General features: G+C 45.3%; 6 protein-coding genes across 6 annotated transcripts in view; 1 reads left to right on the top strand and 5 right to left on the bottom strand.

Annotated features, from left to right (window-relative positions):
* The window catches only part of LOC125549515, a 1540-nt gene extending 1485 nt beyond the window's left edge, over positions 1–55 (bottom strand). Inside the window, exon 1 of the mRNA XM_048712918.1 lies at positions 1–55. This exon is cut by the window's left edge and continues 332 nt beyond it. The gene's annotated coding sequence lies outside the window, so the exon portion shown is untranslated.
* A 17703-nt stretch (positions 56–17758) lies between these two features.
* LOC125549514 lies at positions 17759–19024 on the bottom strand. The gene is made up of 2 exons (XM_048712917.1): positions 18695–19024; positions 17759–18618 (listed from the first exon to the last, which is right to left on the bottom strand). The coding sequence occupies exons 1-2, from the start codon at positions 18957–18959 to the stop codon at positions 17906–17908; spliced, it is 978 nt and encodes a 325-aa protein (XP_048568874.1). The 5' UTR covers positions 18960–19024; the 3' UTR covers positions 17759–17905.
* Positions 19025–26321: 7297 nt separating this feature from the next.
* On the top strand, positions 26322–26917 carry LOC125549513. Its single transcript, XM_048712916.1, has one exon. It carries the CDS (start codon positions 26322–26324, stop codon positions 26694–26696), a length of 375 nt encoding a protein of 124 aa, XP_048568873.1. The 3' UTR covers positions 26697–26917.
* Positions 26918–27738: 821 nt separating this feature from the next.
* LOC125549512 lies at positions 27739–28341 on the bottom strand. Its single transcript, XM_048712915.1, has one exon. The coding sequence runs from the start codon at positions 28326–28328 to the stop codon at positions 27936–27938; it is 393 nt and encodes a 130-aa protein (XP_048568872.1). The 5' UTR covers positions 28329–28341; the 3' UTR covers positions 27739–27935.
* An 11825-nt stretch (positions 28342–40166) lies between these two features.
* Positions 40167–40899, bottom strand: LOC125549511. The gene has a single exon (XM_048712914.1). It carries the CDS (start codon positions 40883–40885, stop codon positions 40463–40465), a length of 423 nt encoding a protein of 140 aa, XP_048568871.1. The 5' UTR covers positions 40886–40899; the 3' UTR covers positions 40167–40462.
* Positions 40900–47194: 6295 nt separating this feature from the next.
* Positions 47195–47957, bottom strand: LOC125547359 (the record flags this gene model as incomplete). Its single annotated transcript, XM_048711259.1, has 1 exon — positions 47195–47957. A coding segment is annotated over one exon (531 nt), but the record flags the coding sequence as incomplete, so codon positions are not given.
* Positions 47958–71934: the final 23977 nt, after the last annotated feature.

Raw genomic sequence — 71934 nt, 5'->3', positions numbered from 1 at the left:
CCTGTGGGTGGATCAGATGATGATGTATCTGTGGGTTGTGTGTGGGAGCTAGCTAGGTGGAGTTGTGGGATTCTTATGGGAGATGGAAGGGTGGACTTTGGGGCCGGGATGGCCGGGGATAGTCGGAAGTGAAGTGGAGGTGAAGTGGCGTAGGGGGACACAAAGGTGGCCGACAACATAGCTACGTTAATTTTCTACTAGACAGAAGAGCATGCACACGTATAAAGATACGTTATTAGTTTGATTTTCTTTGCTGCATGTGACCGTGCACTGCATTTTACGCATCGTCCTAGCTGCTAGCTACCTGTAGAGCTTTGAGCCCAGGGGGCCGGCCGGGCCACGTGGGTCATTGGTTCCGGTTCATCTGGACCTTTTGGTCCCGGTTGGTGGGATAAACCGGGACCAATGGGCCTCGCTCCTGGCCCATCATCATTGGTCCCGGTTGGTGGCTTGAACCGGGACCAAAGGCTCCCCTTTAGTCCCGGTTCATGCCACCAACCAGGATCAATGAAGTGCCTATATATACCCCCTCGCGCAAGAGCAAAGCACAGTGCTCTGTTTTTTCTGGCCGAGAGGGAGAGGGCTTTGTGGTGCTCTAGCTCACCTCCTATGCACATGAGGTGTTCGATGGAATGCCCGAGCCACACTACTTAAGCTTTCTTCTCTCGAAGCTCGACCTCCAAGCTCCATTTTCCTCGAGATTTGTCTAGATTTAGCGGTCCGTCACGCCCCGTCCCCGTCTTCACCGCCGTCGATCACCCGCGCCGATCTCATCACCGACACCACCGTGGTGAGCCTCCTTTTCTTATCTTCTTTCTGAAAGAAAAAATATTCTTACTTGTATGTTTAGATAGATACTTGTATCATTTTCTTACATTTATTATTGCATCTTATATAGTGCGATGGTTTTGGTATCCGCCCCCGTCGGCCCTCGTCCTGTCTATGATTCGGATGTGGTATGTATATTATCTTTATAACTATTGGTTCATTTATTGTTTATGAAAATTATGCCGACCAACGTGACATAGATTTTATTTATCTAGGATGTATGTGAATCGGAAATGCCAACCGACCCTATTGTCGAGAGGTTAAATTTAGTTGAAGAAGAAAACAATTTGTTGAAGGAAAAAATTAAAAAAATTGAGGAGGAGAAGATGATATTGGAGTTGCATGTTGCGGATGTCGTTGATAATCACAAGATCAAGATGGATGCAATGCGCTTGAAGATTACAAAGATTAGAAAATATGCCATTCATACCGAGGCTTGGTATCATTATGCCGTTGGATCAATTGTTACCTTGGTTGCGATTATGATCGCATTTTTTTTCGCATTGAAATGTTTTACATAGTTTCAATGTATGGTTTAATTAATTAGATGCTCTGGAGAGCTATATGTTGTTAGATGAGAACTATGTATGCACTTTGGTTTTAATGTGATGATGAACTTCTATTAATTTGGACACTTAATTATATATAATGCACGCAGATGAACCAGCAATCACTAGTAAAAAAGGGCCTTCAGTCCCAGTTCATAAGGGCCTTTAGTCCCGGTTCTGGATTGAATCGGGACTAAAGGGAGAGGCATTAGTACCATTTGTTTTCGCATTGAAATGTTTTACATAGTTTCAATGTATGGTTTAATTAATTAGATGCTCTGGAGAGCTATATGTTGTTAGATGAGAACTATGTATGCACTTTGGTTTTAATGTGATGATGAACTTCTATTAATTTGGACACTTAATTATATATAATGCACGCAGATGAACCAGCAATCACTAGTAAAAAAGGGCCTTCAGTCCCAGTTCATAAGGGCCTTTAGTCCCGGTTCTGGATTGAATCGGGACTAAAGGGAGAGGCATTAGTACCATTTGTTTTCGCATTGAAATGTTTTACATAGTTTCAATGTATGGTTTAATTAATTAGATGCTCTGGAGAGCTATATGTTGTTAGATGAGAACTATGTATGCACTTTGGTTTTAATGTGATGATGAACTTCTATTAATTTGGACACTTAATTATATATAATGCACGCAGATGAACCAGCAATCACTAGTAAAAAAGGGCCTTCAGTCCCAGTTCATAAGGGCCTTTAGTCCCGGTTCTGGATTGAATCGGGACTAAAGGGAGAGGCATTAGTACCATTTGTTTTCGCATTGAAATGTTTTACATAGTTTCAATGTATGGTTTAATTAATTAGATGCTCTGGAGAGCTATATGTTGTTAGATGAGAACTATGTATGCACTTTGGTTTTAATGTGATGATGAACTTCTATTAATTTGGACACTTAATTATATATAATGCACGCAGATGAACCAGCAATCACTAGTAAAAAAGGGCCTTCAGTCCCAGTTCATAAGGGCCTTTAGTCCCGGTTCTGGAACCGGGACTAAAATGTCGGTACTAATGCCTCTCCCTTTAGTCCCGATTCAATCCAGAACCGGGACTAAAGGGCGCGGCCACGTGGAGCTCCACCTTTAGTCCCGGTTGGTAACACCACAACAACCGGGACTAAAGGAAATTTTATAGTTTTTTTTTTGAAAAAAATTTTTGAATTTTTTTTTATTTTCAAATTTCTAAATTATTTTAACCTCTAGTCTGTAATCACCACCCCTCATCATTCCAAATCATCTAACTTCCCGAACGGTCACCCATCCTCCCACTCCCCCAGCCTGAGCACGCTTAACTTCCGGGTTCTATTCTCCCTCGCTCCAAGTCTGCACTTGTTGTTTTCCTGACAATACTAAGATGTCAATCCTATTAACCTTCAGGAATTTTGCTTGAGCATGAAGTGACACATTTCATAGTTTTATTTTGAAACTATTGTTTTAAAAAACAATAATTATTTAGTAACACTAATATTTCTTGAATAATTAGTTTGACCATTGTTTGACCACAGTTTGACCAGATTTGACCAAAATTGAAATAACTGAAATAATTATTTAGTAACAATAATATTCTAGATTAATTAGTTTGACCATTGTTTGACCACAGTTTGCCCACTGTTTGAATTTTTTTCGATTTTTTTCACTCTAGATCTTAAAAGCCCCGTAACTATTTTTCTATTAGGTTTTTCAGGATTTTGAAAATGTTTAACGGGGTTCCCCCAGTTAAATTCGGATGTAACTTTTCGAGTAGATGATTTTTCATATAAAAAACTTTTTCATCCGAGTTAGTATGCAAAAGTTATGCCCATTTTTACAAATTTCAGAGAGATTTTGCAAATAAAGTCAAAATTCACATTTGCAAATTTTCCCAACAACTAGACCACATATCACATGGGAAACTTATTTTCTTTTATTTTTTTTGACATTTCCATCATTTTCTTTTATTTTTTTTAAACTAAAAAGGCGATCCACGGGGGGGGGGGGGGTAGAGTTTGAAAATGGGACCTTTAGTACCGGTTCGTGGCACGAACCGGGACTAAAGGTCTCATCCCCATTAGTCCCGGTTCGTGCCTCAAACCGGGACTAAAGGTCTAATCTTTAGTCCCGGTTTGAGGCACGAACCGGGACCAATGGTTGTGGGCCAGGAGCGAGGCCCATTGGTCCCGGTTCATCCCACCAACCGGGACCAAAAGGTCCAGATGAACCGGGACCAATGGCCCACGTGGCCCAGCCGGCCCCCTGGGCTCACGAATAGGGACCAATGCCCCCATTGGTCCCGGTTCTAGACTGAACCGGGACTAATGGGATTACCCGGCCTGGACCAAAGCCCCCTTTTCTACTAGTGAATGGATGTACGATGACAGACACACCCGCGAGTACATAAGGGCGTGCATGAGTTTCTCGATGCGGCTGAGGCAAACAAGCAGAATGGTTTTATGTGTTGTCCATGCACTGAATGTGGGAATACGAGGTCTTACTCTAACCGGAAAATCCTTCACTCCCACCTGCTTTACAAGGGTTTCATGCCACACTATAATGTTTGGACGAGGCACGGAGAAATAGGGGTTATGATGGAAGACGGCAAGAAGAAGAGTACGATGACAACTATGTGCCCCTGAATACGGTGATGCTGCAACGGGGGGAGCTGGTGAAGATCAAGAGGAACCAGACGATGTGCCCAATGATGCTGCACGGGTGAAGCTGCTGAAGATCAAGAGGAACCAGACGATGTGCCCGATGATGATGATCTCCACCGGGTCATTGTCGATGCAAGGACGCAATGCATTAGTCAAAAGGAGAAGCTGAAGTTCGATCGCATGTTAGAGGATCACAAAAAAGGGTTATACCCCAATTGCGAAGATGGCAACACAAAGCTCGGTACCGTACTGGAATTGCTGCAGTGGAAGGCAGAGAATGCTGTGGCTGACAAAGGATTTGAGAAGCTACTGAAAATATTGAAGAAGAAGCTTCCAAAGGATAACGAATTGCCCGACAGTACATACGCAACAAAGAAGGTCGTATGCCCTCTAGGATTGGAGGTGGAGAAGATACATGCATGCCCTAATGACTGCATCCTCTACCGCGGTGCATACAAGGATCTGAACGCATGCCCGGTATGCGGTGCATTGCGGTATAAGATCAGACGAGATGACCCTGGTGATGTTGACGGCGAGCCCCAGGAAGAGGGTTCCTGCGAAGGTGATGTGGTATGCTCCTATAATACCACGGTTGAAACGTCTGTTCAGAAACGAAGAGCATGCCAAGTTGATGCGATGGCACAGTGAGAACCGAAAAAAAGATGGGAAGTTGAGAGCACCCGCTGACGGGTCGCAGTGGAGAAAAATCGAGAGAAAGTACTGGGATGAGTTTGCAAAGGACCCAAGGAATGTATGGTTTGCTTTAAGCGCGGATGGCATTAATCCTTTCGGGGAGCAGAGCAGCAATCACAGCACCTGGCCCGTGACTCTATGTATGTATAACCTTCCTCCTTGGATGTGCATGAAGCGGAAGTTCATTATGATGCCAGTTCTCATCCAAGGCCCTAAGCAACCCGGCAACGACATTGATGTGTACCTAAGGCCATTAGTTGAAGAACTTTTACAGCTGTGGAATGGAAACGGTGTACGTACGTGGGATGAGCACAGACAGGAGGAATTTAACCTTAAGGCGTTGCTGTTCGTGACCATCAACGATTGGCCCGCTCTCAGTAACCTTTCAGGACAGACAAACAAAGGATACCACGCATGCACGCACTGTTTAGATGACACTGAAAGTATATACCTGGACAAATGCAGGAAGAATGTGTACCTGGGCCATCGTCGATTTCTTCTGACCAACCATCAATTCGAAAGAAAGGCAAGCATTTCAAAGGCGAGGCAGATCACCGGAAGAAGCCCGCCATGCGCACCGGTGATCACGTGCTTGCTATGGTCAATGATTTACACTACGTAATCTTTGGAAAGGGTCCCGGTGGACTAGCTGTTCCGAATGACGCTGAGGGACACGCACCCATGTGGAAGAAGAAATCTATATTTTGGGACCTACCCTACTGGAAAGACCTAGAGGTCCGCTCCTCAATCGACGTGATGCACGTGAAGAAGAACCTTTGCGTGAACCTGCTAGGCTTCTTGGGCGTGTATGGGAAGACAAAAGATACACCGGAGGCACGAGAGGACCTGCAACGTTTGCACGAAAAAGACGGCATGCCTCCGAAGCAGTATAAAGGTCCTGCCAGCTACGCTCTTACGAAAGAAGAGAAAGAAATCTTCTTTGAATGCCTGCTCAGTATGAAGGTCACGACTGGCTTCTCGTCGAATATAAAGGGAATAATAAATATGCCAGAGAAAAAGTTTCAGAACCTAAAGTCTCATGACTGCCACGTGATTATGACGCAACTGCTTCGGTTGCATTGAGGGGGCTTCTACCGGAAAACGTCGATTAGCCATTGTGAAGCTATGTGCATTCCCTCAATGCAATCTCTCAGAAGGTGATCATCCAGAAATCGTACCAAGGCTAAGGAGTGATGTGGCGCAATGTCTTGTCAGTTTCGAGCTGGTGTTCCCACCATCCTTCTCAATATCATGACGCACGTCCTAGTTCATCTAGTCGACGAGATTGTCATCCTGGGGCCCGTATTTCTACACAATATGTTCCCCTTTGAGAGGTTCATGGGAGTCCTAAAGAAATATGTCCGTAACCGCGCTAGGCCAGAAGGAAGCATCTCCATGGGCCATCAAACAGAGGATGTTATTGGGTTTTGTGTTGACTTCATTCCTGGCCTTAACAAGATAGGTCTCCCTAAATCGCGGTATGAGGGGACACTGACTGGAAAAGGCACTCTTGGAAGAGACTCAATAATATGCAGGGACGGATATTCTTGGTCTCAAGCACACTACACAGTTCTACAGAACTCTACCTTGGTGACCCCGTATGTCGATGAACACAAGAACAGTCTGCGCTCCAAACACCCGGAGCAGTGCGACGACTGGATTACATGTGAACACATCACGACTTTCAGCAGTTGGTTGGAAACACGTCTCAGAGGTGACAACACTGTTTGTGATGAGTTGTACTTGTTGTCCAGGGGACCATCTTTGACTGTATTGACTTACAAAGGATACGAGATAAATGGGAATACATTTTACATGATCGCCCAAGATCAAAAGAGCACCAACCAAAACAGCGGTGTCCGCTTTGATGCAGCAACCGAGAGCGGAAAGGACACATATTATGGTTACATAGTGGACGTATGGGAACTTGACTACGGACCTGATTTTAAGGTCCCTTTGTTTAAGTGCAAATGGGTCAATCTGTTAGGCGGCGGGGTACAGGTAGACCCACAGTACGGAATGACAACAGTGGATCTGAAAAATCTTGGGTACACTGACGAACCGTTCGTCCTAGCCAATGATGTGGCACAGGTTATCTATGTGAAGGACATGTCTACCAAACCGAGAAAAAGAAAAGATAAGGAAGCGAATACATCATACGATGAGCCAAAGCGCCACATAGTTCTTTCAGGAAAAAGGGACATCCTGGGAGTGGACGGCAAGACAGACATGTCTGAAGATTATGAAAAGTTTCATGAAATTCCTCCCTTCAATGTCAAGGCTGACCCAAGCATCCTGATAAACAATGAAGATTATCCATGGTTACGGCGCAATAAGCAAATGACACAAGCGAAGAAAAAGTGAAGACTTTCTCCCGCAACTATTATGATGATACCATGCCAAATTTGTAACAGACGAACATGCTACCATTGTCCGTTTTGTACATGCACATGCTATGTGGGTGAAATTATGATACCATCCCAACTTTCAACTTTTTCAGAGTTCATTTGAAATGCTTTCATGTCTTATGGTTCAAGGTTTTATGTGTTGAGGCAAATGGATCAATATGTCAGGAGGCGGGGTACAGGTAGACCCACAGTACGGTATGACAACAGTGGATCTAAACAATCTTGGGTATACAGACGAACCATTCGTCCTAGCCAATGATGTGGCACAGTTATTGTCTGAAACTTTGATACTTCGAAAGTGATTGTCCATTTTGTACACGAAGTGCATCAAATTTTTGTCATATCCTTCTCTACCTTTTGGAACATGCTATGTGGGTGAAATGATGATACCATGCCAACTTTCAACCTTTTCAGAGTTCATTTTAAATGCTTTCCAATTTCAGGGTCATTTAGCTCAAAGAATGAATTAATAGCAAACAGAATGAACTACAAAACCTTTATGAAAATAAAAACAATCAATTAAAATATTATGTTATGATCAACTAAAATAAAACTATAATATTCTTCAATAGCAAAAAGAATATAATTTTTGTGACCTAAAATCAAACTATAAGTATTTAATTGTAAGTATAAATAAAAAATAAATAGCAAAAAATAAAAAAAATCTATAAAATTTAACGATAAATAAATACTATAAAATATAATAAAAAATATGTAGTATAATAAAAAATAATAAAAACAAATTTAAACTATTCAAAATTTTAAAACTAATGGCACTAACAGAAAGTTTATAATTTTTGTGACCTAAAATCAAAAAGAAATCACTAAAAAACTATAAGTATTTAGTTGTAAGTATAAATAAAAAAATAAATAGAAAAAAAATTCTATTTTTATAGTAAAGTTATTCATAAACTAGTGATTCACACAAATTTTTAAAAATTCAAATTTAAACTATTCAAAATTTAAAACTAATGGCACTAACAGAAAGTTTATAATTTTTGTGACCTAAAAGCAAAAAAAAATCACTAAAAAACTATAAGTATTTAGTTTTAAGTAGAAATAAAAAAATAAAAAACCAAAATAAATGTAGAAATAAAAAAGAAAAAGCCAAAAAATGCCACCTACTGGGCCTCCACGGCCTGAATACGACTAGAAACCCTACATGGGCCAGGATTCAGGCCCGCAGAAGGCCCAATAGGCCCACAAGCAGTAGCAAGTTTAGGCCCGAAAGCCTGCATTAGAGAGGAGCTCGAATGGGGAGGCACACCAGCGCTTATAAACAAGTGCCGGCGCCCTTCAGCTAGCGATGTGGGACTAAACTTTTGGGCGCGGGCAGCACAAGGCCTTTGGTCCCGGTTGGTGGCACCAACCGGGACTAATGCCCACCTTTAGTCCCGGGTTGTGCCACGAACCGGGACTAAAGGCTTTGCCATATATGTTCACACTTTGGAAATTTTCACTCTCGTCTCTCGCAGTTGCCGCCCCGACGCCGACGCCGCCAGGCTGCCCCGCCGTCGCCGTCGCCTCGCCCGCGCCCGCGCTCTCGCCGTCGCCCGCGCCCTCGCCGTCGCCCGCGCCCTCGCCGTCGCTTGCCGTCGCCCGGGCCCCTGCCCCGGCCCCGACGCGCGCCGCCCCGGCCCGCCCCCGTCGCCGTCGCCCGCGCGCCGCCCCGGCCCGCCCTCGCTGTCGCCCGCGCCCCTGCCCCGACGCCATCCTCGCTGCCGACCTCTCCTTAGCTTGGTCCGGCCGCCGGCGCCCTCCCTTTGCAAATTTTTTAAGGTTATTTTCATTTGTAGAAATTTTTTATGTATCTAGGAATATTTTTGTTCATAGATGATAGATGATCAAATGATGTTTTTTCTGTTCATAGATGATAATATGATTTTTTTTAGGTTATTTTCATTTGTAGAAATTTTTTATGTATCTAGGGATATTTTTGTTCATAGATGATAGATGATCAAATGATGAATATTTTTGTTCATAGATGATAGATGATGAAATGATGATTTTTTTGTTCATAGATGATAGATGATCAAATGATGTTTTTTTGTTCATAGATGATCATATGATTTTTTTAGGTTATTTTCATTTGTAGAAATTTTTTATGTATCTAGGAATATTTTTGTTCATAGATGATAGATGATCAAATGATGAATTTTTTGTTCATAGATGATAGATGATCAAATGATGTTTTTTTTTTGTTCATAGATGATCATATGATTTTTTTAGGTTATTTTCATTTGTAGAAATTTTTGTTCATATATGGATATTTAGGGGGTCGAGGGTCGAGAACTAGTTTAGGGGGTCGAGGGTCGAGAACTAGTTTAGGGGGTCGAGGGTCAAGAACGTCGGACATTCATGAGAGAGGCGGGGAAGAAGGGGAAGAAGAGGGAGAAGAAGAGGAGAGGAAGAAGAGGATAAAAAAAGATCCCCTCTATTCTTTCTTCTTCTTCCTCTTATTTTTTTATCGGGAACGAGGGTCGTTGAGGGGTCGAGGGGGGGGGGACGGCGAACATTCATGAGAGAGGAGGGGAAGAGGGAGAAGAAGAAGAGAGGAAGAAGAGGAAAAAAAGAAGAGGAAGAAGAAGAATAAAAAGAGGAGAAGAAAGAATAGAGGAGAAGAAGTTCTTCTCCTCTATTCTTTCTTCTCTTCTTTTTTCTTCTTCTTCTTTTTTTATCGGGAACGAGGGCATGTCGAGAGTGTCGTCGAGCGGTCGAGGGTCGGGAAACTAGGGCTTACCCGAAGAAGGAGAAGAAGAGAAGAGGAAGAAGAGGAGAAAAAAAGAAAAGGAAAAAAGAGGAAGAAGAAGAAAAAAAAAGAGGAGAAGAAGAAGGAATAGAGGAGAAGACTTTGTCAGTTCTTCTTCTCCTCTAGCTATTCCTTTCTTCTTCTCCTCTTTTTTCTTCTTCTTCTTCTTCTTCTTCTTCTTCTTCTTCTTCTTCTTCTTAATTTTTATCGGGGGTTCGAGGGTTCGAGGGGTCGAGGATCGCCGAGGGGTCAAGAGAGGTTTCCTAGTGTCAAAGTATTGAAGAAATCCATGCCTTCATCATTAGCCGGAAGTAACCAGGGCATGTTGGTACGAAGTTCTGCAAAGTTTTTCTGGAATGGAGTCCCGGATAGAATAATCCGCCTTTTGGTACGAATTCAGCAAAGGCCTTCCAAATAGCGATATTCGGAAGGCTCTTGCTGAACTTTGTACCAAAAAACGAATTATCCTATCTGGGACTCCGTTCCAGAACAACTTTGAAGAGCTTCGTACCATCATGCACATGTTACTTTCGCCTAATGATGAAGACATGGTTTTGTTGAATCCTTTGACACTACGCAACCTCCCGACCCCTCGGCGATCCTCTCGAACATGAGAGGAAGAAGAGGATAAAAAAAGAAGAGGAAGAAGAAAAAAAGAGGAGAAGAAAGAATAGAGGAGTTCTTCTCCTCTATTCTTTCTTCTCCTCTTTTTTTCTTCTTCTTCCTCTTTTTTATCGGGAACGAGGGTCGTCGAGGGACATAGATGTAGTGTCGTCGTTGTCGATATATACCCCCTCCCGATAGCTTGCTATGATTAGGTAGCTAGTTCTACGTTTGGCATTAATATATCCATCTGTCATGTTTGAATAATAATTGCCATGTTGTAAATATTTGTAGAAACTATGGACACCGCCCGAGACGAAGCAAAAGAAGTGTTGTTGAGGGACATAATCGCAGAAGGAAGTGATGTCGTCTCGTTGTTTCTCAACGACACCGATGGTCTGGAAGGAGAGGGTGAACAAGCTGGCTACGGTGACCTAATGCCGGTGCAAGAAGAAGAACATGAGGACGGCTCCGGTGACCCAATGCCGGTGCAAGAAGGAGACCGTGATGATGGCTCCGGTGACCGAACCGAGTCCGGCCAGGTATATATATTAGTTAAGCCTGTGCTGACTAGTTGATTGATGCATTCATTGTTTTGGTATGTACACATATTAATTAAGTGTTTGTTCTTTTTTCTAGCCCTCCGGATCGAGCACAACTTCGGTAAAGAGACGAGGCCCGAAGAAAAAGTTGAGCTCGGATGAAAAGTTAGAGATCATAGCAATCGCGCCCGACGGCCAACCGATTGAACCCCTCCGGACAAAGAGCGCATTTGTTGCTCAGTGCGGGGTTCTGGTTAGGAACAAGATCCCGATAAGCATCCAGCAATGGTTTAAGCCGGCTACAGAAGACCCCGAGGTGTCTTATGTCAATGATATGCAGAAAAATGATCTTTGGACTGAGCTGAAGTCAAATTTCACCCTACCCCCAGAGGATGATCCGGAGAAGCCAGTTAAAGAGCAATTAATCAAGTCTTTTGCTCTTAAGAGGATGGCAGATCTATTCAAGAGGTGGAAGAAAGAGCTGAATAGGTTTGTCGATAAAAAAGAGACACCAGAATTCAAGGGCAGATATGAGAAGATCAGAGATCACTGGCCCGCATTTGTGGCCCACAATACATCGGAAAAGAGTAAGAAGATGTCGGCGACAAACAAGCAAAATGCTGCGAAGAAGATGCTTCACCATCGCACGGGGTCAGGTGGCTACCTCGTAGCCCTGCCTAAGTGGGCCAAGACTGAGAATGATCTGGTTGCTAAAGGGATCGAACCAGAGACAATTAGCTGGCCAGACCGTTGCCGGACTTGGTTCTTCGGGGCTGGCGGAACCTTGGACCCTGAAACAGGGAAGTGCATTTGGACGAACGAACAAATGGACATACCAGTCAGTAAGCTTAAGCAGTATATTGAAGCAACCGCAGCAAGGGAAGTTCTTTCCAGACAGAGAGAACGACGAGCTCACAATGGCCCTCGGGAATTCTGAGCACCCTGGACGGACACGAGGCACGCCAGGCTCCATTCCGTGGAAGGTTGGGTTTCCGGACGCAGGCGGTTACAAATCCCATGAGAGGAGGAAAAAAGTGCAGCAGACCCAAATGTAGGCGCTGCAAGCAAGGGTAGACGCGATAGAGGAACGAGAAGCAAATCGCAGCAAATGTACTGCCGAAGCTTCCCCCGAAGCTACCCCGCCATCTCAGCGCAGAAGCAGCGTGGCTTCCACCGAGCTGCTTCAGCCGGAGCATGCCTTGACGGCTCCTGCCAGCTATCCCGTGGATGCTATAATGGAGTCTCAAAATTGCCACCTTATAACGCAATGGATGAATTTGAAGGTCAAGGCAGCTGTTGGCTCTGTTTATCCTACTGAACCCGGCGCAACTTTTCACTGCCGGCCGATTCCAGAAGGATATGCTAGGGTGATGGTGGATAAAATAACGGAGGGATTTGAGGACCTCCAGCTTGACCACCCTACCGGTGAAGGGGAGACTCGGCTGCGGTCTGCTCTGAAGACTCCATGCCTATGGCAGAAGGAGCTCATCAACCTTCCGAACTGGACGCCTCCGCCTCCTCCTCCTCCTCCGGCAAGTCAGGGCACTCCGCCTCCTCCACCGCCTCCTCCTCCGGCGAGTGACGATCAGGGCTCTCGGCCGGCTCCTTCTCCGGCGCGTGGCGGCACTCCGCCTCCTTCTCCGCCTGCGCTGACGCGCCCGAGCAGCCAGCCTCCTACTTCTTCGCCTCGTCAGCAAGGGGGGAAGAGACCTGCCGCCGCTCCAGCTGCTCCGGCGCGTCGTAGTCCTTCTCCTCCGCCTCTTAAGCAAGTAAAGAAGACAACCGCTCCGTCTGCTCGGTCGGCGTCTAGCAGTACAACCAGAGGTGGGAGGACATACAGATTTGGTCCTTCTCCGAAGACTCCAGAGAAGTTACCATACGAGAGGACCCCGGAGGAGAACGCGAAGATCGCGCGAACCGAAGTGGATGACTGGTTTCAAGGATTGAAAGCAAAGAGACATCCACCTCCGGAGGAGAAGGTAGATCCGGTGAAAGTGAAGCGCATTCTGGCTGCCCTGGCAAAACCACCCAAGTCTCCGCCGAAAGGCAACTATGAGCGCATTATTGCAAAGACATGGGCCGAAGCGGAGCGGTCGGGAAGTACAGTCAGTGATCAAAGGCTGAAAGAACGACGAGCAGCTGGGAAACAAATTGCCCAGCTCGGCGAACAAGCGAAGCAATCGTGCCCCCCCCCCTCAAGGTGCCTACCGACATCGTCGATCCGAGGATGGTGCCCGGTTATGGCAATGTTGATGATTACCTGCCCGACAATGTACATTATGATACCATGGAGGTGCAGATACACAGATACGAGTACGGGAAGCCTCTCGTCAAAGATGAAAAATCTTTAACAACGATGATGCGAAGATTACATGATTGGTACTTGAAAATCTGCAGAGAGTCTGGGGGGAGGAGTACTTTGTATGCGAGAGTTAAACCGGAGCATGACCTCGTTGGAATTGAACTGTTGCCTATTCCATTTGAGGAGTTCTATAAGTTTTTCAATCAATTGGCCCTCGATAAAACAACGATCACCTGCTACTGTCTGTAAGTACTACTACTTCTGTCATTAAGTCTCTCTATATAGCTCATCTCTTTCATTCACAGGTAGAAAAAGGGCCTTCAGTCCCGGTTCATAAGGGCCTTTTAGTCCCGGTTTTGGAACCGGGACTAAAATGTCGGTACTAATGCCTCTCCCTTTAGTCCCGGTTCAATCCAGAACCGGGACTAAAGGGCGCGGCCGCGTGGAGCTCCACCTTTAGTCCACGTGGAACACCAACCGGGACTAAAGGAAATTTTATGATTTTTTTTGAAATTTTTTTTGAATTTTTTTTATTTTCAAAATTCTGAATTATTTTAACCTCTAGTCTGTAATCACCACCCCTCATCACTTCTCAATTTATCCTCTAATCAGCCCTCATCATTCCAAATCATCTAACTTCCCGAACGGTCACCCATCCTCCCACTCCCCCAGCTTGAGCACGCTTAACTTCCAGGTTCTATTCTCCCTCGCTCCGAGTCTGCACTTGTTGTTTTCCTGACAATACTAAGATGGCAATCCTATTAACCTTCAGGATTTTGCTTGAGCATGAAGTGACACATTTCATAGTTTTATTTTGAAACTATTGTTTTAAAAAACAATAATTATTTAGTAACACTAATATTTCTTGAATAATTAGTTTGACCATTGTTTGACCACAGTTTGACCAGATTTGACCAAAATTGAAATAATTGAAATAATTATTTAGTAACACTAATATTCTAGAATAATTAGTTTGACCATTGTTTGACCACAGTTTGCCCACTGTTTGAATTTTTTTCGATTTTTTTCACTCTAGATCTTAAAAGCCCCGTAACTATTTTTCTATTAGGTTTTTGAGGATTTTGAAAATGTTTAACGGGGTTTCCCCATTAAATTCGGATGTAACTTTTCGAGTAGATGATTTTTCATATAAAAAACTTTTTCATCCGAGTTAGTATGCAAAAGTTGTGCCCATTTTTACAAATTTGAGAGAGATTTTGCAAATAAATTCAAAATTCACATTTGCAAATTTTCCCAACAACTAGACCACATATCACATGGGAAACTTATTTTCTTCTATTCTTTTGACATTTCCATCATTTTCTTTTATTTTTTTTAAAACTGAAAAGGCGATCCACTGGGGGGGGGGGGGGAGTGTTTGAAAATGGGACCTTTAGTACCGGTTCGTGGCACGAACCGGGACTAAAGGTCATCGCACCCTTAGTCCCGGTTCATGTCTTAAACTGGGACTAAAGGGCCCGAGTGAACTGGGACTAATGCCTTAGCCGCACGAACCGGGACCAATGCTCATATTAGTCCCGGTTCGTGACTGAACCGGGACTAATGTGAATATTGCCCCGTGACCATAGCCCTGTTTTCTACTAGTGATTGCATGTATTTATAATTATCCTCACTATATTATGCAGAATGAAGATTGCCGAATTGAAGAAAAGACAAATCGGTGATATGGGTTCATTAACACATATCTCATAGATGCAACTCAGGTTAAATTTCATGCCGCGGATACCAAGGCCAACTTGCTACGATCATTCAAAAAAAATGAAAACAAAGATATAATACTCTTTCCTTACAACTTCGAGTGAGTGTTACTGTCTTGTGCATATTCGGTTTCCCTTATATATTAGTCCAGATTATAGTAATGTAATTGATGAGTTATGCATGCGTGTGCAGTTTCCACTATATTCTCCTAGAGATTAGGCTTGAGCAGGGAGTAGTAACCGTCTTGGACTCTAAACGAAAAGATCCCCAGGAGTATGCGGACATGACTGAAATCCTCAAGAAGTAAGTTAAATCGATCATTATCCACCATATCAGCAACTTTGTTCATTTCCTGATATCAAGTAATTGTTTTCTTTGTCCGGCAGGGTTTGGAGAAAATTGACCAAAACAGTTCCGGGACTGCCGAAGGAGCTGGAATTTAGACACCCGAAAGTATGTACTATAGTAGCATGTTCCGCGCATCTCCTAGTGATTCAAGCGCTAGTTTCATCAATACCATTTAGCATTCTTGCTTATCAGTTTGATTGACCTCTATTTCTTGTAAAGTGGTTGTGGCAGGAACAAGGGAATGATTTCTGTGGATACTACATCTGCGAGTCCATCCGCCACACGACCTGTGAGCGGGGCGGGTACTCTAACAAACAATATGAAGTACGTAAATAACAACATTCACAATTTTATTTTATTACCATCATTTGTATTCAGTTTCATTCATTCATACATATATGTATTGACCCCCTTCTTCAAATTAGATGTTTCGGAAGCGGGATGAACTCCTAGCACCAGCTCGCATGCGAGCAATTCAAGAGGAATTGGCGGCATTCTTTCTTGACCAAGTGATCGGTGAAGACGGAGAATACTATGTGGACCATGAGTCCGTATGATTATATTTGTAAGAGATAATTATTGTATATATGTAGCCGGTAGTGTCGGATAGATATACGAGAACTTGTTGTTCGACCAATCTCTCGGAGAAGGAGAGGTGGTCGATATCACTTCTTTCTGTATGCATATATGTTCATGACGATCTTCTGTTTCCTTCGTTTGCTTACTAGCTAACTAGCGTGTCTACTCCTCTCTATACGTATGTATAGTACGTAGCGTCGACCAAGCACGGACGTAAGAGAGGACACTTCTCTCTATTAATTATAGCTAGCTAACACAATATATGAAACACCTAAATTAACCCCCCAAAACCCCCAAACCCCCCTCCCTTTAAAAAAACCAGAAACCCCAGCCACAGAAATGCTGACGCGTGGATGCCTATTGGTCCCGGTTGGTGCCACCAACCGGGACCAAATGGTCTCCTGCCTGGGCTCTGCGCACTGCCCACGTGGAGGCCCATCAATCCTGGTTCTGGATTGAACCGGGACTAAAGGATCGGGGCATTAGTACCGACACTTTAGTCCCGGTTCAGGAACCGGGACTAAAGACCCTTACGAACCGGGACTATAGGCCCCTTTTTTACCAGTGACCAGACATACGCGTTGACCCGGCTACAATCCTACATAAAGTAGCTAGGTCTCGTACGTACGTCTCACTGTGCCCCCTTTTTTATCGTCTAAGTCTCTAAGACGACTGAGCTATATCTTTCCAGGTCATGTGGATTCATGGCGAAACAAACGTCCATAGCTCTCTCGCGGCCGAGCTACGTTAACTTGCGACTTTCCTGAACTGCTAGTTCTTTTTTTACAAATGCAGCTAGCACAGCACATGTTGTGTGTTTGTAAGTCAACTTGACCAGAGCTAGTTGCAACCTCCTTCGCCGGCCAAAGGTTGCCGGCCGACCGTCGATGGCCTCCGGTTGGCTGCATGTCTGCAATGAAGAGCTCAAGGTCAACCCCCCATCGAGACAACCTGCGCAACACAGGCACACTCTCTCTTCTTTGTTGTACGCGAATAGGGTCCGATGTCCAGGCGGGCTGGACATTGGGTTCTCTTTTTTGTTTTGAAATCCATGCTATACAACTAACTTATTACATTAAATTTTTTCTTTTTTGTTTCCTTCAAATAAGACAACATATGAACTTCAAACTTTGCAAGACACCAAAACATTCTAACTACAATATAGGAAAAACTTTCAGATTTTTTTGGTCCAACATAAATATGTGAAATGAGATTTTTCGGATTGAAAATGTCATTTTCAGTATTTATGATGCACGGAAAAATCCGAAAGTTTTTTTTTCTCCCATCTAGTTAGAATTTTTTGTTCTGCTGCAATTTTTGAAGTTAATATGTTGTTTTATATGGAAGAAACCAAAAAGACAAAACTGTTTGCATGAATCGCCATGCAAAAATGAGTGGCTAGATAAGGGGGTGGCCTCAAGTCTATGCTTTCTCAAATGTTTAAAGCGCGCGCGGGGGGGGGGGGGGGGGGGGGTCATCATCTTAATATGTCTCTTCAGCGTCAGCGGCATACCAAACATTTTGGATCAATTTGTTACATTCATGGACTCACTAGAAATAATGTACTTCATCTTTACTACCTAACCTATTAGTTACAGTCATAAGAAGTTAATTAAGAAGTGATTGCCTTATGAGCATGACACTTAAATCGCTCGGTGGAGCGACTCTGAATTATTACTATTCAGTACTAGAACTAGAATAGGGAAGAAGAAGAAGACCTGGAGCAAATTTTGAACATCGCATCACACCAAACAAAACTGCACGGATAGGAAAGCACAATTAAAATTTGCAGCACGAAAGATGATTTCATTTCTCAGGGGAAGGTCATTGATTTCTGTCACAAATGGATGTTACACATTACATTTCTCGCATATTATTTTATTTCTCCATCATCAGTATAGGCCGATTAGATCAGAGTGATATTTGTCTTGAGAAATGGCTTAGTTCGCCGTGCTGGTGACCATGGAGATGCCAGCGCTAAGTCCGAACCTGGCGACCTTGCAGTCAGTGGAGAAGATGTCGGAGGAGATGTAGCTGGCCACACCACCCATCACAGGCATGCTAGCGCTCACGCTGAGCTTGTTGACATAGTCAGAGCGGTAGGTCTGGCCAAGGACACCGTGAACGTCGTCGGTGAGGTCATAGAACTTGAACCCGATGTCCAGATGCGCGAGGCTGTCATCCTCTGTCACACCATAGTTGTGGACGCGGGAGTCCTCCTCCGTGACGGGCACCACCTTAGCAATGATGTCAAACACACCCTTAAGCTGGACCCTCACGCCATTGGTCACGGTGGTCCTCGTGATGGTCAGGCCAGGCACAAGCCACTTTGCCCCGATGTCTGCAGCGATGTTGATCGATTCTCCGTCGAAGGCCAACTCGAGGCGGTCGACGTCGTTGTTCCACTTGGTGGTGTTCTGGGCGCCCATGTACAGGCGGTGATCAGCGAAGCGGATGCCCAGGGCTTGGATCCAGGTGAAGTCGCGGCTCATAGAGGGGTTGCGCTTGCCGATGAAGTGAGCGTTGATGTGGAGGTCAACATCGGAGATGACACAGAAGTCCTGGTCCTTCTTGCCATGGAAGTAGAAGTTGTTGCCATCAGCGCCGGTGAAACGCGGGTCGCCACAGGACACCCCGGGGTAAAAGTCACACACTTCAAGAAAGTTTTGGTTAGCATCTTATCTGTGTCATAAGAAGGGCATTTCGGGGATACAAATTAGGATGCTTACAGCAGTATGTCTTGCAGCCTGGGCACATGACAACACACTCATTGGAGCAGCGCTTGTCGCAGGTGGCGACGCATGGGCTGTTCCCGTCCTTGGTGTCATCGCAGGAGAGCACCTGAGCCCTCTTCCCAAACCGCCCCGGGGTGATCATGCGGGAGTTCATTGGCAGAGGAGGTCGAGGCTGCGCGGCGGCAGAGGACACGGTGGTAAACAGCACAACCAGCACCACCGCGGCGGCCACCACTCCCATAGGGAAAGCCCTCGCCATTGCTACCTTCTTGAGGTAAGCTAGTTTAGCTGATTTGTGTTTGGTAAGTGTGGCTAGTGGGTAGCTAGCCGTGAGTTTGATGAGGTGTAAGGCTGTATTGCATGGGGATTTATAGGAGGGAAAGATGCTCAGGTGTTGCATGCATCAATGCATGTGAGGGACAGCATCTGTCTGGGAGGTCGACCCTGGGTGGGACGTACGTAAAGCGACTAAACATCGCTTAGCATCGCAGCTATCCGGAGAGATCGAGCTTTGTGCGTAGGTAATTAGATTCGTCTACACATTTTATATTTTGATGTTGCACGGAAGCACGACAGGAGGAGAAAGCACCAACTATATACATGTAATTAGAATTGTCTACAAATTTATATTTTGATGATGTAGCGTGTAAGGACCATATACAAGAAGATGTAGAATGCACCGAATATATTTTCCTATATGCAATCGATGGGCCTACCTTTGCCGATCTTTTTTTTTTGAGGACCGATCTTATTATTTGTCGCATAACTTAGGGCCGGCTCTATGTTTTGGAGGTTACGACACCTTAAAGTTATATATAACTAGGTTTATGTAGGTATATGTACAACTATGTGTTTAAGTTCACTTGTAAAGTGTTAAAGAGTTAATTTCCAAACCACATCTAGTAATGATTGTTGAGCAATGTCATATTACCAAAAAAATACTAAAACTATAGCAAAAGAACCAGTATGATTATGTCAAAAAAAAAATCTAAATTCTAGTGAATCCATCGGCAATAATTCTTCCGTGCTTTAGAAAAGGCTTCTCCGGATGTTTCTAGATGCAAATTCATTGAATATAGATCAGTATTCTAGAAATTAGATCCCTAATATCTAACATGATTTAACGAATCGGTTGTATATGTAAAGAACATAAGATAAGTTTTTATTTTGCGGGGTTAAAGGGAATTTCGTTGCTCAGCTTGGAGGGAGATCCTCCATACATAGTTCTGGTACATTAGCAGGTCCAGATTTTAACCATATGGCAGTCCTAGCTTCTACTCGGCCAAACTCAGCTAGTCTATGCCCAACACAGTTTTGTGTCCTACTAATATGAGCAATTGAACTTTCCCTTTCACCAAGAAGTCTCTTAGCTTCCGAAATCATCATCGCATGTTGCGATTTATCTTCCTTCATTGATCGGATAGCCTGCACAGCAATCAGGCTGTCCATCTCCACGTCCACAGGAAAAGGAGCCCATTGCATGGCAAAATTTAGGCCTTCGAGACAGGCCGCCAGCTCCGCTTGCAAAGGATCTGCACAGAAGAGAAGGTTTCTGCACACCGAAAAAATAATCGCTCCACTACTGTCCCTCAAGATCATGCCTGCACCTGCAGCACTAGAGGCGGGGCAGTACGACCCGTCGACGTTCAGTTTAACACGCCCAGGGGCTATTAGACGCGTACCTGAACGGCTATTAGACGCGTCTAGTGCGATATCGAGAGAACGACAAGCTCAGATCTACCCGTCACTTACCTAACTTGAGGAGGTCGCGAGCTGGGCAAGCTGAGAGAAGATGGAGAGCACTGGCTTCATCAAGCCTTGAGCCCTCGAGACAAGCCCACAGAGATGAAGACAGCTAGATTGCCATTTGTGAAACACGATTACTATATTTTTGTTGATGGCTTATTTATTCACATGGACATTCAGATCCTGGATACAACGAGGGATACAGTGATGATACACCGGATGAGCTGTGAGTTCACTCAATCTAGCCAACATTTGAGGCTCCTCACTAGGACAACGGCTTACATGAACAGAAGAAACAGAAGGACTGGTAGACTGTAATTATGCGAACTACAAACTGATGATGGCGCGTGCGATGCAATATTTTTTTCTAGAAAAACCTGTAATTTTATTTATACTCGCAGCCATTACAGGTACAATGTCCAAAAAATTACAAAGTAAATACTACATCAAAGAATGGGGAGGCGTTTTGGCTCCCGGGTGCATTTGCTCTAGGATGAACAGTACCTAAAAAAAAGTGGTATGTTCATGTTAGTGTCGCAAGCATGCTTAATAATTTTCATGCAAAACAGAGCAGTAGTTTTCCATTGGTGAAATAAATAAATTTGCGGTGACATTGTTGGCTAACATTTGGTGTTCAATCTGTTTTTTTCACAGGCCAAAATGTTTAACGATTTTTGCCTAAAACTTCGCATGTACCATTTGGATGTGACCATGAATACATAGAAGTTTTTTGGGATTTTTTTGACATTTCAAAAATCATTTTCACATGCAGGAGCTCGTGCTCCTGCGAGCCAAATTGGATTTCCGATCTAATAACTACTATGAAATCTCTTAGAGACATCTGTTACGTAGTAAAAATCTTTGTAATATGAAAAACATCAAGACTTCAGTGAAGGTATTGCAATTGAATTGGAGTGGTGATACTGCCACTCGTTCACCTACATGAATTTGATTACTGATGCAGGTTTCTAGAAGGTGGGGCGATGCAGTTGTGTGCCCGTGTTGCTGGTGATTTCATTTTTTCTTTGTGGGCCACATGTGCGAAATATCCATGGGCTGCTTACTCCCCCACATGGGCCCATGCCTCAAGCTACAAGGATGTTTTTTTTTCCTTTTTAATATGTTGTTGTCAGCACATCCAACGGGTAGGTCGATGTTTACATATAAGTATTGGGCCTGCCCCAAGTAGACTTCTCTAGTTTCCAGGAGGCTCCCTCTTCCGGTTTTGTCCGACCATTTTATGCTTTTTATTTCGTTTTCTTCTTGTTTCTTGTTTCTTTTCCATTTTCTTATCATTTAATTATTATTAAATTTATGTTTTTTTTCCAATTTGGATGTTTTTCTAATTCACAAACTTTTGTTAAGATTCACGATTTTTTTCTGCATTCATGAACACTTTTTAAATTTGTGATTTTTTAAGACACAAATTTTGAATTCATGAACATTTTAGGATATATATTCATATAATTAAGAGGACTCAGGAAATATAAGGAAAATTTGAATCATCAATGCATTGTAAACATGATATGATCCTTGGTTGGTTGCTATTGTTTGTTTATTTTTCTTGCGTTTAAACCAAGCTTGTAACCAAACATCTGGATGCGCATTCGGCATAACCCCGACTTATAAATACAATAAGTGTGGCCCTTATCAAAGGTAGGAAGTTTCAACCTACTACAAAGAGGCAGCTATACTGCAACTAGGAAAATCGTTTCAATAAGACCACCACAATTGCAATAGGTATTTTTCGCAGGGAATTTTATAATGGGAAAAGCTAAATGCAGTTGGTTCGATAGATTGTGTGGTAATAAATTGTTGCAACACATTAAAATTCAAACCACACTATTGCAACAATACATACTAGTTCTCACAGTAAGAATACTTTGTATTACACATTTAAAGCCATGGAGCACTTTCTATTGCAATGGAAACATAAGTTGTGGCATTAACATATCACAATGGGTTTTTCCCATGGTAAAATATTAATGTGATGACCTTATTTTCCATGGTATTATTACATTGCTGGGGCCAACTAGATTTTTTGCATGGGGCCACTGCCCCTTTATAATTTTTGTTGCATTGGCTATATTTTGTGGCGGTAGCCTATCGGCACAGTACCATTTTCATGTTATTAATCTGTCACAGAAAAAAAAGGTGGCAAAACCCATGTTTCAACAATAAACTATTTCATCACACGCAAAATAAATAGTTAGTTCCAACAATTACTTTATGTTGAATAAACAAATGACATCTACATAAATTGAATCAAGTTGCGTGTATGCCTTCATAATCAATTGAAAACAGTAAATGTCCATAAAAATATTCTGGTATTCTGGTGGTAAAAAAATACTACTTGTAATATACCTACAGATAATACATATAGCTAAGATAGTTGGAAAAAATATTGAAACTAAGAAACCACAACATAGTTTTACCATCTCCTTAAGTAAAATCTATTTTCTGATACTAAATTAAGCCTTCTTGTACACTTCACCCGCACGTTCCATCCCTTCAGATGTATCTATCCTAGAATAATACATAACTTGTATAAAAATAAGGTAAATGTGTTGATGACCAAGAGATGCAATTTAAAGAGTTGAATAGATAAATCACCAAAGAATGAACCTTGTTTGAGTTCACAGTGGTTTGCAGAAGCACTTCACAAAGCAATCACCTGGTACAACAAGTTACATACTCCCTCCTTTCCATTTTATAGGGCTCAATTTAAAAATCTCTCCAACAAGGTAAATGGTGAGTGGTGGAGCACATTTTGTAGTTTGCAAAAATACTTAAATTAGTATGCTTGTTTTTCTCAAAAAATTGTGTTTACTGATGCATTAATGACAATGCATGCATGCATAACCACTAAATGACCAAGAACTTTTACATTCATTGATGAGTTTTCTCTTAATCCTTGCACGCATTGATTTAATACACCTTAAAATCTAAATATGTGATAGTAACTAGTAGAATTGAGACTTATAAAATGAAAAATAAATAATTTTTTAAGACAAGCCCTATAAACCAGAAAAGAGGAAGCATGCAAAATGTAGCCAACTTCTAACTAGCTGAACATACACGTAGATGGCTTGCATGATCAACTCTCGGTTCTCTTCTTCATCGAGGCGGTCATCTGCAAAAACATTCCAAGTTAGCAATAAGAACATGATCGAGGAGCACAAACTATTTTCAAGCATGCCTTGTAATAGCCTTTACAAGTTTTACTACTTTAACCTTAAGTATTTTCAGTTGATCCAAAGTGCAAGCTTAGAGCATCTCCAGCCGCGCCCTGAACAGCCCCCCCCCCCCCCAGGCCACTTTTTCGGTGCCGGCGCGGAAAAAACGGCCCAGTCGCGCCCCTCAGGACGCCGAAAATCGCCGGTTCGGACCTTTTTTCCGCCCGGCGGTCACAGGCCGAACCCGGTGCGCTGGGGAGCAGTTGGGGGCTCCGGCGCTAGGGAAAAGCACGCCTGGCCCACACCGACAGGGGAAAAGTCAAGGTTTTCTTCCCCCGACTCGCCTCACACCCCCCGCGCCCTCGGCCTCCACTAGCTATATCCCGGCGACGGCCGCCGCCCTACTCCGCTAGATAGCCATTCCCTGCCAGAAAATAGCAGCGCTTCGCCGCGGCAGCCCCTCCCACAGCAGCTGGGCGTTTCCGGCCGCCGTTTCCGGCCGCGGAGGCGCGGTTTAGCGGCGGGTACACGCCCACCGAGCACAAGATGTTCGGCGTTTTGCCTGTCTCGGCGATGGACTCGGATGACGAGGAAGAGCTCGCCGCGCTGCTGGAGAAGGAAGCCGCGGCCGACGTCCAGGAAGAAGAGCATCTCATGGTGCTCGCCGCCCTCGCCCAGCTGCTGGCGAGCAATGAAAAGCCGCGGCGAGGTGGCTCGGCGCCGGGGCGGGTGAAAGCAAAGAACCGGCATCGTCTCGAAGGCTACTGCATGCTCTACTCCGACTACTTCGCCGATGCTCCATTTCATGGCAAGAAAACATTTCGGCGCCGTTATCGGATGAGCCGAAAGCTCTTCCTCAGGATTGTGAATTCCATCCGGGAGTTCGATAGCTACTTCAAGTGCAAGATGGATTGCACTGGCGCTCTTGGATTCACCTCCATCCAGAAGTGCACGACAGCGATGAGGATGCTTGTATATGGAGCTCCCAGTGATTCACTCGACGACTATGGGCGCATGGCCGAGTCCACCAGCATAGAGTGTTTCTACAAGTTCTGTCGGGCAGTGGTGGCAGTGTTTGGGCCACAATACTTGAGAACACCCAATGCGGAAGACACTGCTCGGATCCTAGCCCAGAATGCAGCAAGAGGATTTCCTGGGATGCTTGGAAGCATCGAATGCATGCATTGGAAATGGAAGGATTGCCCATTTGGTTGGCAGGGGATATACAAAGGCGCCAAAGGCGGTTGCAGTGTGGTGCTTGATGCGGTAGCCACACAGGACCTCTGGATTTGGCACTCCTTCTTTGGTATGCCAGGAACTCACAATGACATCAACTTGCTGCAGTGCTCTCCTGTTTTTGCCAAGCTCGTTGAGGGCCATTCTCCTCCGGTGAACTTCGAGATCAATGGGCACCAATACAACAAGGGGTACTACCTAGCAGATGGCATCTATCCGAGATGGTCGACATTTGTGAAGACGATCTCAAACCCTGCGGCAGGAGGCAAGAACGCCTGGTTTGCGAAAGTTCAGGAGGCTTGCAGGAAGGATGTCGAGCGGGCATTTGGTGTGCTTCAATCTCGATTCGCTATTGTTCGGTACCCCGCTCAGACCTGGTCCAAAGATCAAATGTGGGAGATTATGACTTGCTGTGTCATCTTGCACAACATGATCATCGAGAGCGAGTAAGAAGACCCAGTGTTTGACACTGAACCATACTACAGGCAGGGTCCTCTAGCCGAAGTTGATCACCATCTACCGGCAACTTGGACTGCCTATCTCAGTATGCGTCAGGAGAGCCGAGACCCACAGGTGCATCATCAACTGCAGAAAGATCTGATTGAGCACCTATGGAGGCTCAAGGGGGACGCCGTGTGATGAAATACGAGTTTTTATTTGTTGAACTATATAATTTGTATTGAACTATTTGTTGTTGTACTATTTTGTTGAAGTATTTGATTTTTCTGTGATGAAATATGTAATAAGAAATAATTGTGTTGATAATTGAACGCCGAGACACGGCGAAACCACGCCGAATATGGGCCTATTCTCGCCCATATGGGCCCTTTATTCGTCGAAATTGGACTGCAAAGTGGGCCAATTTCGGCGCCTGGGGGCGAGCTGGGGGCGACGACTGGGCGCAAAACCACCCCCAGCGTCGATTGTATCGCCGGCTCGCCCCCAGGGAGCGATTTTTATGCGTCCTGGTGGGGCCAACGGCTGGAGATGCCCTTAGATGCATAAATCTGGAGCAGTGACCGAAACACACAACACACCGCAAGCCACGTTTCCTGTAGCTAGGGCACTGCAATTCATACTGCCATTTGTGAGAATGTGAAGCAAATGAGAGGAAAACCGGTCAATCGGCGGGGTCACCTTATCACATCCTCATGAAGTAAAGATTGCAGCAGTCACAACAGCTTGGACCATGGACCGGTCAACTGGCGGGGCCACCTTATCACATCCTCGTGAAGCAAAGCGAAAGCTGCAGCAGGCACAACAGCTTGGAACATGGGCGCCAGAGCCGCTCCATCCGTCCTCGATCGGTCACACTTTCTGCCGTTCAATCACGCTGCTTGCATGCATAGCAGCCGCAGTTGGGCAATGCGATCGGTGCTGCCACTGCCACCACACCATGCATGTATACTTAGCCTCCCCGTTCAAGAGATGGATTAGTGTGCACCGCAGTAACACCGGCTGCAATGGCTGCGTTCAACCACCTGCTCTTCTTCCTCGTCGTCGCCCTTGCCGCCAGCAGCATCACCAGCGCAGCCGCGGCTGCGGGCTATGACGACGACGTGCAGCTGCGGAAGGTGGCCATGTCGCAGGCCGTCAAGGTGCTGTCCCGCTACAGCCCGGAGACCACCGACCAGGAGACGCTGAAGCGGGCGTTGGCGGTGGTGAACCGGGAGGCGCAGCGGTACTGGAAGCCCATCTTCAACAACGTCAACAGGGTGATGGACAGCGGCGCCGACCACCGCAGCAAGGAGGCGGCGTTCGCCGTGGCCAAGGAGCTGCTCAACCGCGAGCTCGGCCAAGGCCCCAACGCCGTCAAGATCGACTTCGAATATGCGTGACATGCATTGCATAGCCAGTTCGCCATCTCTGCCTTTTTTTTTCGTTGGGCTTTAGCGTGCCCTACTGCCCTGTCTCTGTCTGTGGTGTGGTGTTGTTAGTCCTTGTGCTCCCTGCGGCCTGTCGCAGTTGTCCGAGCCTTCCACTTCCGTGTCGACGCCTGTTGTGATTGTGCTCTCCTGTAACATGTGTTTCCTTAATCAGGAGGTGGCGCCTTGCTCTCCTTGGTCGTTGTGTTAGCTAGGCTTTCCTGAATTGCTGGTGTAGATGGGCTCATGACATAACCTTCACAAACATATTACATAGTGTTTTTATCTGGTGTCATTCTTTTCCCATTTTTCTTCTTTGTTTCTTCTTGTTTATTTTTCCTATTTTATTTTCTAAAATTCATGAACATTAATTTGTGCATGTTTTTTAAAATCACGAATATTTTTCCAACTACTGAACTTTTTAAAAATACTGATTTTCTATCATGAACTTGTCTTCAAAAAATTGTCAACAATTTATCAAAATCAGATTTTTTTTAAAAGTTTATGATCATTTTTTATTTCACTATTTTTTTTCAAAATTAACAAAAATACCGTGTGGCTTGTTTTTTCATGAGCAAAGTAGCAGGAGCAAATGGCGAGCGAAAAAATAGCAGCCTAAGCACCTAGAGCCTCCCGATCCATTGACCATGGTACCGTGGCACACCATTCAAAGGACTAATGCTTGTGCTTCCGGGCCTTTAAGGATGTGTACAATGGTGACATTTTAAGAGTGCCACATATAGGATAAATGTTGAGGGGGTGACAAGAGAATGTAGAGAAAGGCTTATCTCTCACCACATATTTTGGCATGCTAGTTACTAATGATAAGGCTGAAAAATAACTTATTTTACACCATATATTTATTGTCATTTCTAGATTGCGTGTCAGGCTTAGGATAAGACTATCTTATGAGCCAGTGTACGTCCTAAATGAGATGGAGCACACAGGACCCAACCATCTATGCAGCTTCAACTTATCATATATTCATGGAGGAACACGGGGAGCACTAGCAGTGTAACAAAAGAAACCACCACGCTGACTAATGAAACCGGAAGGAAAGTAAGGCAAAGGTGGAGCTCTGACGACTGCGACAGGCCGCAGTGCACAGACGGGAGCTCCGACAACTCACAACCGCACTGGCGACTGGCACGTTCAGGGAGAAAGAGAAAGGCAGAGGTGGCGAACTGGCGACTGCATGCATGCATATGCATTTTACAGATCACCGATTCCGAGGTCCCTTCTGAGGCTGTCCGGGCACGGGCCGAGCTCGCGGTCGAGCAGCACCTTGAGCTCAGCGGACGCCTTTGCCCTACTGCGGTCGTCGGCGCCGCTGTCCATCACCTTGTCGAGGGCCTTGAAGATGGGCTTCCACTGCTGGGGGCGGGCCTTGACCTCACGGTTCAGCACCGCGAGCGCCTGCTTCACCTGCCTCACTGCCTCGGCGTCGGTGGTGGCCAGGTCGAAGCGGGCGACCACCCCGAGGGCCTGCATCATGGCCTCCTGCCGCAGCTGCACGTCATCGTAGTCCGCGGCGGCCACTGGGCTGATGCTGTTGCTGACGGCGAGCGCAAGCACAAGGAACAAGAGGATGCGGTAGGCAGCCATGGCAGCTAAGTACAGTGTGCACCTATTCATCTCCTGAACAAGGATGTTAAGTATATATCATGTGATCGCAGTTACAACACCGATCGCATTGCACAACTGAAAGCTGCGTGAGTGGCAGAAGAAATCATGTGACTTATCTGATCGATTGACGTTGTGAGATCTGCCACAAAGCTATGTCACGTTTAAACCCTTATGAACTTTATACGCCTTTAATAATTCCTGGTATATATACTTTGGGAAGATATTTTTATGGATTTTGTTTTTGGATTACCATGCACTAAGAGGGGGAGTGATTCAATTTTTGTGGTGGTTGATAGGTTTACCAAGACGGCTCATTTTATCCCGTGTCATAAGAGCGATGATGCTTCACACATTGCCGATTTGTTTTCCAGAGAAGTCTTGCGACCACATGGAGTATCACACACTATTGTTTCAGATCGTGACACGAAGTTTCTGAGCTACTTTTGGAAAACGCTGTGGACAAAGTAAGGAGCAAAGCTTCTCTTTTCCACTACATGCCACCCATAAACAAATGGAAAAACTGAAGTTGTCAACCGCATACTATCTATGATGCTAAGAGCAGTTTTAAAGAAAACAAATTAAAAATGTGGGAAGAGTGTCTCCCTCACGTGGATTTTGCATACAACAGGGTGGTACATTCGACTACTAAATTCTGTCCCTTTGAAGCTGTTTATGGTTTCAAACCTGCTACTCCCATAGATTTTTTTCCTTTAACATTGCAGGAGCGAACTAATCTTGATGTAAGTAAGCGTGCTGACTTCTAAAAGAAATTCATGAGAAGACCAAGGAAAATATTGAGAAGATGACTGAACAATATGCAAGACAAGCAAACAAGGGAAGAAAGAAGGTGTTTTTTGAAGAAGGTGATCTTGTGTGGGTACACCTGCGGAAGGATCGTTTCCCGGACCAATGCAAATGCAAGCTGCAGTGTAACACCCCGGATGTAATTTACCTTATTCGTATTCCAACTCTTGCCGTTTCCGGCACTAAGTTATTTTATTTCATCGTTGTCGGGTTTTTGTCTCCGTGTGTTTTGTCTTTGTCATGCATCTCATATCATGCCATCATGTGCATTTCATTTGCATACGTGTTCGTCTCATGCATTCGAGCATCTTCCCCGTTGTCCGTTTTGCCTTCCGGCGCTCCTATGTCCTCCGGTGTCCCTTTCTACCTCTTTTCGTGTGCGGGTGTTAAAAGTTTCCGAATTGGACCGAGACTTGTCATGCGGCCTTCGTTTACTACCGGTAGACCGCCTGTCAAGTTTCGTGCCATTTGGACTTCGTTTGATACTCCAACGGTTAACCGAGGGACCGAAAAGGCCTCGTGTGTGTTACAGCCCAACATCCCTCCAAAGTGGCCCAAAACCCACCTAAACCTCCTCCATCATCTAGAGCGTTCGATCACGATCGCGTGGCCGAAAACCACACCTCATTTGAAGCTTCCTAGCTCCCTCTACCTCTATAAATAGACCTCTCCTCGAAAATTCCAGGTCAAAACACCCCTAAACCCTAGATCCGCTCCTCTGCAGTCGCCGGACATGCCCGGAGCCTAGCCGGACACGTCGCGCTGGCGCCGCTGACCAATCCCGAGCCGCCACTTGTCCCTGTCCTACTCCGCCGCCGTCGAGGCCCGCCGAGCCCAAGGTGGGCCCTCGGAGCCCATCGCGCCTCCTCCCCGCCGCCTGGGCGCCCCGCCGCCCGCGGGATCATCGCGCCGCCTCCCCGCCTGCCCTTGCAGGATCGCCGCCGCCGCAAGGTCCGGCCACCGGAGCAAAGCTCCGCCGCGGCAAGCACTCCAACGTCCGCGCCTCGCCGTTCTTCCTCGAGCGAGCGCCGCGCGCTCGCCGTACGCCGCCTCACCGGCGACCCGCTGCCCCGGCCTCCTCTTCTTCCTCCAGCGAACCTCCCATATCCGGCGACGACGAACTCCGGCTGGCGAACCTCGGGATCCGCGCCCGGCTGGATCTGGATCTGAGATTCGAGACGGTTGACTTTCCCCCGAAACCCTAATCCCAGTTATATTTTGCATACTTTGACATGCCATAACTCTGCATCCGTGGCTCCGATTCGTGCGTGTAGCATATCAAAATGTTTGTCTCGAAGAGTACATCATTTCATCTCATTGCATGATTTTCATTTGAGCTCATCTTGATTCCCGAAATGCTGTTGGAAGAGGGCTATGTGATGATAGTTTCAGATCTGTTTCAGCAAATGCACTTTTGTCATTTTTGCCATGATTAATGTGTGCATGCTATGATCCTGAGCTCTACATATGTTTTGAAGAATGCCATGCCATCTTTATAGGGGTGTATGCCATGTATTTTTGTGATCTTTGTGGTGACTAGCACAAGCATGCAAAGTAGCTTACTCAATGATGCCGATTTCAGGGACTTAGAATTTCACTAAGTCCTTGCCCTGTCATTATTTTTATGCCATATGTTCATGTTGTTTCCTAGTGATCCGTGCCTCTTTTGGGCATGATCAGTAAGGATGCTGTGTAGATATTGTTGTGCGCTATCCATCCATGTCTTTGTTTGCAATTATGGAGCACTCTAGCTTGAGTTAATCGAGCTCTACTTTTGCTATAAAATGTTCCTGGCAGATTGTTAACATGTTTAGCAATTTTGCCAAGCTTGTTGTTGTTGATCCGTGCATGCTATCACTACTAGGAAAAGGGCTACTAATGGCACACTAGTTTTGCCTACTAATGGCGCATCACTGGTGCGCCATTAGTATCACGCCACTAGTATTTTTTTACTAATGGCGCACCACTGGTGCGCCATTAGTATAGGCCACGGTGCGCCATTAGTATAGGCCACTGGTGCGCCATTAGTATTTTTGAATTTTGAAGGCGGGAAAATAGTAGTCGCGCCGTCTAACCCCCACTGTGCGCCATTGCTATTTTTGAATTTTGAATTTGGATCTGGATCGTGATTTTTTTGCCCATTTTTTGCTCGTTTTTTGCTCGTTTTTTGGCACGATATTATTTCAAATTTTGTTCCTGTTTTTGGATCTTGTACGTTCTTTTGCCGGAGAGAAGTTCGCCGGAGAGGAGGAGGAGGAGGTCACTGGAGAGGCGCTCGCCTACATCGCCGGAGAGGAGGAGGAGGAGTTCGCCGGAGAGGAGGAGGAGGTCGCCGGAGAGGAGTTCACCGGAGCATCGGAGAGGAGGAAGGAGAAACCATGAGGGGATGGGAGGAGAGGAGGGAGGAGGAGCTCACCGGAGAGGAGGGAGGAGGAGCTCATCGGAGAGGAGGGAGGAGGAGCTCACCGGAGAGGAGGGAGGAGGAGCTCACCGGAGAGGAGGGAGGAGGAGCTCACCGGAGAGGAGGGAGGAGGAGCTCACCGGAGAGGAGGGAGGAGAAACCATGAGGGGAGGGGAGAGGAGGAGAGGAGGGAGGAGGAGGTCGCCGGAGAGGAGGAGGAGGAGGTCGCCGGAGCGGAGGAGGGTAGTATGATGGAGGAGAGAAGGGAAGATGGTGAAGGAGATGGAGTGGAGGAGAGGTGGAGTGGAGGAGAAGAATGAAGAGGTAAGGAGGAGAGGACCACGCCCAGCCATATATACGGCATAGTAATGGCGCACCGCGGGCAGGTGCGCCATTACTAACTTTTTTATTTTATTTTTTTGATTTATTTTGAATTTTGAAGGCGGGAAGATACTAATGGCGCACCATGGGTAGGTGCGCCATTAGTAACTTTTATTATTTTTTTCGCTTATTTTGAATTTTGAAGGCGGGAAGATAGTAAAGGCGCACCATGGGTAGGTGCGACATTAGTAAGTTTGAATTTTTTTGCCTCTCCAGATCTTGAAAGCCCCGTATCTTTTTTTCTGTTAGGTTTTTGAGGATTTTGAAAATGTTTAACAGGGTTAAATTCGGATGTAACTTTTCGAATAGATGATTTTTCATAAAAAAAATTTCATCCGAGTTCGTACGCAAAAGTTATGCCCATTTTACAAATTCTCGAGAGATTTCACAAATAAAGTTGAAATTCATATTTGTAAATTTTCACAACAACTAGACCACATATCACATGGGAAACTTATTTTGTTTTATTTTTTTGACATTTTCATCATTTATTTTTATTTTTTTAAAACTGAAAAGGCGGTCCAAGGGGGGTGTGTGCATTCAGTGGAAGTGCTGGCCAAGTTAGTAATGGCGCACCGTGGGAGTGGTGCGCCATTAGTAGTTAACTAGTAATGGCGCACCACTCCCACGGTGCGCCATTAGTATTTGGACACTAATGGCGCACCAACACATGGTGCGCCATTAGTATATAGTAATGGCGCACCACATGTCTGGTGCGCCATTAGTGTCAATTCCATCTATAACCCTTTTCCTAATAGTGTATGATGCTGTTATTGCCATGTCTAGCTTCCATGCCATGTCATCTTGCTGGGTGTATGCTTAGTTTGTCATGCAATGCCTCATAGTGAGTGCATCGAGCTCGTAAACATGCCTACTCGTTATCTGTTTTGCCATGCTCCAGTTTTTCACTAAGTCTGAATCTGTTTATGTTTTTGCTATGTTCACATGCTTGCAATTGTATTTTCTGATCCCTTTTGGCTTATGGTCAATAAGGGACTTTTGTTATATGCTTTGAGTAGCTTCATGCCATGCCTTGCTTTTCCATGATATGTTCCCGTAGCATGTAGTTATCATGCTCTAAACATTTCTTGCTGATGATAAATTCCTGACATGCTATTAATTTCACTAAGTCTGTAACCTGTTATCTTTTGCACTTTTGCCATGCTTTTTTGAACCTGTTAATGAGTGATTTAGCCGTAGCTCAGTGTTCATCTTTTGTCAAGCGTCATGAGTGGATCCCTGCCATGTATTGTGTTGTCATGTTTGAGTGCAGTAGCTTATTTATTGTGATGCATTTAGAAGGCTACTTGCTGTTTATCGCAGATCGGTGCCATATTTGTTTTGCTTGTCATTTCCAAACAGTGCATCCGATTCTGGTGATCTTTATATCGATTTCGACCGAAATCAACTCCCCTTTCCAGTGGCACTCTTGGTTTTCCAAGTTGAGGCCAGGTCCAATCATTCTTTTCCAAATCTTGCATATGCATCACATATCATACCATGTTTGCATCATGTTGCTTGAGCATTGCATGTGGTTGATTGTGTTCCTTTTTGTTTATTGTTCTTGCTTGGGTAGAGCCGGGAGACGAGTACGTGAACGAGGAGCCCGTTGAGTACGCTTATGAGGATCAAGTCGACTCTGAAAACTTTGCAGGCAAGATGACCATGCCCTCGAAATCACTTCTATCTTTCCTTGCTAGATGCTCGCTCTTTTGCTATGCCTGTGCTGTGATACCTACCACTTGCTTATCATGCCTCCCAAATTGCCATGTCAAACCTCTAACCCACCTTGTCCTAGCAAACCGTTGTTTGGCTATGTTACCGCTTTGCTCAGCCCCTCTTATAGCGTTGCTAGTTGCAGGTGAAGATTGGAGATCGTTCCTTGTTGGAACTTGTTTATTGTTGGGATATCACCCTCAGGATGCGCGACTCCCAAGGAAAAAAAGGCTAGGTGGCGAATGGTAAAACCAAGGTTGGGCCTTGCTGGAGGAGTTTTATTTAAGGCGAACTGTCAAGGGGTTCCCATTATAACCCAACCGTGTAAGGAACGCAAAATCCGGGAACATAACACCGATATGACGGAAACTAGGGCGGCAAGAGTGGAACAAAACACCAGGCATAAGGCCGAGCCTTCCACCCTTTACCAAGTATATAGATGCATTAATTAAATAGGAGATATTGTGATATCCCAACAAAATATCCATGTTCCAACAAAGAACAAACTCCAATCTTCATCTGCAACTAACAACGCTATAAGAGGGGCTGAGCAAATCGGTAATATAGCGAAACAACGGTTTGCTAGGAAAAGGTGGGTTAGAGGCTTGGCTCAACAATATGGGAGGCATGATAAGCAAGTGGTAGGTATCGCGACATAGGCATAGCAAAAGAGAGAGCATCTAGCAAGCAAAGATAGAAGTGATTTCGAGGGTATGGTCATCTTGCCTGAAACCCCGCAAGGAAGAGGAACGAGTCCATGAAGAAGACAAACAGACGTAGTCGAACGGTTCCTCACAAACGCGACATTATCGGAACCAACCCGAAGAAGCACACCGGAATGAAACAAACAACATAGTAAACAACCAACACATGAACATGGCATGATATGCGGGATGCGGTATGCGGTGCATATGCATGATTTGGAAAGGAATGATTGAACCTGGCCTCAACTTGGAAAATCAAGAGTGCCACTGGAAAGAGGAGTTGATTTCGGTTGAAATTGATATAAAGATCACCGGAATCGGATGCACGGTTTGGAAATGGCAAGCAAAACAAATATGGCACCGGTCTGCGATAAACAGCACGAGACCACCTAAATGCATCAAGAATAACATGCTACAGCACTCAAACATGGCAACAAAATACATGGCAGGGATCCTCTCATGATGCTTGACAAAAGATGAACACTGAACTACGGCTAAATCACTCAATAGCAAGCTCAAACAATCATGGCAAAAGTGCAAAAGATAACAGGATTCAGACTTAGTGAAATTAACAGGATATCATGAATTTATCATCAGGAAGCAAAGTTTAGAGCATGATAACTACATGCTACAGGAACATATTGTGGAAAAGCAAGGCATAGCATGAAGCTACTCTAAGCATATAATAAAAGTCCCTTAGTGACCATGAGCCAAAAGGGATCAGAAAATACAATTGCAAGCATGTGAACATAGCAAAAACATAAACAGATCCAGACTTGGTGAAAAACTGGAGCATGCAAAACAGATTAACAAGTAGGCATGTTTACGAGCTCGATGCACTCACTACAGAGCATGGAATGACAAACTAAGCATACACCCATCAAGAAGACATGGCATAGAAGCTATACATGGCAAGAACAACATCATAGCATGCACGGATCAATAGCAACAACCTCGGCAAAATCGCTAAACATGTTAACAATCTGCCAGGAACATTTTATAGCAAAAGCAGAGCTCGATTGACTCAAGCTAGAGTGATCCATAAATGCAAACAAAGACATGGATGGATAGATCACCACAATATCTACAAAATATCCTTACTGATCATCCTCAAAAGAGGCACAGATCACTAGGAAACAATATGAACATATGGCATAAAAATAATGACAGGGCAAGGACTTAGTGAAATTCCAAGTCCCTGAAATCAGCATCATCGAGTAAGCTACTTTGCATGCTTGTGCTAGTCACTACAAAGATCACAAAAATACATGGCATACACCCCTGTAAAGATGGCATGACATTCTACAAAACACATGTAGAGCTCAAGATCATAGCATGCACACATTAATCATGGCAAAAAAGACAAAAGTGCATTTGCTGAAACAGATCTGACATAAACATCACATAGCCCTTTTCCAACAACATTTCGGGCATCAAGATGAGCTCAAATGAAAATGACGCAATGAGATGAAATGATGTACTCGTCGAGTCAAACATTTTGATATGCTACACGCACGAATCGAAGCTACGGATGCAGAGTTATGATGCGGAGAAAAAGCCTGAAAATACTAAGGACTTAGAGAAATATACCCTCTCAAGAAAAAAATATCAGGCCGGAGGAAGTGGAGCTGGGCCTCGAGAAGATGGGCCGGCGCTGGGCTGCGGTGGCGATTTCGTCCGGGCGCGAGGTAGAGGAAGGCTAGGGTTTCATCCGCGAATTTGACGAGATGCACATATTTATAGGTAGAGGGAGCTAGGAGAGTCCAAATGAGGTGCGGTTTTCAACCACACGATCGTGATCGAACAACCAAGAGGATGGAGGGGGTTTAGGTGGGGTTTGGGCCACTTTGGAGAGGTGTTCGGCTGCAACACACACGAGGCCTTTTCGGTTCCTCGGTTAACCGTTGGGGTATCAAACGAAGTCCATATGGCACGAAACTTGACAGGCGGTCTACCAGTAGTAAACCAAGGCCGCATGACAAGTATCGGTCCAATCCGAAAACTTTTAACACCCGCACACGAAAAGAGGTAGAAAGGACCACCGGAGGACATAGGAGCGCCGGCATGCAAAACGGACAACGGGGAAATGCTCGGATGCATAAGACGAATACGTATGCAAATGAAATGCACATGATGACATGCAATGCATGACACGCAAGCAAAGACAAGGCAACAACAACGAATAACTGGAAGACACCAGACACATCGGTCTCAGGGTGTTACACTTAAATAGTCTTGATCGCGAGGGTGTGAGATTGCTGAGTCCCCGTGACTCACATATTACTTCCAAAACCAGATGCAGGGACCGATGATACCGCTCCAAGGGATTCAACTGAGCTCAAGTGGTTGTTCGATGAGGACTCACGACGATACTACGTGTCTTTCCTAGATGATCAGTAGTGGTGCCCAGTTGGGGCGATCGGGGACTTTGTCGCATTTGGGGGTTGATCTTTATTTTGGTTCCGTAGTCGGACCTTGAGTGTATTGGATGAATGTAAGGACTTATTTATGTATTTGTGTGACGTGGCGAGTGTAAGGCAACTATGTACCTTTCCCCTTTATTTATTTACATAGGTTGTTGTGAAGATTACCTCACTTGCGACATTGCTTTCAATGCGGTTATGCCTCTAAGTCGTGCTTCGACATGTGGGAGATATAGCCGCATCGAGGGCGTTACATGCAGCTACGTGGAGATGGTCCATTCAAAATGCTTGCGAAGATCAATGACAATGCTTACAAAATTGACCTTCCGATGGATTATGGAGTTAGTCCAACTTTCAATGTGTTCGACCTCTCCTCATACTTTGCACCATCAGACTCGAGGATGACTCAATTTTCAAGAGGGGGAGGATGATGAGGACACCACAACCATCGACAAGTCCCCAACAATTATAAGTCCAATCACAAGAAGTCGCGCCAAATTAATAAGTGATCAGGTGAAAGAAATACTTTGGACACAACTATACTTTCATCTCCATTTTTTTGGTTGAACTTAGGTATCACATGAAAGAAATCCAACAACCTATGAGCTCTTGAAACAACCGGTTTGGAGGAACAAGTTTGGAGAATACTAGTTTCAAGTGAATTTGATGATGTCAGTTTTTATCCCTGATATTTCGTTGTGCTACACACATGTGATGGAGAGACGGGGCCATAGGGGTATATCATCAGAAGCTACATCAAATTTACTTTCCAATGCAAAAAACCTCACATCATTTGGAGTTGTGAGTCAAAAGCTCTAGTCATTCTCGTGGAAGGTGTCCAAGCTCTTAAGGCTTCGCGAATTTTTGAGGAGCTCTCCAACAACTCCCAAAGTTGACTGCTTATTCTCCAAAGAAAGCTATGCAAACCTGCTTAGTTTTAAAACCATTTTCACACCTAGCTAAGCGGAGTTGTCCCTACTATAAAACCCCATCTCCCCCATCCTCTTAGAAACCTTTTGCCAAACCATTCAACTACAAGCTTATGCAGCAAGACTGGTAGAGAGATCTTTCCTACCTTTGCTTTTGTGAGTTCATCCGGATTCGCGAGAAGGAGCCTCTAGTCCCCCCCCCCCCGGCGCAATTGGTTCTCTACGGTTCCGGCCGTTTTGTGTTGGTTAGTCTCGATTTATGGTTCTGCGATTGTTCGAAGAGCGGGTTGGAGTTCTTGTAGCTCCGGTCAGCCATCCCAATGTACGGGTTGCATCCAACCTGGGCAGGTATAAAGCTAGTTATCCCAGCTGCTTACAACTAGTTATCCCTTCCGATTTGATCCTACCACGTGAAGAGCGGGCCACCCTCGACGTGAACTCGTTCATCGGGTTCCCACCTATGCCTAAGATAAATAACTTTTTTTCTCACAAAAAAAAGATAAATAACTTTTTGGTTCATGTCTTAAATCCGTCCAGCAATAAAAAGTATTGTGATGACGCGTGGACTACACTTAATTAGATATTCCATCGCTGGTGGTCCCACAACGTCCTCCATCCTCTAAATTCTTAAATACTTGCATCCCTCACTAACTATTTTTTCTAAGCGCACAACCCTTCCACGTCAAAAAAGTCATGCATATCCGCCACACCAACAACCTGTCAAGTCACTACATATTTTTGGATGCATGCGGCCCTTCCACATCAACAAATCATGTGTGGCTACCATATACGAAAAATTAATCTCACAATTATTCATTTCATTGGACTAATTATCCATATCTTCAACCTACCTATTTTTAGCAGTGTTCCTGCGGCAATGTACGGTATCATCTATAGTTTATAGAATGTCTGTTACAGGTTGAAAAAATGTTGTTTAATAAAAAATAATATGAATTTCGCTATATTTTTTGGAAGCATAGTATTCCTGGCTACAGGCATGCCAAATAGTGTACAGATATGAAAACCACTAATAGAAAAGACACAATTTTTTGAGCATCAGTACAGACACAAGCGCTCATATACACGCACATACACCCGCCCCTAATTTTAAAGGACATCTAGGATGAAGGAGGTTTTTTTTGTTTGACAAAGAGACGAAATAAGGAGTTTATTTAGCGATTTTTTTTTTGAAAGTCTGTGCTACTTAAACCAGGTGACCTCCTGTTTCGTCGCTACTATGGAGTAGTACTATTTTGTGAAAATATAACCAACCTTAAAAACATAACCTCCCTAGTACTATTACAAAACAGTAAGATTCAGCTACCTACGAGCCTCCACAACGATTTGAAGCTCTCAGCCATAGGATCACTCTAACGAACGCTTCAGATCTACTGGTCGTACCTCGAACGTCCCGCAGTGCCTCCCTGGCCCGTCACAGCGCGCGCAGGCTGACCCAACCTCACAGGGCCGCTGCTCCTCCAATTGACCTGGACGGCTTGTCGCTAATCGGGCCAAAATGACATGGGCCGCGCAGTTGCGAGGGAGATGACTCTGTTTTAGCGGGCCTACCAATGTACGCCGCATCGCAAGGATTTGTGTTCTTCGACCGAAGCCTCTCGTTCCTGTCCGTGCGGCCGGCGGCGGCGTAGCGATGCCGGGATGGTGATGAGCTCCTTGCGAAGATCTTGAAGGAGAAAAGGAGCCATGGAGCCACAGTGCCCTGTAGACAGCTGCTCCACACCCGAAGATAATTCAGCTTCGAGGACTTGGGTCCGATCCATCCCAGTCCCATCTTTTTCCGTCCGCGACCTCAAATATGTACTACTAGACGCATCTCGTTGGTCTCACATTCGTAGAACTGCCTGGGTCGTGCTCACTGCTAAGGTAGTTATGTTCTTCATTTTTTTTAATCGAAATACTATGTGATATTTCAAGCTCCTACAAAGTCTGATGTGCAGCTTGATGTGGGGGCATGAAATCATATTGCTGTATTTTCTATACAAATATATGTATGTACATCTGAATTTATAATTCTTTGTCCGCGTGTGCAAATCAGTGTCGTATTGTTTTACACACTGGCTTCGTTGCACGAATCACCACATGCTTGTTATTAGCACTTCTATGTCATATTTGCTCAATTCTAACTGAAAGTCAAACTATGAACAAATATTGCGTAAAATCCAGATATCACATTTTCAAGAACTTTGCCCTATATTTTTTTTCTATTTCTCTGCATTTTTGTTCTCAAAGACAGACGGGCGCGGTAACGCGCGCCTTCATGTTTTAGTTAATATTCAATAAAGTGTGGACACCAAGCTAAAAGAAAAGTACACCTGGAGGGACACATTTTTCAGCCTTTGAAGCAGCGCATTTCACGAACATCTGATTGTTCAAGCCAGCATGACAATGTTATGAGCCATGCATTGTACATGTCCTAGGTGAGATGGAGCACACGATAATCTATGCAGCTTCAACTTGGCTTAGATATTCACGGACGAACACAGGGAGCACTAACAGAGTAACAAAAGAAGCCACCTCGCTGACTAATGAAATACTGGTTACAAGCAAGCAAGGAAAATCACAGACGTTCCGCAGCCCAAGGCGTGAAGAAGGAACAAGAAGAAAAGTAAAGGTGGAGCTCCGACAACTGCGACATGCCGCAGCGCACGGACGGGAGCGCCATAACTAACATCAGCACACACATGGCACGCTAAGGCCAAAAAAGAAAGGCAGAGGTGGCGAACTGCCATGCATTTTACAGATCTTCGACTCCGAGGTCCCTTTTGAGGCATCTCGGACACGGGCCGAACTCCTGCTCCAGCAGCTCCTTGGCCGATGAGGACGCCTCCTCACTGCTACGGTCGTCGGCGCCGCTATCCATGGCCTTGTCAACGGCGTTGAAGATGGTCTTCCACCGCTGGGGGTGGGCCTGGACCTCACAGTCCAGCACCGCGAGCGCCCGCTTCACCTGCCTCACTGCTTCGGGGTCGGTGTTGGCCAGGTCGAAGCGGGTGACTACCCCGAGGGCCTGCACCATGGCCTCCTGCCGCAGCCGCACATCATCGTCGTCCGCAGCGGCCACTGTGCTGGCACTGTTGCTGGCGGCGAGCGCAAGCACGAGGACGAAGAGGAGGTGGAAGGCAGCCATGGCAGCTAAGTACACTGTACAACGATCCATCTCTTGAACAAGGAAGCTAAGTATATATGGTGTGGTGGCAGTGGCAACGCCGATCGCATTGCACAACTGAAAGCTGCGTGAGTGGCAGAAGAAATCATCTGAGATATCTGATGGATTGGGCGCCGTTTTGACTGATCGATCTTGCCCACTTGCTTCAGCAGGCGCGTGGAGAGAAGACGTGCAGGATGTGATGTGACTATGTGAGTACTTAGTACGTGATAAAGCTGGCCCCGCACCCTCCGCGCCTCCTGTTGTACCGTTGGTCACTGATCTAAAATCCAATATATAACCTAACCGTGGAAGTTTTGGAATCAATTAACTCCGGCTGTTGTATAATTCTGAATTTCTTTACAAGAAAAGCATTTACGTTTCCATCCAAAGGCAGAAGTATAATCTAATTCGGACAAAAATGCCCAGTAGCTTCAGGCTGGCCCATAACCTCCATTCCCAATCTTCATGCAACTCATTTTTTCTCGAATACACACGAGTGTGCGTACTTTATATTATAAAAGAAGGAGGGGTAAAAAGCCCTCATACAGCAGTTAATTACAAAGCGTGTGCACGCTTACTCCACCCGGCCTTGCCGGTGCACCTACAGACAACTAACTCCTCACACACGCCCACCTAGTTAACTCCCCGAAGAACGCTGCCGTGTCGCACTTGAAGAGTCCAGCCTTTTTCCATGTCTTCCCCTCCTCTTGTACTTGTTGCAACACGCACCTTATGGATGGCGTTGCACCGTTGAAAACAATTACGTTTCTGTGCTTCCACAACTCTCATATCACTAGCATGAAGAGAGTTCTGACGTCTTTGCGGGCTGTTTTGTTCTAGACCTTGTCAGTGCACCACTCTCGTAGCGAGCTGGGCCGGGCCAGCACCCACTCAGGCTTCCCCAATGCCCGACAGAGCACCGTCCACGCCTCTCTGGCAAAAGATGCAGTGCAGCAGAATGTGTTGGATTGACTCTTCTTCTTGGTCGCAAAAAGGGCACGCCTCCTGGTGGTCCAATCCACGTTGTGCTAATTTGTCAGAGGTCCAACAACGATTTTTAAGTGCCAACCATGTGAAGAAGCGGCACCGCATTGGCGCCCCAGAGTTCCACGTGAATGCAGCTGCCGGATAACTTCACGTCCCTAGAACCTGGCTTCGTAGGCTGAGCGCATGGAGTGCTAAGCATTTTGCTCCCAGTCGCAGGACCAACTGATAGTGTCATCACATCCCGGCTGTAGTTGTGCTGTCCGCACCCTGGGCCACAACTGAAGGTATTCATGTAGCATCGGCTGTGTGCGCTCTAGGCCTATGTCCAATGCCCAGGTGCCTTCCTCAAAAGCTTGTTGCACTGTGCGCGAGTAGCGCGTGCGTTTGGCCACAACGCTGTGCAGGGCCGGCGCAATCTCCTATATTCGCATTCCGTTCAGCCATCGTTCCTCCCAGAGTAGATTCGCTCTTCCATCCCCCACAGTTGCTCTAGCATCCGCACGAAAAAGCTGCATGGATTGTTCAGGCATCGAGATGGTGAACTCAGCCCACGGTTCAGTAGGATCGGACCTTTCTAACCATGGCCATCGTGACTGCAAGCCAGCTCAAGTTAGGGATACCAAGCCCTCCTGCCCACTTCGGTGTGCACACCTGGTTCCATGCCACTGCACATTGCCCACCATTTGTTTGTTGCTTTGCACACCACAGAAAGCCTCGACATATCTTGTTTTGGTCTACCCCGATCCAATAACTGTCATGCAGCTCATTGTTTTGGTTATCCATGCCCATACAAACTCAGATTTAGCTAATGTAAAAATCAAAGTTGTTGGCCTCGAAGAGGCATGCAACTTTCATGGCAAACTTTCAGGGCACGTATGCCAAGCCCCCCGGATGCTGAAGACATGGCCCTAGTAGGCAGTAACTAGGCGAGTCCATGCTCAAGTTTTGGACTCGTTTTCTCACGGCCACACACGTCAGGGCCACCACGGCCACACACGTAGCCAAAAACTAGGCCTAAATAGCACACGGCCACACACGTCAGGGCCACCACGCGCATGTACGCACTAGCTAACCCACTACGCGTGAACCATCCTCTGGTTGAGATGGTTAGGTGGACAGTGGTTCCGGCGATACGATTTCAGTGGGAGGAGACATTCCCGTTGACTACAAGGCGCCTACAGTGACTTCATAAAATCTCAAGATGATATGTCGGCTCAGTCTCTCAGAGATGCTCATAGGGGTAGGGTGTGCGTGTGCGCGTTCATAGGGGTGAGTGTATGCGTGTTTATATGAGCGCTTGCGTCTGTAGTGTGTTAAAAGAAAAAGCTAACCCACTACGCACACACGCCGGCCAAGTCACACAACGGCTTGATCCTTCTTTTGCTCTCCACTAACTATACGCATGCACTCGTCTTATGATTGTGCTGCATCTCCACAACGGCCGTTTGACCCAGCAAAACAAACATGCATGTAGCTGCACAACGACCCGGCCGCCGCTCACGCACGAACGCGACTCCAGCTTGCCGCACGACGCCGTCGTCAAGATTAGTGGTGCTGACACAAACCTCATCACCACGCTGGCCTTCTCGCTGCTGCGGACTCTGGCGAGAGCAACCATGAGGAGGAGGAGGAACACGGCCATGGCGAATCGAATCGATCGGTCGTCCATCTCTCCTCTTGACTGAATGGTGACAATGGATCAACAAATAAGGAAGCTCAGTATATGTGGTGTGCTAGCTGATACTTCCTCCACTCCTAGATATAAGTCTTTTTTAGAGATTTCAAATGAACTATCACATACGATCCTCTGTACTATGGTACGATTCCAACCTCTGCAGCCATCGCCGGCAAAAACGAAAATTTTTACCTGTGGACGAAAACAATTTATAAACTGAACTCGTTTGAAAAAAAAAATCGCTCAACTAGAGAGGCAAGAAAGGTGGACGTCCAGACTCCAGTTTTGCTTCACAAGGATGTGACTGAGCTGGTACTACCAACGTGATAAAGAGTGGCCGGGGTGACTGATGGTTTCCCTCTCGTTTGCTTTACAAATGGTAGCATGACTTGGTATAACTAGATGATACCCCGCACGTTGCTGTGGGAATGAGTAGACACATATTTATTGAACAATGCAAAAAAAATAGAATATATTTAGTGACACTGAATAATATACATAAAACCATTTTCATATGCCTCATGGATGGCCGCGGATGCAAAACAAATCCCATGCATAATAAGTCCCAGAAACAAACAAAATGGCACCAGACATCCAAATAAAAAAAGTGGTTTGAATACTTGTAAATGTGCCTTAGTGTCCTGATCCCTGGAACCACACATGAAGAATCATCCTCATTAATGTGAAAGATATCTTTTATCTATAAAACTACAAAAAGTTCAGTTAAAACTTAGAATGATAGAACTAATTAACAACCACATTTACATTGGAAGTATGAAACTGCATTGACCACAGGACGGCCATCTTTAAGTTTGCATCTACGTTTAACAAAAGAAAACTGTGGAATGAACTTAATAGCAATGTCATATATTATATGGAAGTATTGTAACAGAAGTAAGTGAAACAATTCCTCAAATAAAAACTAAGTGAAAAAAATAAAGTATCCTAAAGCATCGAGCAACTACATTGGACACTAAATCTGCAGACAACATCTCCAATAAATCAGTTGAAAAAAGTCTCACCTCAGTTATAGAGCCTCACACACAGATATAGAGTGAGTGGGTGGTCACCTTTACTGCATCAGACATGATCATTATATTTGGCCATCAATGTTACTTGGATGTGACCGACTTAATTTTGAAATACTCCCTCTGCTGCCTTGATGCAAACTAATATTACATTCAGTTATGAAACCAAGGGGGGTGGGGGGTGAAAATATTGCAAGATCTGAACATTATATCATGGTAATAACAGGAAACAATTCTTTAAAAGTCAAAGCACTAACCTCAGCCTTTTGTGACTGTTCTTCTTGGATAAGCATATATATTGCCACACTCTGCTTGGAATAGATAAGTGTAAGAAAATCATCGAGAAAATAGTAGGGTGCAGTAATAATTGACCATCCTTTTCTTAAAAAAAGTAATAATTGACCATGCCTCATCCAAATTGGATGAGATGCAACAGGCAAAAAAATGTTTACACATATGAAAAATCAAGATCAGTTAGTACAATTCACAATAATGTCTTAACTATTAACAGAGAGAAAGGAATCACATATATGTACTGTTGAAGAGTATTGTATTTGCCCACCTTAGTGAATGACTTCATGAATCAGTTAATAGGCAACATCTTAACATATTTAGGATGGGCGTGACGGAGGAGGTCAGGAGCAAGGGAACACCCTGCACACGCCTAGCCGGGATGTTTTTAAACATCTGAAAGCTATATAGATAATGCAGAAGATTGATCACAAAGAATATTAGCAAGGATACTACAATGAGGTGATGATGCAAAACAGCTGAAGTATGAAATGCATATGTGCCAGCACTCACTAGAACAGATCTATCACAAAAATAAATGGTGTTAATATAATTAGATGTCATGCAAAAGCTGCAAACACAAATGGTCAGACGTTAGTGATGAAAGGGATAAATCACCAACATGTGCAGTTGGTGAACGAAGAAGGTACTACTCGTTGGCTTACATCTTTCGGCCTTTCCAGACATCTTGCAAATCATCGTTGCCGTCTGTACTCAGCGGCAGTGGGATGGAACACCGTTGATGTCTCTGGGCAGAGCTTTCGATGCGGATCAATCGTTGTCTGCTTATTGTGTCGTGGCCGGTGAGACGTACTGCTGCTGCTCAAGTGGAGCTTCTGGCATGGAGGCCTCTGACGGCAGCAGGAAGAGATCAGGCTTCTGCACCCAGATGAGCCTCCGTAGGTAAGCTTTCCTTGACGATCTCGATGGCCGGCAACAGAACTGTGACCCAGCGCACGTAGATAGGTGGAGATGAGGCAGACGGTGTCGAGGAGTGGGCTCATGCGGAGGTTGCCTACTGGTCGCCGGCTGTAGCTAGGAGAAAAGGTGGTTTCCTTTTTGTTGAATGAGAGAGAGTAGTTGGCCATGGACGGCCGTGAGGTGCTTGTAGGCAAGGGGTATGTGGGAGATCGAGATGCATTGCTTTTTGTTTTGATGGAGAGAGACTATTCGCCTCTTACGGTTGCAAACATTTGTATTAAATGTATTAACTGGAAAAAGAAGAGAGGCTGCTCGACTCCTACGTTTGAAACTGAACCATTTAGTACTCCATTAGAAGTATATATTGCGTATATGATTCAGTAGGCAGCTGCAATTAATTAAAAAATACTGCTGACTTGGATGATGGCGATATTCACTTTTTAGGTTGATGGCGGGATATTCACTTTTTAGGTTGATGGCGAGTGTTTGGTTCTAAGGATGAGAGGGATGTGGATAGCCTATATTCCAGCAATATTCACATTTTAGGTGGTTGAGCTTGTCCGCAAAAAACTGGCGGATATGGGCTGCCACTTTCGTCCGTTGATGTGCGGCGGCGGCGGTCGGGGACCTAGGGGTCAGGGCGGTGGCCTGAACTAGGCCGGTGGCGACGACAACCAGGTACAGCAGGCTAGCACGACATACTGGATTCGGAAAGTGCCGTGAGGAGACGGAGACCGGCATGTCATCTTAGCCATGGCGAACGAGGAAGAAAATGGTCATCGTGAAGCTGCATTGGACGAGAGGATGTGACATTCCCGGGGACGAGCTCGCCTCGTCAGTGCGCACCTTCTGGCAAAGGGAATCATCTCGAGGCAGTCTCAAGGAGTGAAACGACGACCGCGACACCAAGGCCGGGGTGGAGGCACGGATGGAACCACGCCCACGCCATGGGGGAGCCGTGCTGAGCCGCTTTCAGGGTCGAGACCGTTGTCCGAGGCGTCGATCAGGAGGTGGACTTGTATGTAGGCATTTTATCCTATTGTCAAGGGGCGCGAATACTAGAATTTGTGTGTAGGCATTTTATCCTATTTTGGCCGGTTATGGCTTGTGGTCTTGTAATTTTCCTTTTGCTTTTGTTAGAGATTCTTACTCGGGAGGACGAGGGCATTCCTCCTTTCCCTCAAAAAAATATGGCATTGTGTCGAAATCATGAGATCGTGAATGTTGTAGCTATATTTCCGAATGTAATGTAATCCGCCAAGAAGGCTTTCTATAAAAAAAAGGTCATGCGCCTTCGTAAAATTTGGCAAAGGCAACTACTTCTGCTTGTATTTTAGTTAAATTTCTTGTGAATTAGTGAACTAATCAGACATACATGGTTGCTACTCATGGAAAAGACAGGGAGAACAAAGAGAGTAAGAAATAACCACCTCGCTGACTAAGGAAATGCAAGCACAATCACAAACGTTCCGCAGCCGAAGGCGTCGAGAACGAAGCAGAAGGGAAATAATGGCGGTGCTCCGACAGCTGCGACAGGCCGCAGCGCACGGACGGGAGCACTATACATGACTAACAACACCACGGACATCTTGGGCGCGCTAAGGCTGACAGAGAAATTAAGGCAGAGGTGGGGAACTGGCGATGCATGTCACATATACCCGAAGTCGATCTTGAGGGCGTTGGGACCTTCCTGGCCGAGCTCGCGGTTGAGCTCCTCCTTGGCCTGGGCGAACGCGTCCTCCTTGGTGCCGTCGTCGGCGCCGCTCTCCAGCACCGTGCTGACGGCTCTGAAGATGGGCTTCCACCGCCGGGCCTCGAGGTTCACCACCCCCAGCGCCCACTTGAGCTTATCGGCGTCGCTGGTCTCTGGCCTGTGGCGAGAGATCACGGTAATGGCCTGCGCCATGGCTTCCTGCCGCAGCTGCAGGTCCTCGTCCCCAGCGGCGACTGGGCTGTTGCTGGCGGGGAGGACGAATTTGACCTCGATGGTGCGAGCATCATGTCTGAAAATCACACTGGCCCTCGCCTTGTACATCGCGCTGGCAGCGGCAATGCTGTTGCAGCTGGCGGAGAAGGCAAGCAGGAGGAAGAGGAGGCGGAAGGCGGCCATGGCGAATGGAAGATTGGTACGTCTCCTCTCCTGAACAACGGATGAAGTATATGGGGTGGGTGGCAGAAGAAATCATGTGACTGATCTGATCGATGGACTGGTCACACTCTCTTTAGCTTAGTACGATTACTAAGGCACGCCCATCGCATTGCACAACTGAAAGCTGAAGCCGTGCAGAGGAAAGCACGTGACTGATCTAATCGTTTTGGGCGGCTTTTTGACCAATTTGGCGCCTATCTTCAAACCTCTTGAGAGAGAAGACGTGCACAACGTGAGGAGAGTAGTACGTACTCTACTCACAAGGATATGTGATCAACAAGTTGGGGCGCTTTTTTTTACTCCCTCCGTCCGGAAATACTTGTCGCAGAAATGCATAAAAACGAATGTATCTAGAACTAAAATATGTCTAGATACATTCATTCCTCTGATAAGTATTTTCGGACGGAGGAAGTACATGTTTGTTTACGTCCAACAACTTCTAGCTTTTGCTTCACAAGGATGTGATCAGAGGACTGCGGAGATGATAAAGCGACCCGGCCGGCCGGTTGACTGGTTCCTCTCTAATTTGCTTCTGTGATGCATGGTCATAGCAAATACATTACTGTGATAGATCTGGTCTTTGGCTCGGTTTTAATTCCAGGCCATCATCGTTCGTTTAAATTTGTGTGTCTTCAGGTTGGATCCTTTAATTCATGCTTCTCTTGATCGGCGGCGGTTACTATTCTAATGTGCCTTAACACGACGACTTACAACAAGGTTTGCCGGGCTGAGTGAGACGCAATAATGGCGGCGTGCCTTCAGCTTGCTCCGGTGCTTGTAGTCGTCGCTAGATGGTCTACGATCTGGACACCATTTTTACTTATTGTGTTCATTGTACTGCCTTAAAAGATTGTGAATGGATAGAAAGTTTTTCCTGCAAAAAAATACATGTTTTATCTTATACTCCTTCTTTTCCTAAATATAAGTCCTTTTAGAGATTCTAACAAGAGACTACATATAGAGCAAAATGACATGTCCATTTGAAATATCCGTATATTGTAGTCCATTTGAAACCTCTAAAAAGACTTATATTTAGGAACGGAGGGAGCACCATATATCTACTTTGTCCCCCCCCCCCCACACACACACACACATATCTACTATTAAAGGGAACTAGCAAGGTGGCCCTCGCAAATGCGAGGGCAAGATTTTTGGTGCATTAAAAGTGTCGATTATTTATTTTTATCTCATGCACATATTTTTACGCACTTACACAGTTTCATTATGTAATGCATGCTGGTAGACAATGCTACATTCATAAAGGCGTAACTTTGATTTTATTTTTTATATGAGTATAGGATGACACTGCAAATAAATAATATAATATTCAGGCACCGAGCCGCAAGGACAAGAAACAAATTAACCAATAATATGCGGCTAATTTTTTTCAATAATACATTTTTTAAAGAAATTAGAGAAATATTAAGCCATTTTCTTTTTTAAATAATACAGTGAAGCCGATTGGCTACAATTTGTCACGCCGAAGCCGATTAGAATCCTATCGGCCAGTCAGCTCCAGGCGACAGCTCCAATCAGGTTTAGTGTGCCCATTTAGCACTAATTTTTTCATCGAAACCAATTTGTTCCTATCGGCTTTGTTGAAGTGGACAGCTCCATCCAACCATATTTTTGTTCAAAAATATTACCTTGGCTAATCTAATTGACAAAAAGGACTACCTCGGGAGCAGATTGAGAAAACGGACCCCCTTGGCTAATCAAATTCATAATTAAAATAAATAAATTATAATCATATTTATAAATCGTCGATCATTTTTTATTAACAACTGTTTTTCAAAATTAGCAAAAATACCGAGTGCTTTTCTTTTTCATGAGCAAAGCAGCAGGAGCAAATGGTGAACGGAAAGAAAATAACGTAGCACACAGCCCCTGGAGCCTCCCGATCCATTGAGCATGGTACATTGGGGCACCGTTCAAATGATTAGTTGTCCTTCCGGGCATATAAGGATGTGTACAATGGTTAATAAGACTGCCACGTGTAGGATAAATGTTATCGTGGTGAAAATAGAAAGTAGAAAAAAAGGCTTTCATTTTCTTAATTCAAAGATGAACACTTAGTAATAATATCTCTCACCACATATTTATGCATGTCTAGTTACTAATCACAAGACTAGCAGATAGCTTATTTTACATGATACTTTTAGGGTGTGTTTAGGCCTCATCTAGATGTGACATAATTATGTCACATCTAAGTTGACTTTATCATCAATTTGTGGATCTCCGCATTTGTTTTTGTTTCTTTTGTTTGTTGTTTTCTCTTTGAGTGTTTTTTAAGCCAGGCCATGAACTAAATCACAGATCATTTATCTCAGCAAACCCGATTGGCCAATCTAGCATAGCTTGTGCGTGAGTGCATCGTGGGTAATGCCTCGGCAAACTAGCTAGCTAGCTTAGCGTACGTACAAACTACTTAAGCATTCCAGCTCGATAGGAAGCTGACCTGCTATCACGGGACGTGCGTACAAACTAGTTAAGCATTCCGTGGCTCATAGCAAAAAACACACAGAACTAGAACAGCTCGTGATTAGCTAGTTACTTTCCACCATGAAAAACTAGTTACGTGCCCTTACCTCAGAAAAGCTAGTTACGTGTCTTCCAGTTAGCAGGTTACGATTAAAGAAAGCAGACACAAACTTAATTTTAAAATGTTCATAAATTCAAGATAAAATTACTATGCTTGTGAAGACTTTCCCTTACACAAAGATGTATCTTAATAATGTGAGGGCGTGGATGAGGAAGAAAATGGTAAAAATGATACTGATGATGCAGGTCCTGCACTACCTTAGGGGGAGGCAGGCTATTGACTCAAGATTCTACTATAAAATTCAAAGTAGACCCAAAAGATACAAATAAAGTCCTATGCATCTTCTCGTCTGATGGATGCTCAAGAAAACTATATATATTTAGTTGTGAGTCGATGATTAACTTGTAACTGGGCCCCTACAAACATACTTACCCCTAGTTGGGAGTCGATGTTGACTTGCAAATGGGGCAACTACAAAAAAATATGACGTGTCCCAGTTGCGAGTCGATGGCTGTCTTGCAACTCGGTCCGGTACAAACATATGTCCCCCTTAGTTGAGAGTCGATGGTTGACTTGCAGCTGGGCAAGTACAAAAAAGTACGACGCGTACGAGTTGCGAGTTGATGGTTGACTTGCAATTGGGCCCCTACAAGCATAGGTGCCTCTTAGTTATGAGTCAATGGTCAGCTTGCAATTGGGGCAACTACAAAAAATTACGACGCATTCTCACTAGTAGAAAACAGGGCTATGGTCCAGGCCGCATCAGCCCATTAGTCCCGGTTCAGTCTAGAACCGGGACCAATGTGGGCATTGGTCCCGGTTCGTGAGCCCAGGGGGCCGGCCGGGCCACGTGGGCCATTGGTCCCAGTTCATCTGGACCTTTTGGTCCCGGTTGGTGGGATGAACCGGGACCAATGGGCCTCCCTCCTGGCCCACCACCATTGGTCCCGGTTGGTGGCTTGAACCGGGACCAAAGGCTCCCCTTTAGTCCCGGTTCATGTCACCAACCGGGACCAATGAGGTGCCTATAGATACCCCTCGCTCGCGAGCAGAGCACCCCAGTGCTCTGTTTTTCTCTGGCCGAGGGGGAGAGGGCTTTGTGGTGCTCTAGCTCACCTCCTATGCACATGAGGTGTTCGATGGAATGCCCGAGCCACACTACTTAAGCTTTCTCCTCTCGAAGCTCGACCTCCAAACTCCATTTTCCTCGAGATTTGTCTAGATTTAGCGGTCCGTCACGCCCCGTCCCCGTCTTCACCACCGTCGATCACCCGCGCCGATCTCATCACCGACACCACCGTGGTGAGCCTCTTGTTCTTATCTTCTTTCTGAAAGGAAAATATTCTTACTTGTATGTTTAGATAGATACTTGTATCATTTTCTTACATTTTTATTGCATCTTATATAGTGCGATGGTTTTGGTATCCGCCCCCGTCGGCCCTCGTCCTGTCTATGATTCGGATTTGGTATGTATATTATCTTTATAACTATTGGTTCATTTATTGTTTATGAAAATTATGCCGACCAATGTGACATAGATTTTATTTATCTAGGATGTATGTGAATCCGAAATGCCAACCGACCTTGTCGAGAGGTTAAATTTAGTTGAAGAAGAAAACAATTTGTTGAAGGAAAAAATAAAAAAAATTGAGGAGGAGAAGATGATATTGGAGTTGCATGTTGCGGATGTCGTCGATGATCACAAGATCAAGATGGATGCAATGCGCTTGAAGATTAGAAAGATTAGAAAATATGCCATTCATACCGAGGCTTGGTATCATTATGCCGTTGGATCAATTGTTACCTTGGTTGCGATTATGATCGCATTTGTTTTCGCATTGAAATGTTTTACATAGTTTCAATGTATGGTTTAATTAATTAGATGCTCTGGAGAGCTATATGTTATTAGATGAGAACTATGTATGCACTTTGGTTTTAATGTGATGATGAACTTCTATTAATTTGGACACTTAATTATATATAATGCACGCAGATGAACCGGCAATGGATGTATGGTGACAGACACACCCGCGAGTACATTAAGGGCGTGCATGAATTTCTCGATGCGGCTGAGGCAAACAAGCAGAATGGTTTTATGTGTTGTCCATGCACTGAATGTGGGAATACGAGGTCTTACTCTAACCGGAAAATCCTTCACTCCCACCTGCTTTACAAGGGTTTCATGCCACACTATAATGTTTGGATGAGGCACGGAGAAATAGGGGTTATGATGGAAGACGGCGAAGAAGAAGAGTACGATGACAACTATGTGCCCCCTGAATACGGTGATGCTGCAACGGGGGGAGCTGGTGAAGATCAAAAGGAACCAGACGATGTGCCCAATGATGCTGCCACGGGTGAAGCTGCTGAAGATCAAGAGGAACCAGACGATGTGCCTGATGATGATGATCTCTGCCGGGTCATTGTCGATGCAAGGACGCAATGCATTAGTCAAAAGGAGAAGCTGAAGTTCGATCGCATGCTAGAGGATCACAAAAAAGGGTTATACCCCAATTGCGAAGATGGCAACACAAAGCTCGGTACCATACTGGAATTGCTGCAGTGGAAGGCAGATAATGCTGTGGCTGACAAAGGATTTGAGAAGCTACTGAAAATATTGAAGAAGAAGCTTCCAAAGGATAATGAATTGCCCGACAGTACATATGCAGCAAAGAAGGTCGTATGCCCTCTAGGATTGGAGGTGGAGAAGATACATGCATGCCCTAATGACTGCATCCTCTACCGCGGTGCATACAAGGATCTGAACGCATGCCCGGTATGCGGTGCGTTGCGGTATAAGATCAGACGAGATGACCCTAGTGATGTTGACGGCGAGCCCCTCAGGAAGAGGGTTCCTGCGAAGGTGATGTGGTATGCTCCTATAATACCACGGTTGAAACGTCTGTTCAGAAACGAAGAGCATTCCAAGTTTATGCGATGGCACAGTGAGAACCGAAAGAAAGATGGGAAGTTGAGAGTACCCGCTGACGGGTCGCAGTGGAGAAAAATCGAGAGAAAGTACTGGGATGAGTTTGCAAAGGACCCAAGGAATGTATGGTTTTCTTTAAGCGCGGATGGCATTAATACTTTCGGGGAGCAGAGCAGCAATCACAGCACCTGGCCCGTGACTCTATGTATGTATAACCTTCCTCCTTGGATGTGCATGAAGCGGAAGTTCATTATGATGCCAGTTCTCATCCAAGGCCCTAAGCAACCCGGCAACGAAATTGATGTGTACCTAAGGCCATTAGTTGAAGAACTTTTACAGCTGTGGAATGGAAACGGTGTACGTACGTGGGATGAGCACAGACAGGAGGAATTTAACCTTAAGGCATTGCTGTTCATGACCATCAACGATTGGCCCGCTCTCAGTAACCTTTCAGGACAGACAAACAAAGGATACCACGCATGCACGCACTGTTTAGATGACACTGAAAGTATATAGCTGGACAAATGCAGGAAGAATGTGTACCTGGGCCATCGTCGATTTCTTCCGACCAACCATCAATGTCGAAAGAAAGGCAAGCATTTCAAAGGCGAGGCAGATCACCGGAAGAAGCCCGCCATGCGCACCGGTGATCACGTGCTTGCTATGGTCAATGATTTACACTACGTAATCTTTGGAAAGGGTCCCGGTGGACTAGCTGTTCCGAATGACGCTGAGGGACACGCACCCATGTGGAAGAAGAAATCTATATTTTGGGACCTACCCTACTGGAAAGACCTAGAGGTCCGCTCCTCAATCGACGTGATGCACGTGACGAAGAACCTTTGCGTGAACCTGCTAGGCTTCTTGGGCGTGTATGGGAAGACAAAAGATACACTTGAGGCACGGGAGGACCTGCAACGTTTGCACGAAAAAGACGGCATGCCTCCGAAGCAGTATAAAGGTCCTGCCAGCTACGCTCTTACGAAAGAAGAGAAGGAAATCTTTTTTGAATGCCTGCTCAGTATGAAGGTCACGACTGGCTTCTCGTCGAATATAAAGGGAATAATAAATATGCCAGAGAAAGAGTTTCAGAACCTAAAGTCTCATGACTGCCACGTGATTATGACACAACTGCTTCCGGTTGCATTGATTGGCTTCTACCGGAAAACGTCCGATTAGCCATTGTGAAGCTATGTGCATTCCTCAATTCAGAAGGTGATCGATCCAGAAATCGTACCAAGGCTAAGGACTGATGTGGCACAATGTCTTGTCAGTTTCGAGCTGGTGTTCCCACCATCCTTCTTCAATATCATGACGCACGTCCTAGTTCATCTAGTCGATGAGATTGTCATCTTGGGGCCCGTATTTCTACACAATATGTTCCCCTTTGAGAGGTTCATGGGAGTCCTAAAGAAATATGTCCGTAACCGCGCTAGGCCAGAAGGAAGCATCTCCATGGGCCATCAAACAGAGGATGTTATCGGGTTTTGTGTTGACTTCATTCCTGGCCTTAACAAGATAGGTCTCCCTAAATCGCGGTATGAGGGGAGACTGACTGGAAAAGGCACTCTTGGAAGAGACTCAATAATATGCAGGGACGGATATTCTTGGTCTCAAGCACACTACACAGTTCTACAGAACTCTACCTTGGTGACCCCGTATGTTGATGAACACAAGAACAGTCTGGCTCCAAACACCCGGAGCAATGCGACGACTGGATTACATGTGAACACATCAGGACTTTCAGCAGTTGGTTGGAAACACGTCTCAGAGGTGACAACACTGTTTGTGATGAGTTGTACTTGTTGTCCAGGGGACCATCTTTGACTGTATTGACTTACAAAGGATACGAGATAAATGGGAATACATTTTACACGATCGCCCAAGATCAAAAGAGCACCAACCAAAACAGCGGTGTCCGCTTTGATGCAGCAACCGAGAGCGGAAAGGACACATATTATGGTTACATAGTGGACATATGGGAACTTGACTACAGACCTGATTTTAAGGTCCCTTTGTTTAAGTGCAAATGGGTCAATCTGTTAGGTGGCGGGGTACAGGTAGACCCACAGTACGGAATGACAACAGTGGATCTGAAAAATCTTGGGTACACTGACGAACCGTTCGTCCTAGCCAATGATGTGGCACAGGTTGTCTATGTGAAGGACATGTCTACCAAACCGCGAAAAAGAAAAGATAAGGAAGCGAATACATCATACGATGAGCCAAAGCGCCACATAGTTCTTTCAGGAAAAAGGGACATCCTGGGAGTGGATGGCAAGACAGACATGTCTGAATATTATGAAAAGTTTCATGAAATTCCTCCCTTCAATGTCAAGGCTGACCCAAGCATCCTGATAAACAATGAAGATTATCCATGGTTACGGCGCAATAAGCAAATGACACAAGCGAAGAAAAAGTGAAGACTTTCTCCCGCAATAAGCAAATGCTATGTGGGTGAAATTATGATACCATCCCAACTTTCAACTTTTTCAGAGTTCATTTGAAATGCTTTCATGTCTTATGGTTCGAAACTTTGATACTTCGAAAGTGATTGTCCATTGTACACGAAGTGCATCAAGTTTTTGTCGTAACCCTCTCTACTTTTTGGAACATGCTATGTGGGTGAAATGATGATACCATGCCAACTTTCAACCTTTTCAGAGTTCATTTTGAAATGCTTTCCAATTTCAGAGTCATTTAGCTCAAAGAATGAATTAATAGCAAACAGAATGAACTACAAAACTTTTATGAAAATAAAACAATCAATTAAAATACTATGTTATGATCAACTAAAATAAAACTATAATATTCTTCAATAGCAAAAAGAATATAATTTTTTGTGACCTAAAATCAAACTATAAGTATTTAATTGTAAGTATAAATAAAAAATAAATAGCAAAGAAGAAAAAAAATCTATTTTTATAGTAAAGTTATTCATAAACTAGTGATTCACACAAATTTTATAAAATTCCAATTTAAACTATTCAAAATTTTAAAACTAATGGCACTAACAGAAAGTTTATAATTTTTGTGACCTAAAAGCAAAAAAGAAATCACTAAAAAACTATAAGTATTTAGTTGTAAGTATAAATAAAAAATAAATAGAAAAAAAATTCTATTTTTATAGTAAAGTTATTCATAAACTAGTGATTCACACAAATTTTTAAAAATTCAAATTTAAACTATTCAAAATTTAAAACTAATGGCACTAACAGAAAGTTTATAATTTTTGTGACCTAAAAGCAAAAAGAAATCACTAAAAAACTGTAAGTATTTAGTTTTAAGTAGAAATAAAAAAAATAAAAAACCAAAAAAATGTAGAAATAAAAAAGAAAAAACCAAAAAAATGCCACCTACTGGGCCTCCACGGCCTGAATACGACTAGAAACCCTACATGGGCCAGGATTCAGGCCCGCAGAGGCCCAATAGGCCCACAGGCAGTAGCAAGTTTAGGCCCGAAAGCCTGCATTAGAGAGGAGCTCGAATGGGGAGGCACACAGCGCTTATAAAAAGTGCCGGCGCCCTTCAGCTAGCGATGTGGGACTAAACTTTTGGGCGCGGCAGCACAAGGGCATTGGTCCCGGTTGGTGGCACCAACCGGGACTAAAGGGGCATTGGTTACGGTTCGTGGCACCAACCGTGACCAATGCCCCCCTTTAGTCCCGGTTGGTGCCACAACCGGGACCAAAGGCCGCCGCTTCCCGCCCTTTGGGCTGCTGAAAATTGGCCTTTGGTCCCGGTTGGTGGCACCAACCGGGACTAAAGGGGGGCATTGGTCACGGTTGGTTTCACGAACCGGGACCAATCTTCTGGCTATATAAGACAACACTTGTGAAATTCTCGATTCAGTTCGATCGATCTCCTCGTCCTCTCCTCCGACGCCGCCGCCAGGCTGCTCCTCGTCCTCGTCGCCGCCGAGCCCTCCGGACCACGTCGTCACCTCCCTGAGCCCGCGCCGTCCTCGTCGCCGGCATCCCTGAGCCCGCCGCCGCGTGCCTCCCCGAGCCCGCCTCCTTGTCCCCGGCCGTCACCGCGTGCCGCCCAGCCCGAGGCTTCCGTCCCCGTCACCGCGTGCCGCCCCGAGCCCGCCGTCCTCGTCGCCGGACTCCAGCCATCGCCGCCCCCCTCAAAGTGAGCCCCCCTCTCGAGTGCCACTCTTGCGCCCGAGCACCCTTGCTCCGCCCCTGCTCCATGGTCGCCGCCGGCCCCGATGCATTCAAGAATAGAAGGAGAGGAGAAGTAGAGGAGAGGAGAATTGGAGCAGCAGCAACGCGCTGTCCACTTTTCTGAATTTTTTGGAATTTCTGAATTTTTTTGTCCATATAGAAGGTGTTTGATGAAATGCTAGATGGCTTTGGGCATTTTTGGAATTTAAAAAAAAATTGTGGTGAGGTACTGATGCAAGACAAAGGCGATGGCAAAATTTCAGAATTTTTGGAGAGGTTTAGAATAGGTTTTCAACAAGTTATTTGAATCCGATTCAAATTTCATTTGAATGAAATTTGAAAATTTTGAACTATGGATCAGAATATGCTAAATATGTCAAAAATGTTTTTTTATATGATGTTTTTTTCATATATGTATTCATTTTTTATTTAGGTTATTAATTAGTAGATATCGATTTTAGGTTAGTGTAGAGGAAAAAGTAAAATAAGGAAAAGGAAGAAAAGAGGAAGAAGGAAGAAGAAGAAGAAGAAGAAGAAAAGGAAGGAGTGGAAAAAGGAAAATAAGAAGAGGAAGACTTCTTTTTTTCTTCTTTGATCTTCTCCTCTATTTTGTTCATGGATATATGCTAAAGAAAACGAGGGGGGTGATAGATGATGATGAGGGGTCGAGAGTGGGACGAGAGGTCGAGAGGTGTCGAGGGGAGAAAAAATATGTTATCAGGGACGAGGGTCATCGAGGGGTCGAGAGAGGGACGAGGGGTCGAGAGAACTAAATAAGAAGAAAAAGAGGAGAGGAAGAAGAGGAGAAATAAATAAGAAGAAGAAAAAAGAAGAAAAAGAAGAGGAGAAGAAGAAAGGAATAGTGGAGAAGAAGAAAAAATAGAATTATTCTTCTTCTCCTCTAGCTATTCCTTTCTTATTCTCCTCTTTCTTCTTCTTCTTCTTCTTCTTCTTCTTCTTCTTCTTCTTCTTCTTCTTCTTCTTCTTCTTAATTTTTATCGGGAACGAGGATGTCGAGGATCGCCGAGGGGTCGAGGGTCGGGAACTATGGTAGAGGGTCGAGGGTCGTTAAGGGGTCAAGGGTCGAGGGTTTCAGGGTCGAGGGTTCGAGGGTTCTATAGGGTCGAGGGTCGAGGGTTCCAGGGTCGTCTAGGGGTCGAGGGTTCCAGGGTCGTCGAGGGTTCGAGGGGTCGAGGATCGCCGAGGGGTCGAGAGAGGTTTCCTAGTGTCAAAGTATGGAAGAAATCCATGCCTTCATCATTAGCCGGAAGTAACCAGGGCATGTTGGTACGAAGTTCTGCAAAGTTGTTCTGGAATGGAGTCCCGGATAGAATAATCCGCCTTTTGGTACGAATTCAGCAAAGGCCTTCCAAATAGTGATATTCGGAAGGCTCTTGCTGAACTTTGTACCAAAAAGCGAATTATCCTATCTGGGACTCCGTTCCAGAACAACTTTGAAGAGCTTCGTACCATCATGCACATGTTACTTTCTCCTAATGATGAAGACATGGTTTTGTTGAATCCTTTGACACTACGCAACCTCCCGACCCCTCGGCGATCCTCTCGAACATGAGAGGAAGAAGAGGATCGTCGAGGGGTCGAGGGTTCCAGGGTCGTCGAGGGTTCGAGGGGTCGAGGATCGCCGAGGGGTCGAGAGAGGTTTCCTAGTGTCAAAGTATTGAAGAAATCCATGCCTTCATCATTAGCCGGAAGTAACCAGGGCATGTTGGTACGAAGTTCTGCAAAGTTGTTCTGGAATGGAGTCCTGGATAGAATAATCCGCCTTTTGGTACGAATTCAGCAAAGGCCTTCCAAATAGTGATATTCGGAAGGCTCTTGCTGAACTTTGTACCAAAAAGCGAATTATCCTATCTGGGACTCCGTTCCAGAACAACTTTGAAGAGCTTCGTACCATCATGCACATGTTACTTTCGCCTAATGATGAAGACATGGTTTTGTTGAATCCTTTGACACTAGGCAACCTCCCGACCCCTCGGCGATCCTCTCGAACATGAGAGGAAGAAGAGGATAAAAAAAGAAGAGGAAGAAGAAAAAAAAAGAGGAGAAGAAAGAATAGAGGAGTTCTTCTCCTCTATTCTTTCTTCTCCTCTTTTTTTTCTTCTTCTTCCTCTTTTTTTTATCGGGAACGAGGGTCGTTGAGGGACATAGATGTAGTGTCGTCGTTGTCGATATATACCCCCTCTCGATAGCTTACTATGATTAGGTAGCTAGTTCTACGTTTGGCACTAATATATCCATCTGTCATGTTTGAATAATAATTGCCATGTTGTAAATATTTGTAGAAACTATGGACACCGCCCTAGACGAAGCAACAAAAGAAGCGTTGTTGAGGGAGATAATCGCAGAAGGAAGTGATGTTGTCTCGTACTTTCTCAATGAAACCGATGGTCTGGAAGGAGAGGGTGAACAAGCTGGCTACGGTGACCTAATGCCGGTGCAAGAAGAAGAACATGAGGACGGCTCCGCTGACCCAATGCCGGTGCAAGAAGGAGACCGTGATGACGGCTCCGGTGACCGAACCGAGTCCGGCCAAGTATATATATTAGTTTAGCCTATGCTGACCGATTGATGCATTCATTGTTTTGGTATGTACACATATTAATTAAGTCTTTGTTCTTTTTTCTAGCCCTTCGGATCGAGCACAACTTCGGTAAAGAGATGAGGCCCGAAGAAAAAGTTGAGCTCGGATAAAAAGCTTGAGATCACAGCAATCGCGCCCGACGGCCAACCTATTGAACCCCTCCGGACAAAGAGCGCATTTGTTGCTCAGTGCGGGGTTCTGGTTAGGGACAAGATCCCGATAAGCATCCAACAATGGTTTAAGCCGGCTACAGAAGACCCTGAGGTGTCTTATGTCAATGATATGCAGAAAAATGATCTTTGGACTGAGCTGAAGTCAAATTTCACCCTACCGCCAGAGGATAATCCAGAGAACCCAATTAAAGAGAAATTAATCAAGTCTTTTGCTTTGAAGAGGATGGCAGAACTATTCAGGAGGTGGAAGAAAGAGCTGAATAATAAGTTTGTCGAAAATAATGAGACACCAGAATTCAAGGGCAGATATGAGAAGATCAGAGATCACTGGCCCGCATTTGTGGCCCACAAGACATCGGAAAAGAGTAAGGAGATGTCGGCGACAAACAGGCAAAATGCTGCGAAGAAGAAGCTTCACCATCGCACGGGGTCAGGTGGCTACCTCGTAGCCCGGCCTAAGTGGTCCAAGAGTGAGAATGATCTGGTTCTTAAAGGGATCGAACCAGAGACAAATAACTGGCCAGACCGTTGCCGGACTTGGTTCTTCGGGGCTGGCGGAACCTTGGACCCTGAAACAGGGAAGTGCATTTGGACGAACGAACAAATGGACATACCAGTCAGTAAGCTTAAGCAGTATATCGAAGCAGCGCAGGAAGGGACGTTCTTTCCAGACAGAGAGAACGACGAGCTCACAATGGCCCTCGGGAATCCTGAGCACCCTGGACGAACACGAGGCACGCCAGGCTCCGTTCCGTGGAAGGTTGGGTTTCCGGACGCAGGCGGTTACAAATCCCAGGAGAGGAGGAAAAAAGTGCAGCAGACCCAAATGCAGGCGCTGCAAGCAAGGGTAGACGCGATAGAGGAACGAGAAGCAAATCACAACAATCGTACTGCCGATGCCTCCCCCGAAGCTACCCCGCCATCTCAGCGTAGAAGCAGCGTGGCTTCCACCGAGCTGCTTCAGCCGGAGCATGCCTTGACGGCTCCTGCCAGCTATCCCGTGGATGCTATCACGGAGTCTCAAAATTGCCACCTTATGATGCAATGGATGAATTTGAAGGTCAAGGCGGCTGTTGGCTCTGTTTATCCTACTGAACCCGGCGCAACTTTTCACTGCCGGCCGATTCCAGAAGGATATGCTAGGGTGATGGTGGATGAGATAACGGAGGGACTTGAAGACCTCCAGCTTGACCACCCTACCGGTGAAGGGGAGACTCGGCTGGGGTCTGCTTTGAAGACTCCATGCCTATGGCGGAAGGAGCTCATCAACCTTCCGAACTGGACGCCTCCGCCTCCTCCTCCGACGACGACGAGTCAGGGAACTCCGCCTCCTCCACCGCCTCCTCCTCCGGCGAGTGACGATCAGGGCCCTCGGCCGTCTCCTTCTCCGGCGCGTGGCGGCACTCCGCCTCCTTCTCCGCCTGCGCCGACGCGCCCGAGCAGCCAGCCTCCCCCTTCTCCGCCTCGTCAGCAAGGGCGGAAGAGACCTGCCGCCGCTCCAGCTGCTCCGGCGCGTCGTAGTCCTCCTCCACCTCTTAAGCAAGTAAAGAAGACAACCGCTCCGTCTGCTCGGTCGGCGTCTAGCAGTACAACCAGAGGCGGTCGGACATACAGATTCGGTCCTTCTCTGAAGACTCCAGAGAAGTTACCATACGAGAGGACCCAGGAGGAGAACGCCGAGATCACGCGAGAAGAAGTGAGGAAATTCTTTGAAGGGCTGAAAGCAAAGAAACATCCACCTCCGGAGGAGAAGGTAGATCGGGTGAAAGTGAAGCGCACTCTGGCTGCCCTGACAAAACCACCGAAGTCTGATTCGCCGAAAGGAAACTATGACCGCATTATTGGAAAGGAATTTGCCGAAGCGGAGCGGTCCGGAAGTACTGTCAGTGATCAAAGGCTGAAAGAACGACGAGCTGGGAAACAAATTGCCCAGCTCGGCGAACAAGCGAAGCAATCGTGCCCCCCGCTCAAGGTGCCTAGCCACAACGTCGACAATGATCCGAGGATGGTGCCCGGTTATAGCAATCTTGCAGATTACCTGCCCGACGAAGTACATTATGAACCCATGGACGTGCAGATACAAAGATACGAGTACGGGAAGCCTCTCGTCAAAGATGAAAGATCTCTATCAACGATGATGCGAAGATTGCATGATTGGTACTTGAAAATCTGCAGAGACTCTGGGGGGAGGAGTACTTTGTATTTGAAAGTTAAAACGGAGCATGAACTCGTTGGAATTGATCTGTTGCCTGTTCCATTTGAGGAGTTCTATCAGTTTTTCAATCAATTTGCCCTCGATAAAACAACGGTCGCCTGCTACTGTCTGTAAGTAGTACTACTTCTGTCATTAAGTTTCTCTATATAGCTTAGCTCTTTCATAGCATGTATTTATAATCATCCTCACTATATTATGCAGATTGAAGATCGTCGAATTGAAGAAAAGACAAGTCGGTGATATTGGGTTCATTAACACATATCTCATAGATGCAACTCAGGTTAAATTTCATGCCGCAGAAACCGAGGCCAGCATGCTACAATCGTTGATAATAAATCAAAACAAAGATATAATACTCTTTCCTTACAACTTCAAGTGAGTGTTACTGTCTTGTGCGTATTCGGTTTCCCTTATATATTAGTCAAGGTTATAGTAATGTAATTGATGAGTTATGCATGCGTGTGCAGTTTCCACTATATTCTCCTACATATTAAGCTTGAGCCGGGACTAGTAACCGTCTTGGACTCAAGACGAAAAGATCCCAGGGACCATGCAGACATGACTCAAATACTCGAGAAGTTAAATCGATCATTATCCACCATATCAGCAACTTTGTTCATTTCCTGATATATCAAGTAATTGTTTTCTTTGTCCGGCAGGGTTTGGAGAAAATTCACCAGAAAAGCTCCGGGACTGCAGAAGGAGCTGCAATTTAGACACCCGAAAGTAAGTACTAGCTATAGTAGCATTTTAAGCGCATCTACTAGTCATTCAAGCGCTAGTTTCATCAATAACATTTGGCATTCTTGCTTATCAGTTTTATTAACCTCTATTTCTTGTAAAGTGGTTGTGGCAGGAACAAGGGAATGATTTCTGTGGATACTATGTTTGCGAGTCCATCCGCCACACGACCTGTGAGCGGGGCTACACTGACGAACAATATGAAGCACGTAAATAACAACATTCACAATTTTATTTTATTACCATCATTTGTGTTGAGTTTCATTCATTCATATATATATGTATTGACCACCCCTTCTTTAAATTAGATGTTTCGGAAGCGGGATGAACTCCTAGCACCATCTCACATGCGAGGAATTCAAGAGGAATTGGCGGCATTCTTTCTTGACCACGTGATCCCTGAAGACGGAGAATTCTATGTTGACCCTGAGTCCGTATGATTATATTTGTAAGAGACAATTACTGTATATATGTAGCTGGTAGTGTCAGAGATATACGAGAACTTGTTGTTCGACCAATCTCTCGGAGAAAGAGAGGTGGTCGATATCACTTCTCTCTGTATGCATATATGTTCATCACGATCTTCTGTTTCCTTCGTTTGCTTACTAGCTAGCCAGCGTGTCTAGTGCTCTCTATACGTATGTATAGTACGTAGCGTCGACCAAGCAAGGACATAAGAGAGGACACTTCTCTCTATTAATTATAGCTAGCTAACACAATATATGAAACACCTAAATTAACCCCCCAAAACGCCCAAACCCCCCCCCTTTCAAAAAAAAAAACAAAAACCCCAGCCACAGAAATGCTGACGCGTGGATGCCTATTGGTCCCGGTTGGTGCCACCAACCGGGACCAAAGGGTCTCCTGACTGGGCTCTGCGCACTGCCCCCGTGGAGGCCCATCAGTCCCGGTTCTGGATTGAACCGGGACTAAAGGGTCGGGGCATTAGTACCGACACTTTAGTCCCGGTTCAGGAACCGGGACTAAAGGCCCTTACGAACCGGGACTGTAGGCCCTTTTTCTACCAGTGTCTAGTTGCGACTCGATGGTTGACTTTCAACTGGGCCCTACAAACATACGTCCCGCTAGTTGCGAGTCGCTAGTTTACTTGCAATTGGGCCTATACAAACATACGCCCCCCTAGTTGTGAGTCGATGGTCGACTTGCAACTGGGGCAACTACAAAAAGGTACGACGTGACCTAGTTGCGACTCGATGGCTGACATGCAACTAGGGCTACTACAAGAAAGTATGACACGTCCTAGTTGCGAGTCGATGGTTGACTTGCAACTTGGGAAACTAAAAAAAGTATGACGCATCATAGTTGCGAGCCGATGGTTGACTTGCAACCGGGGCTGCTACAAACATACGCCCCCCTAATTGCGAATCGATGGTTGACTTGCAACTAGGCAACTACAAAAAAGTACGATGCATACGTTGCGAGTTGATGGTTGACTTGCAACGAGGCAACTACAAAAAGTACGATGCGCACGTTGCGAGTCGATGGTTGACTTGCCATTGGGCCCCTACAAACATACGTTACCCCTAGTTGCGAGTTGATGGTCGACTTGCAACTGCCCTCCCTACAAACATCCCCCCCTAATTTTCCAGTCGATGGTTGACATGCAGCCGGGGCCACTACAAAAAAGTATGACGCGTCCTAGTTACGAGTTGATGGTTGACTTGCTACTGCCCCCCTACAAACATATGTACCCCCTAGTTGCGAGTCGATGATTGATTTGCAACTGGGCCACTACAAACATACGCCCCCGTAGTTGCGAGTAGATGGTGACATGCAACTGGGGCCACTACAAAAAAGTATGACACGTCCTAGTTATGAGTTGATGGTTGACTTGCAACTGGACCCCTACAAACATATTTCCCCCTAGTTGTCAGTCGATGGTTGACATGCAATTGGGGCCACTACAAAAAGTATGACGCGTGCTAGTTGTGGGTAGATGGTTGACTTGCAACTGGGTCCCTACAAACATAGTTTCCCCTAGTTGCGAGTCGATGGTTGACTTGCAATTGGGGGCCCAACAAACATATGCCCCCTAGTTGTGAGTCGATGGTTGACTTGCAACTGACCCCCCTACAAACGGAAGTCCTCCCCTAGTTGCAAGTTGATGGTTGACATGCATCTGGGGCCACTACAGAAAGGTATGACACATCCTAATTGTGAGCCAATGGTTAACTTGCAACTGGGCCCCTACAAACATACGCCCCTAGTTGCAAGTCGATGGTTGACTTGCACTAGTAGAAAAAGGGTCAAACGTGAAGCACATTAGTGCCGGTTTGTATTTGAGCCGGCACTAATGTATACATTAGTGCCGGTTCCAACGGCTAGCCGGACCGCTTTCATTAGTACCGGTTCGTGGCGAACCTTTAGCACCGGTTCGTGCCACGAACCGGTACTAATGAGAGTGGTGGCAGGATGTTGTCAGACTGGGGCCCCTCCAGCCCCTTTAGTACCGGTTCTTGGCACAAACTGGTACTAAAGGTCGTCCTACATAAACCCTTCGTCCACCCGAGCTCGCTCTGTTCTTCCCCTTTCCCCTCTCCTCTCTGTTCTTCCCCTCTTCCTCTCGAGCTCATCACATTTTTCCCAAAATTTGTCAAGATTTGAAGGCCCCCATCCATTCAAATGATCACAAAGGTTAGCAACTTTGTCCTTTCATCTCTCATTGCTAGATTAGCTCTTGCAATGCTTCATATAGTGATTAATTTGTGAGTTTAGTAATTTGGGAGGATATATATATATATATATGTGCTAGTATTTGATTTATATGCAATTTGAGGTCAAAAATAACTTAGTTTGCATATGTATGTGTGGTTTACTTAGTGCCTTCTAAATCTCCGTCGTAACCACCGTCGATCGCCCGCACCGTCCCGTCACCGGCACCACCTTGTGGTGAGCCTCTTGTTCATGAAATTTTATATAAAAATTGATGTTTGTGTGATTTGGATATATAGTTACTCGTATAATTATCTTACCCGTACGTTGTTTGTTATACATATAGTGCCATGGTTTTGATATCCGTCCCCGTCGGCCCTCGTCCTTGTTATGATTCGGATGTGGTATATATATTCTCTTTTAAAACTAGTTGCATTTCGTGTTTATGACAAATTATGCCCATCAAGTTGACATGGATATTTGTATGTTGGAGGTAGTTGAACCGGAAATTCCAACCGACCCTATTGTCGAGAGGTTAAATTTAGTTGAAAGAGAAAACGAGGATTTGAAGGAAAAATTGAAAAGAATTGAGGGGGAGAAGATGGAATTGGAGTTGCATGTTGCCGATGTCGTCGATGATCACAAGATCAAGATGGAGAAAATGCGCTTGAAGATTAGAAAGATTAGAAAATATGCCATCGATAGTGAGGCTTGGTATCATTATGCTGTTGGATCCATTGTTACCTTAGTTGCGATCTTGATCGTATTTGTTGTTGCATTTAAATGCTTTAGCTGGAGAGTTATTTGTTTTTTGCATTTAAGTGTTGTATGAACTTTATGTATGAACTTGTATTAATTTGGTCTATTCGGTGTTGTGTAATGAAGATGAGCCGGCAATGGATGTACGATGACCGATGCTCTCCCCAGTTTGTTGAGGGCGTGCATACTTTTCTGCTTGTGACTGAGGCAAACAAGCGGGCGGATGGTTTTATGCCTTGTCCATGTGTGCTCGCTGTAAGAATGGTCACAATTACTCTACGTCAAGAACCATTCACGTCCACCTGTTTAAGTCCGGTTTCATGCCCCACTATAATGTTTGGACCAAGCACGGAGAAAGAGGGGTTATGATGGAAGACAATGAAGAAGAAGAGGACGACGACAGCTATCCTGGCCATGGGTTCCCTGAATACGATGATACAACAATGGGGGAAGAAGCTGAGCCGGTAATGCGGGAAGAAGCTGAGCCGCCAATGCGGGAAGAAGCTGAAGAAGAGGCATCAGATGAGCCCGTTGATGATCTAGGTCGGGCCATTGCCGATGCAAAGAGAAACTGCGCAAGTGATTTGGAGAAGAAGAAGTTGCAGCGCATGTTAGAGGATCACAAAAAATTGTTGTACCCGAATTGCGTAGGTGACAAGAAAAAGATGGGCACCACACTGGAATTGCTGCAATGGAAGGCAGAGAATGGTGTATCTGACAAGGGATTTGGAAAGTTGCTGGTAATGATAAAGGATATGCTTCCAAAGGACAACGAATTGCCCGAGAGTACGTACGAAGCAAAGAAGGCTGTCTGCCCTCTAGGGTTAGAGGTGCAGAAGATACATGCATGCCCTAATGATTGCATCCTCTACCGCGGTGAGTACGAGGATTTGAACGCTTGCCCGGTATGTGGTGCACTGCGCTATAAGATCAGCCACGATGACCCTGGTGATGTCGAGGGCGAGCGCCCGAGGAAGAAGATTCCTGCCAAGGTGATGTGGTATGCTCCTATAATACCACGGTTGAAACGTTTGTTCCAAAACAAAGAGCATGCCAAGGCGATGCGATGGCACAGAGAAGACCGTAAGAAAGACGGAAAGTTGAGAGTACCCGCTGATGGGTCGCAGTGGAGAAAAATCGAAAGAAAGTACGGGAAGGAGTTTGCAGATGACGCAAGGAGCGTATGGTTTGGTCTAAGCGCAGATGGCATTAATCCTTTTGGGGAGCAGAGCAGCAACCATAGCACCTGGCCTGTGACTCTATGTTTGTATAACCTTCCTCGGTGGTGCATGAAGCGGAAGTTCATTATGATGCCAGTGCTCATCCAAGGCCCTAAGCAACCCGGCAACGACATTGATGTGTACCTAAGGCCATTAGTTGAAGAACTCTTACAACTGTGGAATGGAACAGGTGTACGTGCGTGGGATGAGCACATGGGGGAAGAATTTGACCTAAAGGCGTTGCTGTTCGTGACCATCAATGATTGGCCTGCTCTCAGTAACCTTTCAGGACAGACAAACAAGGGATACCGCGCATGCACGCACTGTTTGGACGATACCGACAGTATATATTTGGCTAATTGTAAGAAGAATGTGTACCCGGGACATCGTCGATTTCTTCCGAGCAGGCATCCCGTAAGAAAGAAAGGCAAGCATTTCAAAGGTGAGGCGGATCACCGGATGAAGCCTCGCCACCGTACTAGTGCTGATGTACATGATATGGTCAAGGATTTGAAGGTGGTCTTTGGAAAGGGTCCTAGTGGACAACCTGTTCCGAATGACGCTGACGGACGCGCACCCATGTGGAAGAAGAAATCTATATTTTGGGACCTGCCCTATTGGAAAGACCTAGAGGTCCGCTCCGCAATCGACGTGATGCACGTGACGAAGAATCTTTGTGTGACCCTGCTTGGCTTCTTGGGCGTGTATGGGAAGACAAAAGATACACCTGAGGCACGAGAGGACCAGCAACGTATGCACGGAAAAGACGGCATACATCAGGGTCATGCAAGCTACGCTCTTACCAAAGAAGAGAAGGAAATCTTCTTTGAATCCCTGCTCAATATTAAGGTACCGTCTGGCTTCTGGTCGAATTTAAAGGGAATAATAAACATGGCAGAGAAAAAATTCCAGAACCTAAAGTCTCATGACTGCCACGTGATTATGAAGCAACTGCTTCCGGTTGCATTGAGGGGGCTTCTACCGGAAAACGTTCGATTAGCCATTGTGAAGCTATGTGCATTTCTCAATGCAATCTCTCAGAAGGTAATCGATCCACAAATCATACCAAGGTTAGAGAATGATTTGGTGCAATGTCTTGTCAGTTTCGAGTTGGTGTTCCCACCATCCTTCTTCAACATCATGACGCACGTCCTAGTTCACCTATGCGAAGAGATTAACGTTTTGGGTCCTTTATTTCTACACAATATGTTCCCCTTTGAGAGGTTCATGGGAGTCTTAAAGAAATATGTTCATAACCGTGCTAGGCCAGAAGGAAGCATCTCCAAGGGCCGTCAAAATGAGGAGGTCATTGAGTTTTGTATTGACTTTATTCCTGACCTTAAGCCGATTGGTGTTCCTGAATCGCGGCATAAGGGCAGACTGGATGGAAAAGGCATGCTAGGAGGGGAACAAATAAAATGTATGGACGGACATTCTCTCACTGAAGCACACTACACAGTTCTACAGAATTCCGCCTTGGTGGCTCCGTATATGGATGAACACAAGAATTTGCTACGCTCCAAACACCCGGAGCGGTCTGATGACTGGATTACACGTGAACAAACTAGGAGTTTCGCCAGCTGGTTGCAGACACGTACCATGCATGACACCTCTATTGAAGATGACCTGTACTTGCTGTCCCAGTTACCATCTTCGAATATAATGACTTTCAAAGGGTACGAGATAAATGGTAATACATTTTACATGATTGCCCAAGATAAGAAGAGCACCAACCAAAACAGTGGTGTCCGCTTTGATGCAGAAACCAAGACGGGAAAGGAAACATATTATGGTTATATACAGGACATATGGGAACTTGACTATCGACGTGGTTTGAAGGTCCCTTTGTTTCGGTGCAAATGGGTCAATATGACACGAGGCGGGGTAACGGAAGACCCGCAGTACGGAATGACAACAGTGGATCTCAACAATCTTGCGTATGCAGACGAACCATTCGTCCTAGCCAATGATGTGGCACAGGTTTTCTATGTGAAGGACATGTCTACCAAGCCAAGAAAAAGAAAAGATAAGGAAGCGAATGCATCGTACGATGAGCCAAAGCGGCACATAGTTCTTTTTGGGAAGAGAAACATCGTGGGAGTGGATGACAAGACAGACAAGTCAGAAGATTATGAAAAGTTTGATGAAATTGCTCCATTCACAGTGAATATTGACCCGAGCATCCCGTTAAATGATGAAGATTTTCCATGGTTACGGCGCAAAGGGACACACGCGAAGAAAAAGTTTCACACCCAAAGATCTGGGATGTGATCGGCTTCACTATCATCATTTTCTTCTGTATTTCACACCCAGAAGGGAATCTCTGTAATAGTTAGGGTAGTTAATTATGTGTTTTGGCATTTGAAACGCGAAGAAATTTTATGTGCAAACAAATTCTTTCATGCCTTTACTGATTTTTAAAGTTAAGTTATTTACAAACGAGTGATTCACACTAATTTCAAATAATTCAAAATTTAAACTATTCAAATTTGAAAACTACGGGTACTAACAAAAAGTTTGTAATTTTTTGTACCTAAAGCAAAAATATTCACAAAGAAACTCTAAATACACAAAAAAACAACTCAAAAATAAATAAAGCAAAAAAAAATAAAAAAGCCCGCCTACTAGGCCAAAGAGGCCGACATACGACTAGAAACCCAACCTGTGGTTGGGCCAGGATGCAGGCCCGCAAAGGCCCAGTAGGCCTACAGGGCAGCACAGAACATGTAGGCCCAGTAGGCCTGCTTTGGAGAGGAGCTCGAGAGAGCTACCGCACGGGGGTTTATAAACCAGTGCGGTCGCCCCTCGGCTAGCGAGGTGGGACTAAACTTGCCGCACCGCACCTGCGCCAGTGCACCCCCTTTAGTACCGGGTCGTGCCACCAACCGGTACTAAAGGGGGGGCCTTTAGTACCAGTTGGAGCCACGGTACTAAAGGGGATCGCTTCCCACCGCTTGGCCTGGCCAAAACAGGCCTTTAGTACCGGTTGGTGGCTCCAACCGGTACTAAAGGCCCCTCCTATATAAACAACACTTACGAAAATTTCAGTTTTTCATCTGCTTCTTCTCCTCTGCACCGTCGCCCGCCGCACCCCCGTACGTCTCCATCCCTCGTCGCCGCCCCAGTCGCCGCCCCGTCCCCGTCGTCGCCGCCCCGTCGTCCCCGTCGTCACCGCCGCCCCGTCCCGGCCCGTCCCGCGTCGTCCCCATCCCCGTCGTCGCCGCCCCGTACGTCCCCGTCGTCGTTGCCGCCCCGGCCCGTACGTCCCCGTCCCCGTCAACGCCGCCCCGTCCCTGTCCCCGTCGTCGTCATCCCCGTCGTCGCCGCGCCCGTCGCCGCCCCCCGTCGCCTCTCGCCTCGCCGGTGAGCGCGCGCGCACACACACACTTGTTAGAAATTTTTCTGTTTTTTAGAAATTGTTAGAAATTTTTCTGTTTTTTTAGAAATAGTTAGAAATGTTAGAATTGTTAGAATAGTTAGAAATGTTAGAATAGTTAGAAATGTTAGAATTGTTAGAAATTTTTCTATTTTTTAGTTATAGAAATAGTTATAAAAAAGTTAGAATTGTTAGAAATTTTTCTGTTTTTTAGAAATTGTTAGAAATTTTTCTGTTTTTTTAGAAATAGTTAGAAATGTTAGAATAGTTAGAAATGTTAGAATTGTTAGAAATTTTTCTGTTTTTAGTTATAGAAATAGTTATAAAAAAGTTAGAATTGTTAGAAATTTTTCTTTTTTTAGTTATAGAAATAGTTATAAAAAAGTTAGAAATTTTTCTTTTTTTTAGTTCTAGAAATATTAGAAATGTTATAGAAATGTTAGTTATATAGAAATGTTAGAAATTTTAGTTATCAAAATCCAATCATTAAAAAATGTTACTTTTTGCGGGCATATAGCTAGTATTTGTTCTCGACGATGCCCAGCCCGCATCCTCGCCATCGACCCGTCCGCGACGACGTCCGACTGACTCTTGTCCGGGACTGGGCT

Source organism: Triticum urartu, chromosome 3 (assembly GCF_003073215.2).
Source record: "Triticum urartu cultivar G1812 chromosome 3, Tu2.1, whole genome shotgun sequence".
Lineage (NCBI taxonomy): Eukaryota > Viridiplantae > Streptophyta > Magnoliopsida > Poales > Poaceae > Triticum > Triticum urartu.
This window is presented reverse-complemented; position numbering and strand designations above follow the sequence as displayed.

Bases quoted from the DNA above. Each gene is read 5' to 3' on its own strand.
- LOC125549513 (XM_048712916.1), top strand. From the start codon at position 26,322: ATGGCTGCGTTCAACCACCTGCTCTTCTTCCTCGTCGTCGCCCTTGCC.
- LOC125549512 (XM_048712915.1), bottom strand. From the start codon at position 28,328: ATGGCTGCCTACCGCATCCTCTTGTTCCTTGTGCTTGCGCTCGCCGTC.
- LOC125549511 (XM_048712914.1), bottom strand. From the start codon at position 40,885: ATGGATCGTTGTACAGTGTACTTAGCTGCCATGGCTGCCTTCCACCTC.
- LOC125549514 (XM_048712917.1), bottom strand. From the start codon at position 18,959: ATGGCGAGGGCTTTCCCTATGGGAGTGGTGGCCGCCGCGGTGGTGCTG. The intron at 18,619-18,694 runs GTAAGCATCCTA...ACTTTCTTGAAG, and splicing joins AGGCTGCAAGACATACTGCT to TGTGTGACTTTTACCCCGGG.